Raw genomic sequence first — 59815 nt, forward strand, 5'->3', positions numbered from 1 at the left:
AGAACCTGTCATTTTTTAGCCAGACATATGTTCACTTGGAATAAATACATTTTCTAGCCTCTATTGCAGCTATATGTGGCCATGTGACTAACTTCTGGCCAATTGATAGTAAATATAAATGGTATGTGGGGGAAGAGAGTTTGCATTTTTCTGCTTTTTCTCTGCTTGTTCGTTTAAACAAGGATGTGAGGGCTGCACCGTAAGTGGTCATCTCCCATGCAGTGGGATGCTAAGGATGGTGCAGCAGTAAGACAGGAGGAGCCTGGGGGCCTGTTGGTTGTGGAGCCACCATCCTAGGACTTGAGTGCTGAGCTACAGAGCTTTTACATGAATGAGAACAAAACTACCTCATTTAAGCCACTGAAATTTCAGGTTTTTATCTCATTACCTAGCCAAGTCTATTCTAATGGATGCATCTAGTTATTTCAACACCATCTCTTATCAACTTTTCAATCAGTCAATCATGATCTTTATCAATCTTTGTATCCCAGAGCCTAGCATGGTGTATGGCACATAATAGATGTTCAATAAATGTCAGAGACTGAATATACAAATGGAAAATGGCCATATATAAAAACAGAATCCTGACCCACAATCTGCCGCAATTAGTCCAAGAAACTAACCCATTATCTATCTTTACCAGCCCAGGAAGCCAGCTGACTAAAAGTCATGCCTGTAATCCCTGCCCCTTCAGGGCAGATCACCTGAAGTCAGGAGTTCGAGGCCAGCCTGGCCAACATGGTGAAACCCCGACTCTACTAAAAATACAAAAAATTAGCCAGGAGTGGTGGCATGCACCTGTATCCCAGCTACTCAGGAGGCTGAAACAGGAGAATTGCTTGAACCCAGGAGGCGGAGGTTGCAGTGAGCCAAGATTGTGCCACTGCAATCCAGCCTGGGTGACAAAGCAAGACTCTGTCTCAAAAAAAAAAAAAAAAAGTCAGACTTGTGAAAAATCAGATCACTATCTCTAGCAACCAGCCCAGGAATCCAAACAATAACTCTTTCAAAAACCTGCTCGAAACAGCCAGGACTTGATTAACAACAGACAGCCATGCATCCCTAACCCATCATGTATGATGCATCACTTCTAATATTTTTTTCTGTACTCCATTTTGCGGATGAAATGATGCTCCACTTCTAGTTAGGCCACCCATGGCTTCCCCATGCCACAGCCTCCACTCAGGGCATACCCGAAGCCTTCCCTTTGTCCACTATAAAGCTTTCCTGCTCCTCTGCATGCTTTTGAGTCGCTGCCAAAATGCAAGTGATGGTGGCTGACTCACTTGTGATAGAGAGCTCTGAATAAATAGTATTTGCCTGTTTTCATTGGTTAGCTTTCATTTATTTCCACAAGTATTTGCTAATTAGATCAATCAAAAAGTAAAGATGTAGGTAGAGAAATAAGACAAGGTACCTTTCATTAGAGAATTTACACTCTAGTTGGGTACTCAGACATTAAATAAGTACACAGTTATTTATTTATTTGTTTGTTTGTTTTGAGACAGAGGCTCACTCTGTTACCCAGGCTGGAGTGCAATGGCGTGACCTCAGCTCACTGTAACCTCTGCCTCCTGGGCTCAAGTGATCACGTGCCTCAACTTCCCAAGTAGCTGGGACTACATGTGTGCACCACCATGCCTGGCTAATTTTTATATTTTTTGTAGAGATGGAGTTTCGCCACGTTGCCCAGGCTGGTCTCAAACTCCTGGGCTCAAGTGATCTGCCTGTCTCAGGCTACCAAAGTTCTGGGATTACAGGTGTGAGCCACCGTGCTCAGCCTATGCAGTTATCTTATTATAATTGGGATGTGTGTTATGAAGATCTGAGATGGTAGCTGAGATACAGAGATGAGTAAAAGGTAGTCAGGCAAAGGGGGTTGTGTAGAAAGAGAGATCTGAGCAGGAAAAACAGCATCTGCTAAGTAATGGAAGCAGGAAGAACTTGGTACCTACCAGGAACTGAAAAAGCCCAGTACCATGCAAAGGCTGTGCATCAGGTCCTGCTGACTAGTTCCCTAGAACCACTCTGGTTCTCATTCGTCCTGAAGCCCGACTGATTCTCCTTTTCTTTGGTTCTGTGAGGTCTGCCTTCATAATATTCCTCTTTTGCTTAAGTTACAAGAAGTCAGTTTGTGTTGCTTCCAAGCAAATATCTCCTATTGACAGAATTGCTCTGTTGCATCTCTTGACTTATTTTTGTTAAACTCTTTTATTATCATAAAACTTTTCATGTGTTTATGTCTTATCTCTCGATTAGATAGTATATATCTTAATGGAGCCACTAAATTTTGGGGGTGATTTGTTATACAGCACTTGTTCACACTTGAGTTCCAGGATCTATGTGATGAGATCTAGATTTTTGAGCCTGAGTTTGGTACCACAATGGGATGAGGCTTCAGGGTCTCGTAGGGTGGGTATGAGTATGGGAGGAATGTGAACTGTTCTGACCAGAGGGCAGACTGTGATAGATGGTGTTTTCCAAAGATGGTCACAAGTGTATACCCCATTCTCCATGCTCTTCTTATAGTATATCTGATACTGCTTCCACCTGGAGGTGGGAGTGTATGTTCTCACCCCTCCATTCTGGCCAGGGGCTGTGACTGTCTGACCAATGGAGTCCAGCTATATGACTTTCAAGGCTAGGTCATAAAAAGGAGGTAGATTCTGCTTGGAGCTCTCTCTCTTTCTGTTGATACTTGCCATGTTGTGAGGAAGCCCAAGCCTCATGGAGCAGTCATGTGTACATGGTACAGCCAGTTGCCCTAGCCGAAGTCTCAGTCAACAGCATCAACTGCTAGACATGGTGATACTAGCTCCCAGCCTTCAAGTTCTCCACCAGACATTGCTGAGCAGATAGAAGCCTTGCTCACTGCACCGTCTGTATTTTTCACTCAGAGAAACCATGAGAGACAATGATCATTGTGGTTTAAACTATAAAGTTTTGGAAGTGATATGTTACGAAGTAATAAATAATACATTATGTGATAATTTGGAATGTTTGTGTTTAAAATATTTCAACTGAGACACTTGAAAGCTATTAGCTTCAATCCTGGAGAAACAAAGACACATTGCAATTTCTGAAATTTATTGTGAAATGGGGCTTTTATGAATCTCATCAATCTTATCCTTAGGTTTAAGATTTTTTTCCCCTAAGGCCAGGCACAGTGGCTCACACATGTAATCCCAGCACTTTGGGAGGCTGAAGCCAGAGGATTGCTTGAGGCCAGAGTTCAAGACAGCCTGGGCAGTACAGGGAGACTGACTCAACAAAAATTAAGACACACCTGTAGTCCTGGTTTCTCAAAAGGCTGAGGCAGGAGGATCACTTGAGCCTAGGAGTTCAAGATTACAGTGAGCTATAATTGTGTCACTGCACTCCAACCTGGGCCACAGAACAAGATGTTGTCTCAAAATATATATATATATATTTTTTTTTTTCTAGAAATTTATATATCTGCTACTTCATGGGAAAAAATTTTTGAAATTAAAATTAGCTTTCAGCCATAAAAAGGAATAAAGTACTGATACATAAAACAATATGGATGAACCTTGGAAACATTATGCTAAGTGAAAGAAGCCAGACACAAAAGGCCACATATTGTATAATTCCACTTACATGAAATGTCGAGAACAGGCAAATCCAGAGAGACAGAAAGTAGATTTGTGGTTTTTAGGGGCTGGAGGAAAGGGAGAATGCAGAGTGACTACTAACTAATAGGTATAAGATTTCCTTTTGGGATGATGAAAATGTCTTAGAATTAGATATGGTGATGATTGCACAACTTGGTGAATATACTAAAACCCACTGAATTGTACACTTAAGAGTCAATTTTATGGTATGTGAAAGGTATCTCGGTAAAAATTAAAATTACTAAGTTTTCTTTGATCAACTAGGAGTGAGAGAGATCCACAAATCTGTCTATACGGTCTACTGAAGATATATACATGAAGATCTTTTTTTGTGACAGTCTTGCTCTGTCTCCCAGGTGGGAGTGCTGTGGTGCAATCTCAGTTAACTGCAACCTCCACCACCCAGGCTCAAGCAATTCTTGTGTCTCAACCTCCTTAGTAGCTGAAATTTAAGGCATGTGCCACCATGCCTAGCTAATTTTTTGTATTTTTAGTAGAGACAAGGTTTCACCATGTTGGCCAGGCTGGTCTTGAACTCCTGGCCTCAAGTTGATCTGCCCTTGGCCTCCCGAAGTGCTAAAGATCAATTTTGATAAGGTCATCGACAACTTTGTAAAAGTTAAGACTCAAAACAGAATTTGTAATGTTATTTTTCATCCCTGTGATCAAACAATATAAGATACGTCTTTCCTTTTTTAAAAACAAAAAGTTGGCTGGGCTCATTGGCTCACACCTGTAATCCCAGCACTTTGGGAGGCCGAGGCGAGTGGATCACTTGAAGTCAGGAGTTTGAAACTAGCCTGGACAACATGCTGAAACCCTATCTCTACTAAAAATACAAAAATTAGCCGGGCGTGGGATTACAGATGCTTTAATCCCAGCTACTTGGGAGGCTGAGGCAGGAGAATCACTTGAACCTGGGAGGCAGAGGTTGCAGTGAGCCGAGATCATGCCACTGCACTCCAGCCTGGGCAACAAAGCCAAACTCCATCTCAAAAAAAATCCCCAAAAGTATGTTAATATATTTGAAATTATTAACCCATTGCTTTTCCCTTTCTTTACTGTGTGTGCATATGTGTATATACACACAGTAATTTTGTGTGTGTGTGTATATATATATACTGTGTATACATATATACTCTATATACACACTGTGTATATACTGTGTATACATATATACTGTATGACTGTATATATATACACACACGGTGTATACTTTATATATATGTATATCTGTGTATACATATATACAGATGTACAGATATATATGTATACATATACATATATATGTAGTGTATCTGTGTATATGCTATATAGTATAGTATGTAGCATATTTGTGTCTATGACCTCAGGCCATCCACATGCCTCGGCCTCCCAAAGTGCTGGGATTACAGGGGTGAGCCACTGTGCCTGGCCTTTTAAAATTATTTTTAGTAGAGACAAGGCTGGCCTCTTCTCTTCTATTACATTCTCTATGGCTCCACAGGCGGTCTCAGTAGGATAATATTCCAGTTGCTCAGAGTGGTGACCTGTTCTGTAGCACACCCTTGGATTGGCTTTTCTTCTTTCCAGTTTCACTTTTTCCATTCTTCTCTTTCTGTTCCTTGTGATTGATTTTCACTATAAACTACCTACATCCTGTTCTTGTCTCAGGCTCTACTTACTGGAGGAGCCAAGCCTAAGACAGATTCCTGTGTAAAATGTGATGGAATGAATTAGTAAACTTGACAAGGACCTGGCAAGCCTGGGTTCCAAATCAACTCTGTTACCTGATTTGTAAAAGTCACTTTATCTACTGAAGAGGTGGGCATTTTCATCATTATTTTCAGGTGGTACTATGGGAAAGGATCTTCAAACCGTTTGATAACTGGAAAAAAAAAGCAAGAAAAATGTTTGTCACGCGCATAAAAAGAGCATGTGTGTGTGTGTGTGTACATGTTAATAAAGGCATAGAAAATGGTGGACCATCACGGTTTACTACATATTTTTGTATAGCTTGGATTGTTTACAAGAAGAATGCATATTAGTTAGCTTTATTTAGACCTCTGGGGAAAAAGAGAAGACTGCATCTTGTGTAATTAAAAAAAGAAATAAATAACGTCCACCTCCAAGGCAGTTGAATGATGCTTGTTAAAGTGCAGAGCAGAAGCCACCAACCAAGGTAAGAAAGCCGAGCTGTGCTCCCGTATGTGCGCTAGGAGGCAGCGGAGCTAAGACCGAGGCCAGGCGGCGCAAGAAACCGCGAACCGAGGAAGGGCGGCTGGGTCTTTGTGGTCGCCAGGGGGCAGAAGTGCAGGGCAACCTAACTGCAACTACCCGCTGTTGCCCAGGCTCCAACTCCAGGCCGAACATTTCAGAAGTCATAAGTTCCATCTCTCTGCCGCAGCCGAGACAGATTGGAGGGTTTTCAGAGTCAAGGGGATGCTCCCCGCCCCCCGCCTCAGAGAAGCTTGGCACTCTGAGCAATCTCAACCACTCTCCCCTCTACGCCTTCCTTCCCTACCCCCAACACCCATGGAGGGGAAATTGAGTCACTGGGAGGAGAGGCCAGAGTCATCAGGGGAACCAGGGCCGACGCCAGCCCTCAGGGCCTTCCAGATGCTAGGAGGAGGAGGGTTCTCCAGGAAAACAAAGGGGGGTGAGAGGGGAAGGCGGTTGACTGGGCAGGAGCTGAGCCAGACACATGGAGAAACGCTGCCCAGGATCAAAGGAAATATGACATTTGAAAAGAATGTGCGCGTCTGCATGTGCTGTGCGGGCAGTGAGGGGGCCCGGGGAGGGGCAGAGTCTGGGGGAACAGGGGCTGGGTCTCGGGCTCTCTATCCCTGCCTTTCTCGCCTCAGCTTCCCACCTCCCTTGTCCTCTTAGGTACAGGCTGGTTGATGGGTCGAGGTGTTCCTTGTCCTCCCTCCCCGTGTGTTTCTCCTTCCTTTATTTCCGAGATGAAGCTGGAAGGGAAGTGTAACCTGAGGAGACCAACCAAAGGAAAAAAAAAAAAAAAAAGAAGAAAATCAAACCAGGCCGCCTCCCGCTCGGCCTCGGAACATTCTTCTCTCCCCGCCGGCCTGGCCTCTTCTCCCCGCCCCTCCTGTGTTGCGGCCCTGGGCTCGGAGCCGGGGCAGCTCCGCACGTCACTGGGGTCCCCGGGGGTTGGGGGGGTCCCCTGGGCGGGCCCGAGGGAGGACCGAGGGGAGGAAGGGAAGCCGCCTCGGCTGCAGCAGAGCTCCGGCCCGTCGGGCGAGCCCTCCCTTCTTTCCCCAGTCCCGTAGAGCCTGTTTCTCATTAGAGTAACGGGCGCGGTCCCCGCCCGGCTTCTGAGTGTTTGTAAACGTCTGACCCGGGGCCGTAGCTTAACCGTTTTGTTGCTGGGATGGGGCGGGGTTGGGGGTGCGGCCCTGAACCGGAGGGATTTAGAGACTGGAGACGCTGCGGCCTCTCAGGTTTGAAACTGTGTGGGAGAAAATGATAACCACCCTCCCATCCCTCCTACCCACCAGCCTTGCCAGTATCTCCCACCGAGTCACGAATCTCCTAACTCCCTCTCACACAACCCAGGCCTCTCCAAGCCTGACTTTCCCGGAAACTCCAGTCCGGGTCTTCCTTCCTCCTCCAGCCCAGGTGACAGGTGTCCAGCCCCGGGCGGGGGCAGCGGGGGAGGGGGAGCCCACAGGGTCCCGAGGTTTCAGGCCCCTAGTAAACCTGGCAAGGATTTTTAGAAGAGCCGGAGTGGGATGCTATCGGGTCACAGATTCATTCCAAACTACAGTTCTAGGGAGGAGGGAACCAACTTCCCGTGGAGGCCAATTCATGGCCCCTCTGGGTGGCTGGGACAAGGGCAGTGGCAAAGCCTGGCCTGGATCTACGCCCATCAAGGGCTGTGGGCCTAGGGACAGTTCTCAAAGACTCTTTGGCTGGGACTGCTCCCAGAGGCATCCAGGCTGGCTAAGGGTTCTTCATCTTTGGGGGTCGTTGAGGAATGGCTAATGGAGGCACTGATTCGGCAGGGCAAAAGACTTCCAGAAGGCCCGGGCAAAGTAGCCCCAGGCAAGGGACCTGGAAGAATAGCCTTTTCCTCTTCCGAGCAGCTCGGTGCCACTCTGCCCCAGGACCCTCCTGGCGCCAGGCTTGGAGGGAAAGGGGAGGATAAGTGGTTCCGCCTTGCTAGGTGCTATCTACACAGTCTTCAGAACTTAAAAAAGGGTCTTCCGTGGGCTCTCTACCCTGGGGGCCCAGGATGTGGCCCCTTTAAAGCTCTCGGACCCAGAACCTTGAACTGAGACTATGGGAGGTGGGGGCTGGGCTCCCTGAGGGAAATGATTGTCACAACGGCGGACCAATAGGCAACATTAGTATCACTCTTGAAGGACCGTTTTCCAATTCAGTTTTTTTTTTTTTTTTTTTTTTGAGGGGGAGGGACTGAAGAGAAGACAGAGGGAGGGAGGGTGGGGGAGGACGAGGGGCGCGTGGTTTTCCCATCTCATCCCTGGAGGAGGGGCTGGAGCATCCCCGGCAGCCAATCAGGGACAGGCTGGGGGGGGCCGCTTTGAAGAAGTTTGGGGGAAAAAAGTTTGGAAAAGTTTCTATAATAACGAGGGGGCTTCTGGAGGGAGGCGGCAGCGACGGAGGAGGGGGCTTCTCAGAGAAAGGGAGGGAGGGAGCCACCCGGGTGAAGATACAGCAGCCTCCTGAGCTCCCCCCTCCCACCCAGGCCGGGACCTGGGGGCTCCTGCCGGATCCATGGGGGCGGCCAGCTGCGAGGATGAGGAGCTGGAATTTAAGCTGGTGTTCGGGGAGGAAAAGGAGGCCCCCCCGCTGGGCGCGGGGGGATTGGGGGAAGGTTAGTCCGGGGCTGGGAAGGGGTCTTGGGGTCAGTGAGAGGAGGGCCGGGGATCCTGAGTCTGGGGAATTTAAGGCAGCGAGCCTAGGGTGGGGGGTGAGGGAGTCAGAGGTCGAAGGGAGTCGGGGGAGCTTGTTGGCCTGCGGAAGTGAGGCTGGGGGCCCGGGCACCACTTTCTCCTTTTTAGGTCGTGACTGGGGTGGGGGTGGGGGTGCTATTGGCTGTGCGCCGCCTCCCGGCTGGGCCGCCTGTCACTGAACTGGGGGGCGGGCGGGAACGGCGGCCCCAAGAGCACCAGGCGCCGCCAGGGAAAGGGGAGGTTCGGCGCTGGAGCTGGCGGCTGGCAGCCCGAGCCCTGGCCCGGCCGACTGGACGCCCGGGGCTGGGGGCGCTGTCAGGCCTCGCCGGGGCGCCCCTCCCCCTCCCCCGTCTGGCCGCAATGAGAGGCAGATGGCGGGGACCGAGCCGGGGGCGGCGGCTGCCGCTCGCACGAATCCGCGCTGCCCGCTGCCCCCCTTCCCCCGGCTGGGCCCGGCACGCATCACCCCCTCGGCTGCACCTCCGCCCCCGATGGCGGGGAGAGAAGGAGGAGCCACCTCCCCTCGTCACCACAGCCCTGACGCCCCCCTCCCCTCTGGCCACGGTTGCGATGGCAACTGGGGCTCCTGCCAGCGCCGTTTGGGGGTTTGGGAACCGCTGCTAATTGGGTTCATGTGTGAGTCGCCCCCAGTCCAGCCCAGTGCCTCAAGAAACACGCCTCCAGGCCCAGCCCCAGCTCCAGCCCCTCTGGACCCACCTCTCTCACCTTAAGACCCACCAGATCGGGTACCCTCGGTCCCAGGATCCAGGGGCCAGTGGGCAAAGTCCTGGCATGCCTGCTTCAATCTCCTCCATCTTCCCAGGTCCAACTCTGCTTTTGTCTTGTGGCTCAGAAGGTCTCCTTGCTGAGGGGCAGGGAGCATAGGAGGACTTGGGGCCTGGGGGCCTGGCCACTTAAGGAACCTAGCCATCTCACCTGCTTCTCTCTTTCCCCCTCTCCCTCTGCTCCTCTTCCCATTTTGACAGAACTGGACTCAGAGGATGCCCCGCCATGCTGCCGTCTGGCCTTGGGAGAGCCCCCTCCCTATGGCGCTGCACCTATCGGTATTCCCCGACCTCCACCCCCTCGACCTGGCATGCATTCGCCACCGCCGCGCCCAGCCCCCTCACCTGGTACCTGGGAGAGCCAGCCCGCCCGGTCGGTGAGGCTGGGAGGACCAGGAGGGGGTGCTGGGGGTGCTGGGGGTGGCCGTGTTCTCGAGTGTCCCAGCATCCGCATCACCTCCATCTCTCCCACGCCGGAGCCGCCGGCGGCGCTGGAGGACAACCCTGATACCTGGGGGGACGGCTCTCCTAGAGATTACCCCCCACCAGAAGGCTTTGGGGGCTACCGAGAGGCAGGGGGCCAGGGTGGGGGGGCCTTCTTCAGCCCAAGCCCTGGCAGCAGCAGCCTGTCCTCGTGGAGCTTCTTCTCCGATGCCTCTGACGAGGCAGCCCTGTATGCAGCCTGCGACGAGGTGGAGTCTGAGCTAAATGAGGCGGCCTCCCGCTTTGGCCTGGGCTCCCCGCTGCCCTCGCCCAGGGCCTCCCCTCGGCCATGGACCCCCGAAGATCCCTGGAGCCTGTATGGTCCAAGCCCCGGAGGCCGAGGGCCAGAGGATAACTGGCTACTCCTCAGTGCTCCTGGGCCCACCCCAGCCTCCCCCCGACCTGCCTCTCCATGTGGCAAGCGGCGCTATTCCAGCTCGGGAACCCCATCTTCAGCCTCTCCAGCTCTGTCCCGCCGTGGCAGCCTGGGGGAAGAGGGGTCTGAGCCACCTCCACCACCCCCATTGCCTCTGGCCCGGGATCCTGGCTCCCCTGGTCCCTTTGACTATGTGGGGGCCCCACCAGCTGAGAGCATCCCTCAGAAGACACGGCGGACTTCCAGCGAGCAGGCGGTGGCTCTGCCTCGGTCTGAGGAGCCTGCCCCATGCAATGGGAAGCTGCCCTTGGGAGCAGAGGAGTCTGTGGCTCCTCCAGGAGGTCCCCGGAAGGAGGTGGCTGGCATGGACTACCTGGCAGTGCCCTCCCCACTCGCTTGGTCCAAGGCCCGGATTGGGGGACACAGCCCTATCTTCAGGTGAGGGTTGCGCCTGGCACCACCGCTCTCTCCAGCCATTCCACTAGGGGAGCAGGAGGGTCAAGGGAGGGATTTTAAGACATTAGTTTCATGCCCCCTGAATTTCAAAAGAGAATCTGCAACCAGCTTAGCAGCTGCCAACTACCTGGTTTTAAAGAGAATTAGAAAAAAAGTGCACCTCTTGATGATTTACAAAAGGGCAACAGTTCCTTGTGGGCCAATTAGAAAAAGCCCCTCTACCCTCCCACCCCCAGCTATTGTAGGAGGATCAACTAGGTTAAGGAGGTGTTCCTGTAGCCTATAGAGTGCTCCCAAGACCCAGCTCTGCACTGGCATGTGGCTGAGTGTGGAACTTGGCCTGGATTTCAGCCTTCCACTCTGGCCCTTTCAATAGGTGCCAGACCTAAGCAGATTTCCACTCTGTTGCAGGAAATTCCCTTTCTCCATTCCTCAATTTCTAGAGCCTGACCTAGCGGCTTAAAAGTATAGCTGCTAACTTGAATAAAATAGCAGATATTTGCAAGTCAAATAATTCATATTAAAACTTGCAGTTCTATTCCTTCCACTCTCAGAGAATCTTGCCCATTTCAATAATCCTAAATCTTGAGCTGGTTCTGTCCAGAAACGTTTCTAGGGGAAAGAAACGTTAACACTGGGACCCCTGGGTTTCCCATAGGGCAAAGTTTCTCAACCTCAGCTCTATTAATTCAGCACTACTATTTTGAGCAGGATAATTCTTTGTTGTGTGGGGGTGTACTGGACATTATAGGATGGTTTAGCAGCACCCCTGGCCTCTACCCATTAGATACTAGTAGCACCCACTCCCCTAGTTGGGAAAACCAAAAATGTCTTCAGACATTGCCAAATATCTGGGCAATTACTTGGGGGGCAATTACCAGTTGAGATCCACTGTCCTAGGGTATCGGGGAGCACAATACAGGATAAGTTGTCCCATCTGAAACCCTTAGCTCCCTGGAACTCCACCTATCAAGCCCCAACTAGTGGAAAGAGAGCTGGCTTGGGAGCAGAATGTACTCAGTCCTAGGTCTGTCAGTAGCTGCTGGTTTCGGTTTCTTTTCTTTTTTTTTTTTTTTTTTCTTTGAGACAGTGTCTTGCTCTGTCACCAAGACTGGAGTGCAGTGGTGTGATCTCAGCCTCGACCTCCTGGGCTCAAGTGATCCTCCTGCCTCAGCAGGAGTAGCTGGGACTACAGGAGCACCAACACGCCCGGCTACTTTTTGCATTTTTTGTAGAGACGGGGTTTCACTATGTTGCCCAGGCTGGTCTCAAACTCCTGGGCTCAAACCATCTTCACAGTGCCCCCACCCCTGCCTTGACTTCCCAAAGTGCTGGGATTATAGGTGTGAGCCAATGTGCCTCAATTTTTTAATTTGTAAAACAAAGGGTTCCTATCTGAGTCCTTTTCTGGTCTGAAGCAGCAATTCTTTGTTCTTTCCATCCAGGTCTAGGGATTGAGATGGGCTTGAGAATTCTCGGTATCCAAGTGAAGCCTTCCCACCCCAACCCCTGGGCTCAGAGCTGGGAAGAAGGGAGTTTTAGGCCTGTTGTCACCTTTCACACTTCAAGGGGCTCTGTCCCCTACTTCCCCTTGCTTCTGGACTTTTGGATTTCTTCATTTCTTTGTCCTTTTTATAGTTTTAAAAAAATTCTTTTTTTCCCTTTTTTTCACAAATGTTGATGTAATTCTTTATTTCTTCTGTGCTTTCTTTTCTCTCAGACCCACACCCCCTCCTCCCTCACAGATCCAGTGTGGGCCTGACTGGGGTCTGAGGCTGCACATGATCAATGCTCTTCTCTTCCACCCAGGACCTCTGCCCTACCCCCACTGGACTGGCCTCTGCCCAGCCAATATGAGCAGCTGGAGCTGAGGATCGAGGTACAGCCTAGAGCCCACCACCGGGCCCACTATGAGACAGAAGGCAGCCGTGGAGCTGTCAAAGCTGCCCCTGGCGGTCACCCCGTAGTCAAGGTAAAGGACAGAGAGCAGGCCTGATATCCTTTCTCCTCTCCCAGATGGGTTCCAGCTATGCAGACACATGGCACTGCCCTTTCCCACACTCCCTCTCAGTTCTGACCCTGCAGGCAGCCTGGGGGAGGGGCTGGAGTTGGGGGAGGAGGGGTACAAGGACCCGGATATACTTTCTACTCCTCTGTCCTTCCACCCCCACTCAGCTCATCCCATGGGACACCAGCCTCATGTCTACTCTGGAAAATGGTGGCCTGCCAGATATGGGGGAGGGTTTAGGCTGAGGCCAAAAGTCACTGGGAGTTAAGTTTTCTCTATATTGAGTTGGGCCAGTCTCTTTGGAGGCTCTTCTGCCTTTGCCCAGCCCACTTTGGGCTTTATTCCAAGAAAAACACTGTGAACTCCAGGCCATGTTTTCTCCACAACGGGTGCCCAGTTCCCCAAGGGATTCCCTTGCAGGATATCCTTTATCTTTCACCATTCTCATCCCATGGTGGACTGAAAATCTAGGGATGAATAAAGGGTGAGGTGGTAGGGATTTCAATGAAGTGGCCCCTCTCTCCCTCTGCCAGCTCCTAGGCTACAGTGAGAAGCCACTGACCCTACAGATGTTCATCGGCACTGCAGATGAAAGGAACCTGCGGCCTCATGCCTTCTATCAGGTGCACCGTATCACAGGCAAGATGGTGGCCACAGCCAGCTATGAAGCCGTAGTCAGTGGCACCAAGGTGTTGGAGATGACTCTGCTGCCTGAGAACAACATGGCGGCCAAGTAAGTCCCATGCAACTTCCCCTCAGTCTGCAGGCTTTATACTAGCTTTCTCCATTGGGCCTATGCTAGCCCACTTCTTCCTTTTCCAAGAAGAGGTAGACCTTATTCCTAGGAGCTGGCTTCAGGCCTACCCACCATCTGGAAGAGGACTTTTGGGGATGCGGGGGTACCCCAGAGAGGCCGTCTGTGGGTTAGAAAATAACCTCGTAGGCACTCATTGAAAGTCATTCAGGGCTTTGGATGGAGGGCGGGAACTTCCCTCTTTAGGGATGTATCACCATTCTGGCTTCAGCTAGGAGGGCTTGCCATCCATCCTTTGCCTCCAGCATTGACTGTGCGGGAATCTTGAAGCTTCGGAATTCAGACATTGAGCTTCGGAAGGGTGAGACGGACATCGGGCGCAAAAACACACGTGTGCGACTGGTGTTCCGGGTACACGTGCCCCAGGGCGGCGGGAAGGTCGTCTCGGTACAGGCAGCGTCGGTGCCCATCGAGTGCTGTGAGCAAAGAGGCCCTGGGCCATCTCTCTGTCTCTTGCAACTCTTGTCTGCGTGTGTGTGTCTGTCTGCCCATTCCCTCTGTAGCGTCCTGTGCCCTGTCTGTCCTGAGTAGCTCTATAGAGGACTCAGGCTTTATTTCTATGCTAGTTTGCCCCTGCCACAGACTCTGTCTCTGGGGTGGCCCAGAGTGACCCTGGACCCTATCTGTTCCTGGGGTGCCCTGTACCCTTGTTTGGGAAACTCCCTGGTCTACTCTGTTTAACCCTCTCTCTGCTCTGGGAGTGGCCCCTTACATGGTGTGTGTGACTCCATGGATATTACTGGTTTATTTGTGTGTCTACTGCTGAGGAGGGCTCCCTCAGAACCCTGTGGCAGTTTTTCCAAAGTGGGTGGGGGTAGAGGAGGCCACCTCTCCATGCCCAGCCCAGACAGTCCTCTTCCTTGCACTGCTCTGCAGCCCAGCGCTCAGCTCAAGAGCTGCCCCAGGTGGAGGCCTACAGCCCTAGTGCCTGCTCTGTGAGAGGAGGCGAGGAACTAGTACTGACTGGCTCCAACTTCCTGCCAGACTCCAAGGTGGTGTTCATTGAGAGGGGTCCTGGTGAGTACCTGCTGCAGAGGGGAGGGCAGGCAGGGAGAGCTTGGGAGTGGCAGGTGAAATATCTCTGGCATTGTCACTAAACTAGCCAGTGGAGCCTCAGTTTTTTTTATTTGTAAAATGGGACAGAGACTACCCTTTCTATTATACTGTCTGCTTTCCATGTGGGATGCGTATGACAACAATCTAAAATATTGAGCATGCTGAACAAATGGAAGCGATGCACATTCTGTCTATTAAAGAGGAGGCTCCTTCGAGATAATTTATCCCATGTAGATAGGCTCCCCGCTGGGCCTCTCTTGAGTTATGGGCAGTGATTAACAGAGCCTGTTAGGTGCCCTGAGATGGAGCTGCAGGAGTGGAGGAAGGGAAGACTGAGGGTTCGAGTTGCCAGCACCAACCTGAGGCCTTTGCCCTCTCCAAACACTGCTCACCAAAAGCCTCAGTCCCTATATCCTAATTTTTTTTTTTTTTTTTTTTTTTTTTGTAGCAGGGTCTCACTTTGTCACCCAGGGGAGTGCAGTGATGCAATCACGGCTCACTGCAGCCTCAACCTCCTGGACTCAAGCAATCCTCCAAAAATATTTTGTGTAGAGATAGTGTCTCCCCATGTTGCCCAGGCTGGTCTCAAACTCCTGGACTCAAGTGATCTTTCCACCTTGGCCTCCCAAGGTGGGAGTGGTGGGTGGTGGGATTTATAGGCATGAGCCACTACATCTGGCCCCTATATCCAAATTTAGCATCCTAGGACCATGTCAGAGCTTCTCTAGAGATTCTGGGTCATGATACTTGAGGGTCTCATTGCCTTCTGTCAAGCTAGGACCCTTTCCTACCTTTAGTCTTCCTTCTTGGCATTATCATGGGAGAGGATGTTTGGAGTTGGGTGGGAGGGCTCAAGAGTTGCTTCCGTTACTGACTCCCTCTGGTTTCTGGGCTGGTCCTGCCATTTCCCTTGGTCTCAGTTTGCTTCCCTGTACCTTGAGGACAGTTTAAAACCCTACCTCTTCCACTCACATTAAGTTAACACGCAGTGGGCTCCTCTGTGTGTCAGATCTTCTAGGGCCTTCTGAATTTGGCCTTGGCTCTAACAGGAGGGGAAATGGCAGAGAACTAGGGCAGGGGGCAGGGGCGCTGGAGTTGGGCTGCAGCTCTCTGTTCCCTCTGGACAGATGGGAAGCTGCAATGGGAGGAGGAGGCCACGGTGAACCGACTGCAGAGCAATGAGGTACCAGTGTCACTAGGATACCTCCCGGGGGGGCGGGGTGGGAGAAGGCAGGGGATTCTCAGCTGGGTCCTCTTGCTCATGGGAGTGGACTTTTCTGGAGAAGGTAGACTGGCCATTCTGTAAGCAGGTGCATCTCTAGGGAATGAACTTTGCATCTTAGGAAATGGAGAAAACTAGGAGGTGGAGTCTGGGTCCCTGGAAAGGCTGGGCTAAGCCCAGATGCCTGAGGGCTCCCTGCCTCATTTTTACTCTTCCCTAGGTGACGCTGACCCTGACTGTCCCTGAGTACAGCAACAAGAGGGTGTCCCGGCCAGTTCAGGTCTACTTTTATGTCTCCAATGGGCGGAGGAAACGCAGTCCTACCCAGAGTTTCAAGTTTCTGCCTGGTGCGCTCTGGGACAGCCTATGGTGGGGGTATAGGGATATGGGGAGCTGGAGCAGGGGCAGAGGGAAGCAGTGTCCATCATGAGGGGCCAAGGGGTGAATGGAACCTGGGAGGAGCAGGCACCTGGAAGGTGTGCAGTGTGGAGACTACCAGACCTCTCACCAGCATGTCCTCCCACTTCTTGTCTTCCCAGTGATCTGCAAAGAGGAGCCTCTACCAGACTCATCTCTGCGGGGCTTCCCTTCAGCATCGGCACCCCCCTTTGGCACTGACATGGACTTCTCACCACCCAGGCCCCCCTACCCCTCCTTTCCCCATGAAGACCCTGCTTACGAAACTCCTTACCTATCAGAAGGCTTCGGCTATGGCATGCCCCCTCTGTACCCCCAGACGGGGCCCCCACCATCCTACAGACCGGGCCTGCGGATGTTCCCTGAGACTAGGGGTACCACAGGTTGTGCCCAACCACCTCCAGTCTCCTTCCTTCCCCGCCCCTTCCCTAGTGACCCCTATGGAGGGCGGGGCTCCTCTTTTCCCCTGGGGCTGCCATTCTCTCCTCCAGCCCCCTTTCGGCCTCCTCTTCCTGCATCCCCACCGCTTGAAGTCCCCTTCCCTTCCCAGAGTGATGTGCATCCCCTACCTGCTGAGGGATACAATAAGGTAGGGCCAGGCTATGGCCCTGGGGAGGGGGCTCCGGAGCAGGAGAAATCCAGGGGTGGCTACAGCAGCGGCTTCCGAGACAGTGTCCCTATCCAGGGTATCACGCTGGAGGAAGGTGGGTGTGGGACTGGGGGCTGTGAGTATGAGTGTGTGCAAGAGATTGCTGTGCATGTTTGCTGAGGGCTGGAGCTGGGCTTTTCAGAGATTGGGCATCCCTGGTCTCTCAGGGCCAGTTAGAGGTTCCCAGGTGGCATGTTCTTGATTCCTATGGCTGCCTGAATCCAATTAACTGAATTCTGAAGGGTGCATGGGGTAACTGTCTCAGCCTTTCTTCTGCCTCTGCCTCTGCCCTCTGCTCCAAATCATAAAATCTTAGAGCTAGAAGCACTTTCAAGATCATTCTATCCAGCTCACTCAATTTGCAAGTTCAGGCACTGAGTTCCAGAGAGGGATGGTAGCTTGCTGAGGTCCCAGTCAAACACACTTGCATTGCCTCAGCTTTCCCCTAAACACGGTGTCTGTGGTCAGGGTTGGTGAGGAGGAGCTTTCCTGTTTTGCCTCTCCTTCCTCCCGTTGGCTATACCCATCTCTGGCCCTGCTGATACCGATTCCCCTGACATTTCAGGCTAAGCCAGCAGGAAAGGGCTAGGACAGGCGCCTGGGAGCCCACATGGAGGGAGTTGGGCAAGATTTGATTCGGAGCAGGTGTCAAGACACGTTGGGGAAACTGAGGCCCAGTGGAAGAGAAGCCAGTAGAGGAGGAATCTAGAGGCCTCCTAGATTAAGGCCTGCCTGGAATGGATTGGGGGTGGGTCTTTGGAAAAGGAGGGGACCCACCTCTAGCCCAGTCTCTCAACTGCCCCTCCTTTACAGTGAGTGAGATCATTGGCCGAGACCTGAGTGGCTTCCCTGCACCTCCTGGAGACGAGCCTCCTGCTTGAACCACCTGAACTGTCATCACACGGCAACCCCAGCCCCAGCCTCAGCCCTGCCCCCTTTCCCTCCTTCCTGGAGTGGTGGCTACAGAAGCTTGGGGCCAATCCTGGCTCCTCTTTCCCCAGCTTCTGTTTATCTCACTGTCTTCCCTTCCCTCCCCCAGCTGAGGTGTGGCCCCCAGGCCTGGTGCTGCCTTGGAGGGCTGGGGGAAGTAGCTGTGGAGGAGGGAGGAGGGTGGAGACTGAGGCTAGGTGCCAGAATGGACTGGAGTGAAGGCATGTCTAGAGTGTGGGCAGGCTGTTGTGCTGGGAAGCTGGGGACACGTTGATGGTAATAAACTGCTCAATGACCAGTGTTTCAGGCTTCAGAGCTCTTTGGAGAGACGGGTTGGGGCAGCTTACTCCAGCCCCGGGCCAAGGAGGCCCAGAAGTTGGAAAGAGACGGAATGTGGCTGGGAACATTGCATCCCAAAGAGCTCAGTGGAGGAGGCTGGGGAAGGCATGAGGGGGCTAGGAGGCTCCTTGACTGGGGCCAGGATTGGGGGCCAGGGCTTGAGTAGGCCTCTCCACTCTCCTCCTTGGGGGTCAAGATTCCTTAGGAGCTTTGGGATGGGGCCCAGGAGGCTGCATTTTTCAAGCTCCTTAGTTTTGCCACCACACAGATGATTCTGATCCATAGCCAAGAAGAGGACACACTGATGTAGTTGATCTCTCTCATTTACAAAGGAGGATTCTAAGATTCAGAGAGGGAAAGGGACTTGCCTGAGGTCACGCAGATAATCAGCAGCATGTTGAACTGCACTCCTGGGCTCCTGTCCCCTGCCCCCATTCAGACACGCTGACTCAGGAGGTCCAGGCCTCTAAGGCTTCTCTCCCTGGAGTGAGGGTGGAGGTGAGGGAGAGCTAGCACAAGCTCTCCCTCTGGATCCTCTACTCCTGGGGATTATGAAGACATTCTGGAAAGATTTGTGCTTCAGAGGTAGACTGCAGAAAGCAAACAGTCTACCCAGCAGCTCTGAATGTCACCTGCCCTGGGAATCACAGCACTGTATGAGTTCCTGGCCTATCCTGCAAATATACCCATGCTGGCCTTCTAAATAGCTGGTACATCCATCACCTCTGACGGGCCTGGGCTGGAAACCTGGTTTGTCCCCTGTCTCGATGGCCTACGAGAGGCCAAGTCCCATTGGGCTGGGGAAAGTCACTTTGTCTGTCTTGTTCACCTGGAGCCTGACACACAGTAGGTACTGAGTACAAATAGCTTGAGTTGGCTAGGCTTGGCTGCAGGGGGACATGCCTAAAAGACATTCAGGGCATTTGCACTTGGGAAACTTGCCTCACTTTCAGGCTGGTGGGGCCTCTCTATGCCCAATGAGTCCAGGCAGTCCTAGCAAGTACTCAGGAGAGCAGGGGTGGGTGTGACAGAGGCTGGCTGTGGATTGGGGGACAACAGAACCAGAGTAACTCCTCACCTGTTGCTGCTTTGCAATGAATTTCCTTTACCTTCATGGAACACAAGCTGCTGTGAACCAAATTGACATCAAGTGATTAGCTTCCGGGCCTTGGTTGCTTTTCAAAGATCCCCTTTAGCCCCTTGCCAGAGTCATTGTCCCATAATCACCATGTCAGAAGGAACCCTAGGGCACTCATGTCCTATTTAGCAATCTTCAGCACCACCTCTAAGATCTCTGACAGAGGGTGGGTCAGCCTCTGTGTAAACAAAAAGCTGTTAGGACTTGTTGCCTCTCAAGGTGGACTGTTCTGTTTTCTGCCAGGACACTGCCATTCATGCATTGTCAAGATATTTATTAAACAGCTGCAAAGTGCCAGCCAGTGGGTCCTGGAGGAATTTGTAGCCTCATGGGGCAAAAGTAAATAAACAGCTCATAACAATTCAAACTAAATATTTTTTGCAGAGAGTACATTAGACCTTGAGGAGTCGGTGAACAATGTGTGTGTGTATGTGTGTGTGTGTGTGTGTGTGTGAGAGAGAGAGAGAGAGAGAGAGAGAGATGGGGTCTTGCTCTAGTGTCCAGGCTGGAGTGCAGTGGCAGGATCTCAGCTCATTGCAGCCTCAAATTGCTGGGCTCAAGTTATCCTCTGGCATTTGCCTCCCGAAGTGCTGGGATTATAGGCATGAACCACTGTGCCTGCCTTCAGTGAACAACTTTTTTCTTTCTCTGCTTGCTCCTTCATCCACCACCCCCCTCCCGGGTAGTGGACTGCCTACCAAGGCACACAACCCCATGTCACTCCGTCCCACAGTGAACAATTTAAATATGAGATGTAGAGGGAACAGAGGAGAGGCATTCCGCCCAGCTGTGGGGGTTACAGGGAACTTCAGGGGGTGACTTCTAAACTGGGACCTGAAGAATGACTAGTAATTAACCAAGCTAAGAATAGGGGAAGGGCAGGCCAGACAGACAGACCAGAAGAGGCAAAGTCCTGGAGGGGAGCGGCAAGTAAGAAAGACAGACAGATCTCCAGGGCCTGGTATACCTGGAGAACTCCGAAAGGTTCCCCTTCAAGGGTGGGAAGGCAGGTGAAGTTCTGGAAGTCAGGGGCTATAAGAAGGGATTGCAGAGGGAAGCCAGGCTGAATTCTGAAGGATCTTATAGCCTGCCAGGGTATTTAGAGTTTTCTAAGGATGATGGGCATTCTCCCACTAGACTGTAGGCCTTCAGCTGTGAGTGATGTAATAGATTTGCCATAAAGTTCTTCCTCACCTTGAGCTCCCATCTGCTTCCTTGTGACCGCTCTGTAAGGGGCTCGTTATGCCCTCTGGGCCCACATTCTTTAGGCCTAACCCCTCTTCTCTTTGGAATCCTGATGTGGGTAGGCCTCCTGGTGCCTTTGCGTGTACTCACTCTGAGACTGGGGTCATTGTCTCCTCCCAGGCTCTCTACAGACATGTAGCTTCCTGGGGCTGTAGTTAGGAGAGAGAAGAACGAGGCTGGGTCTCCGGGTGGTGTCAGAAAAGACCTTCTTGGCCCAGGTCTGAGGATTACTTGTGTTTGAACCACTAAGGAGGTTTTTGTTTTTGTTTTGTTTTTAATACAGATTCCTAAGCAACCCTTAACCTATTTGGGAGGGAGGACTGGACCCAGGTATCTGTGTATTAAAGAATACCTTCGGTGATTCTTCAGCACAGGAAAGTTCAAGTACTAGAGTCACCTGCCAATTGTCATTCCTTCCCATTCCAGATTCCAAAATAGCCCACTGCCCCGATGTCTAAATCTTGTCTAGGCTGCCCTGGGTAGAGAGTCACCTGGTGAAGAGGAGGAGACAGACACACACAGTCCTCACATTGCAGTTCATCCTTCCCCTCACCTGGCTCTGTCCTGCTAGTCAGAGAATGTGAGGACAGTCTCAGGCACAGCCTGCAGTCCTGGTACAGGAGCATCTCTGCCCTCCGAACTTACTGAGTCTCCTTCTTTGGCTGGAACTCTGGGCCTCCACGATGCTTGGGGAGTGGCGTGTTTCGTAGCTTTCCGTTGGGGTTTGGGATCTGCTTGGATTGAGTTCTGTGATGCCTTGGAACCCACTGCTGGACTTTCTAAATTGTCATGGAGAGGAACTCCTGGAAATTCCAGATGCAGAAAGTGCACAGGGGTTTGGCTGCTTTTATGGGAGCCTGTTTTAATAGCCTCAGTGTCTTGATTGTTCACGTAGCCAAATCCCCACAAAGTGCTGCAGGGCCCCTGCTCTGTGCCAAGCCCTGTGCTAGGCTCCAGGGACATGCATCTCACTGCAGCCTTGACCTGAAGGAGCAGACAATCTCGTCACTAATGAGAGAGACCTTCCTGCCTAGAGAGTGAGGTGAACAGAGCAATGAGTAATGGTGGGGAAGTCCCTGCGGCTTTGGGATGTCAGAGAAAGGGCACTGAGTCTGTCCTCTCTCGCTGCTTGTGTATCTCTTGTAGTAACAGTAGACAATTACATTTTGAGATAACCCATGAGTCCATCCCTTATGGTGGGAACATTACATTCTCTGAAAGGAACATATGTTCCCAATGTCCATTCTACTGGAATAAAGAGTGTCTGAGTCAGGAAATGGGGATTTGTTACTGAGGCCTTGGGCAGAGTTAGAGGAAGCATCTCTCTGTACTTCTCTCTCCTGGACCTGAACCCTGAGGGCACTAGTTAGGCCAGGCTGTTCCCAAGTAGCCCCCACCTTGGTGAGGCAGAATCCTGGCAGGGCCGGGAGCCAAGGGCCAAGGGGCAAGGAGGCAGCTTCATTGCTGGGTGGCACTCCACTTTTATGCTCCTCTGAGCAATTCCTTTCAGTTCTTCCTGGATCTCTTACTTTCCTAGGGCTGCTGAACCAAAGCATCACAAACTGGGTGGCATAAAACGACCAAAATTTATCGTCTCACAGTTCAGGAGGCCAGCAGACTGAAATCGAGCTGTTGGCAGGGTTGGTTTCTTCTGCAGGCCCTGAGGGAGGATCTGTTCCATGCCTGTCTTTTAGTCCCTGATGGTTGCTGGCAGGCTTTGATGTTCCTCGGCTTGTCGAAGCATCACTCCAATCTTGGCCTCTGTTGTAACATGGCTGTTCCCTATGGCTCTCTGTGTCTCTGTGTCCAAGTAAACCTCCTTTCTCTTATAAAAGACACTGATCATTGGATTTAGGGCCCACCCTAATCTACTCTGAGCTCATCTTAATTTGAATACATCTGGAAAGACCATGTTTCCAAATAATGTCATATTTACAGGTACTGGAGCTTAGGACTTGAACATATCTCTTCTGGGGATATGTTTGGGAATTCTGGGGACCCAATTCAATTCCCTACACTGGGTTTCCTGCAAAGTTTTGTCAGTCATTATGATCTCAGTTTTGCTATGGAAGGTTAAGTAAAAGTGCCCGTGTTTGGGTCAATCCAAGTGGTGAAGGGGACAATATTGTCTTCTGATTCCAGCTTGGTGGATGCAGCCATAATTCATGGGATTCCCAGGACAAAGGTGACTTTTGAAGGAGGAAAAAGTAGGAATTTCCGGCCCAAATCCTCAAGAGATTCTTCCTGTCCTGCTGCCCTTAGACAGTCTTGGTGTTATTTTATTTGGGATGCTGGCCAATTGTAGGTTTACTTACAACTACATTTCCAAACTGGAAAGAGTTAATAAGATGAAAAAGAAGTAAGTCATTATATGAGGATGGGATTCTCCATGAGTATTGTATATTAAAAGCTCTGAGGAGTCCTCTGAGAAATCCCTTTAGCTGTTTAATCCAGTGTTTCCCAAACTTATTTAATCATGATGCTCTTTTCTGTAGGACAGTACTGTGTCCGTTAATTACTCCCATGTAACACATTACCCCAAAAACACAGTGGCTTAAAACAACAATGAAAAGCTATTTCTCAAAGTTTCTGGGGATCAAAAACTTGGAAGTAGCTTGGCTGAGCAGTTTTGGCTTGGTGTCTTTCATGAGGCTCCAGTCATTGGAAGTGTCGCTAGAACTGGAGGATCCATATTCTAGGTGGCTCAGTCACAGGGCTGGCAAGTGGGTGTTGGCTGCTGGTGGGAGGCCTCAGTTCTTCACCTTCTGGGCTCTCCACAGGGCTGCTTGTGTGTCCTCATGACATGGCAATTGGGGCTTACCCCACCGTGAGCTACCCAAGAAGCCAAGGTGGAAACTTCATAACCTTCCCTTGGAAGGAACTGTCACCTCCACCATACCCTATTAATCACACAGACCAGCCCTAATTCAGTGTGGGGACACCAGAAGGTGAAGGTCTTATGGGGCCATCTTGGAGGCCGAGTGCTACATTAATTAATTCACTCAACAAATATTAACTAGTACCTACGAGTGCCAGACACTGTTCTAGACACTGAGGATACAACAATGAGCAGAATAGACACACACTTGTCTCCATGGAGCTCACATTCTACTGATACCTCATTCAATGCTTGAGACAATTTGGGAAGTGCTGCTTCACAGGTATTTGGAAGAGTAAGTGAGAATTGCGAATACAGAATGATAAATGTGGCCAGGTGCAGTGGCTCACGCCTGTAATCCCATCACTTTTGGAGGCCAAGATGGGCAGATTGCTTGAGCCCAGGAGTTTGAGACCAGCCTGGGCAACAGGGCAAAACCCTGTCCCTACAAAAAATACAAAACTTTGCCAGGCGTGGTAGTGCACGTCTGTAGTCCCAGCTACTTGGGAGGCTGAGGTGGGGGGATCACTTGAGCCTAGGAGGCAGAGGTTGTAGTGAGCCCAGATGGTGAAACTGCACTCTAGCCTGGGTGACAGAGTGAGGCCCTGTTTCTAAACAAAACAAACAAAAAAAAGATAAATGCTAAAACAGGAGAGAAACTCACAATATCAAGGGAATGAGGTGTCCTGACGTAGACTTGGAGAGTGGTCACAGATGGTTTCCTGAAAGAGGTAGACGCGTGAAGTTAGCCAATTAAAGGAGGAGTGGGAAGAGGAAAAGTGTTGCAAGCAGATGGAACAGCATGTACAATGCCCCAAAGCTTGATACAGTTGGAGAACGAAAGCAGCAGGAGCATATTATGTGTGTATATGTGTTATGTGTGTGCTCATGCATGTGTGTGCCTGCCCATGCACGCGGGGTGGGGAGAAGAGGTGAAAGATAAGGCTAGATGAGGTAATTGGCTGTGGGAGGGGAGGCAGAGAGATGTCAGTGATGGCATCCATGTTTCTGGTGTGAATCACAGCAATAGAGTATAGACGGGGAGAGAAAGGAGTAGAGAAAAGGAGTAAGAGAGGTCTGGGTTGGTTATAAAAGGAAGAACTCAGTTTTGTTCACATTGAATACAAGCCACCTTTGGGGTTGTCAAGAACCCGTTACAGGTCAGCAATTCCACAACTGCTTTCTATGCATACCAGTGTTGAACAAATAAGTAAATAAATTGTCGCTAGTGGGAGGCAGGTTTCTCACTGTCACAGAAAGAAGAGGGGTGTTAGGATGGTGGTGGTGCTGGATTTGGGCTGGAGATATCAGTATGAATTCATGTGCATTTTAATACATATATGTACACTTAATAGTATAGAATATCTTTAATAGATCTATATAGATATCTTTATCTCAGATCTCTATATAGATTTATAATCCATAGATGTCTATATGATGTGTATGTATGTACACACAGATAGAGAAATAAATATAGATACTGTATATATATACACACATATACATATGTTAATATATATACATATATTTGTTAGCTTTGTCTGCAAAGAGGGCCTAAAAGAAGTGATACCCCATTAGCAACAAGAATACTTAGCATCCAGACCTTGGTTTCTAGATAACATTCTCCAATAAATGAACCAAGGTTCCTTGGAAAAATGGTTAATTCTTGAGCTGGGACAGGGAACACATAAAATGATCTTGGAACAACTTGTAGTACCAGAAAATAAAGAAGTGCTAAAAAAAAAAAAAAAAAAAAAAAAAAAAAGGGCCGTAAGGGGCATATCAAAAGGACACAGGAGCCAACTTGAAAGAGATCCCAATGGCCAAATCTGGAACAGTTTGAGCAATGGTAAGAGATAATAATATTGGATTATAACTCCAAGAGTAAAATAAATCTTTATGAATCCATACTGATGTAAATAAAGTATTGAATAAATAACTAAATGAGAGAGAAGGGATAAATCTTACTTGCAAAAGAATTCTAATTATAAATGTATCAGGAATAAGGAAAATACAAAATCACGATTAGATCATCACAATAATAATTGCTACAGGCAAGATCCATTGATGAATGTTAAAAGCAGTAGATAAAACTTTAAGGAAAAACAGGACATTTGCAAAACCTTCAAGTATCTGCCCCCAAATACGTGAATACCTGAGTGGTGTTCACACACTATCACAGATTCTTTGATTTCCCTTTCTCCAGGAGGTGCAACTTATTTCCTGTTGCCTTGAGTGTGCTCTGGACTTGGGGACCTGCTTCTTACAGACTATGGAAAGAGAAAAAGAGTAACTTTGCAGTGGAGAAACCTCACAAACACCACCTGAACCGAATGGTCAAGATGAAGATCACCAGCGATAAATCATGTTGACATCATGTGCCCCCGTATACCGCAACGAGAAGGGCATCACCTTTGTGCTACGCCTGCCAAAATCGACAACCTTAGTCTTTTCATGAGAAAACACCAGACAATCCCAGATTGGGGGACATTCTACAAAATACCTAACCATGAGTCTTAAAAAGTGTTGAAATTTAAAGAAATGTTTTTTTCTTAAATAGGGTCTTACTCTGTTGCCCAGGCTGGAGTGCAGTGGCATGATCATTGCTCACTGCAGCCTTGGCCTCCCAGGCTCTAGCAATCCTTCCACCTCAGCCTCCAAGTAGCTGGGACTACAGGTGTGCACCACCACGCCCGGATTATTTTTGTATTTTTTGTAGAGACAGTGTTTTGCCATGTTGCCTAGGATGGTCTCAAACCCCTAAGCTCAAGTGATTCACCCACCTCACCTTCAAAGTGCTGGGATTACAGGTGTGAGCCACTATGGCCCACCCACTTTACATGTTTTAATTCTACATTTGCTGCATTCCTAAACCAAGGCTCAGAGCAATTGATTAAAAATAGCAGCAGCAGCAGCAGAAGAAGAAGAAGAAGAAAACACGTTAAGGAGCCCGGGCGCTGGGGCTCACACCTGTAATCTCAGCACTTTGGGAGGCCGAGGTGGGTGGATCACTTGAGGTCAGGAGTTTGAGGCCAGCCTGACCAACATGGTGAAACCCCATCTCCACTAAAAATACAAAAATTATCTGAGCATGGTGGCAGGTGCCTGTAATCCCAGCTACTCGGGAGGCTGAGGCAGGAGAATTGCTTGAACCCGGGAGGCGGAGGTTGCAGTGAGCTGAGATTGTGCCACTGCACTCCAGCCTGGATGACAAAGAGAGACTTCACCTCAAAAAAAACAAAAACAAAAACAAAAACAAAACAACAAAGAAAGAAAACATGTTAAGGAGTATTATCTGTTCCAGGAGGCTTGACAAGCCCTTTACATACATAGCTCATCTTATTTAATCATCTCCCAACAATCCTGAAAAGTTTGTCCCGTTATTATTACCATCTCACAAGTCAGGAAACTGAGGCACGGAGGGCGTAAGTAATGTCTGGAGTTCCACAGCTTGCCAGAGACAGAGCTAGGATTTGAAGGTCTATTTCCTAACTCCAGGTCCGGCGATCTTTTCCACAACACTGCAGCCAATTCCTTATCACATGGGTGAAATCAGATGAAAAGTAAACATCCAGGGCAGTCTTCAAATGAGGCAGCCAGACACGCCAGAGATCGAACTTCAGACTTTTAACCAAAGGTTCTGGGATTCATGCTCCCAGTTGGACACTGTTTACTTCTTAAGTAGTAAAATGAATGGGGTTGGATTGATCCAAACAGTGTCTAAGATCCCTTCCAATTCTAACACTTAGGAGTTTATGTTTCAAAAGAACAGCCTGCAGAGGAGCCTGCAGAAGGGGACCCTCCCACTCAGGGTGGCCTGATAGAATATAGGACACTCTAACAAAAGTTAGAGTCAGGGAGGGGAATATGGGCTGAGTGTTCGTAGAATGAGGCTGGTTTTTAGCCCCCACGCACTCCCTTTCCCTACTGCATTCTTTTTTTTTTTTTGAAAGATGCTGCTCAGCCTTCGAGTGAAGTCTTGTTCATTCATGATGGCAAAGGGCAGAGGAAGGCAGATGCCCAAGGGCTCCATCAGCCTTGGTACTTTGTCAACCCCCAGTCCCTAGCATGAAAGGTTTTTCCAAGACAGAGTAGGTAAATTTCAATTTTTTTTTTTTTTTGACACAGAGTCTCACTCTGTTGCCCAAGCTGGAGTGCAATGGCACAATCTCAGCTCACTGCAACCTCTGCCTCCTGGGTTCAAGTGATTCTCCTGCCTCAGCCTCCCTAGTAGCTGGGACTACAGGTGCATGCCACCATGCCTGGCTAATTTTTTTGGGTATTTTTAGTAGAAATGGGTTTCACCATGTTGGCTAGGCTGGTCTTGAACTCCTGACCTCAGGTGATCAGCCCACCTTGGCCTCCTAAAGTTCTGGGATTACAGGCATGAGCCACTGTGCCCAGCCTCAATTTTATCTTGTGTTGCATTTGTATTATTTTCTCCATTCTCAAAATTCAGACACTTCCTAACCTAGCACCCATTGGCTACTGCTCATAGTCCTGCCTGGTTTGGGGTTTCCCAGTTTGGGGCGGATCTGGCTTCACTTCATTTTCTGCCTCCATCAAGACTCCCTATTGTTTCTTTGAGGTTGTATTAGGTCAAGGCAAACAATTCTCTTGTTCTCCCAAGATGTAGCAAAATGTCACAATTCTTTTTGGCTCCATTGTTCATTAGCCACTCTATTTTGTTATTCTATTTGCACTACTTCATCACTGAACAAACTTTTTTAAAATAAGGATTTGTGATGGTTAATTTTATGTGTCAATTTGACTGGGCTAAGTGATGCCCAGATAGCTGGTAAAATATTATTTCTGGGTACGTCTGTGAGAGTGTTTCTGGAAGCGATTAGCATTTGAATTGGTAGACTAAATGAAGATCTTCCCTCATCAATGTGGGTCCACATCACCCAATACGTTGAGGGCTTGAATAGAACAAAAAAGTAGAGGAAGGGCAAATTCTCTCTATTTGAGCCCAGTCATCCATCTTCTTTTACCCTTGAACATCAGAGCTGCAGATTCTTGAGGGAAGGGCACATGTAGATTAGTGTTTTCTGCACAATGAGTTCACCCACTTCTCCTTGTCTGACCCATGAATGTGCCCGTATCTTTTGAGGTTCATTTGATTCAGATGCTACAGACACTGCCCTTCTCCAGGCTACTGAAATAACTTTCAAACTTGGACTGAATTACACTACTGACTTCCCTTGTTCTCCAGCTTGCAGTCAGCAGATTGTGGGGCTTCCTGACCTCCCTAATCACATGAGCCAATTCCCATAATCAATCTCTCTCTCTCTCTGTTTCTCCTATTGGTTCTGTTTCTTTGGAGAACCCTAACACAGGATTATAGAAACTGCAGGAGAAAATGTTAGTGCCTGTTGGGATTAGAAAGGCACATACGATAAAGCCCTATCCTCAAGGCTGTTGCAGCTGTGATAGGAGCTTGTCTTATAGCTCCATTTATATGTTCACAAAGGATTTACTATGTGTTAATTATCAGGCAATGGTAGTCACTCAGGATACCAAGATCAACAAGATATGATTCCTGTCCTCAAGCAGTTCACACCTAAGAGATCACTAACTGGTGACTGGACTTGTTTGGTTGGTTGGAAAGGTGCATTAATCATTTCTGTCTCTTATCTAAGGCTCATTTCTGTCTGCTATCTATGGCTGTGTAACAAATCACCCCAACTTAGTGGCTTAAAACCACAATGATTTACTTTTCTTCACAATTCTGTGGCTTAACCTGGTGATTCTCCTCCTGGTCTCACCTGGGCACACTCATGTGGTTGCATTCAGTTGGCAGTTTAGCTAGTTGGTCCTAGACAGCCTCACTCCCAAGTGTGAAACCTCAGCTGGGGCGGCTGAAATGGCTGAGATGAGTTTGCTTCTGTCTGCCCATGTGACTTCTTTCTGCCGGTATCTCAATTTTCTTCCTTCCGGCTATCCTGGGCCTCTTTACAGAAGAGCAGAGCATTCCAAGAGGGTCAAAGCCAAAGTTTCAAGACTTTTTGAGGTCTCGACTCAGTGTTACAAATGCTACGCCCACTGCATCTTATTGGCCAACACAAGTCACAAGGCCCGGCTAGAATGGGGAGGAGGAGGAACAGAATTCATCTCTGATGGAGGAGCAGCAATGTCACATTGTAAAGGGTGGGCAGATAGAGATGGGAGGAATTTGTGGTCATATGTTGCACTCTACTACAGCTGCTACAGCAAAACAAAATTAGATTTCACATAAACATCAAGTTTACAATGTTTTTTCCTTAACAATGGGGAGATTTGGCAACAAGCCACTGGAGCTGAGTAACTGCTGTGCCATTTAGACTGGACATTCTATCTCTATTCCATCGTAGTCTCTACCACTTCTTTTTTAAAGAGTTGGGTTCTTGTTCTGTTGTCCAGGCTGGAGTGCACTGGCATGATCATGACTCACCGAAGTCTCGACTGCCTGGGCTCAGATGATCCTCCAGCCTCAGCCTTCAGAGTAGCTGGGATTACAGGCACACACCACTCCAGCTAATTTTTTTTTTTTGGTAGAGGTGAGTTTTGCTTTGTTTTCCAGGCTGATCTTGAATTTGTGACCTCAAGTAATATCCTCCTGCCTTGGCCTCCCCACTACTGCTTTATTTATTTATTTTTTTAAGATGGAGTCTTGCTCTGTTGCCCAGGCTGGAGTGTGGTGGTGCAATCTCAGCTCACTGCAACCTCCACCTCCCAGGTTCAAGTGATTCTCCTGCCTCAGCCTCCTGAGTAGCTGGGACTACAGGCATGAACCACCACATTCAGCTAATTTTGGTATTTTTAGTACAGACAGAGTTTCACCTTGTTGGCCAGGATGGTCTCAGTCTCTTGACCTCGTGATCTGCCTGGCTTGGCCTCCCAAAGTGCTGGGATTACAGGCGTGAGCCACCATGCCCGGCCCCCTCTACCACTTTTTAAAGGTGAGGAAATTGGGATTTCCAGGGCTAGGATGTAGTAGTCTTTGGGCTACCGATATCAGAGCCTATGTTTTTAACCACTATATTCAACTGCCATCACCAAATGGGCTCTATGGATAATTACATGGGAAACCACTGGTGGGGAGTTACTGAAAAAGTTTGAGTAAGCTCATGTCACAGAGCAAGTGATGCTCTTCAATTAACTAGGGCTCTGGATTCAGAGCTGAATAGGGGTGAGGGAGGCGAATGGTCTGGTGGCTGCTAGATCAGTTTGAAAGTCATTTCAGTAGCCTGGGCCAGGGAGGTGTCTGTAGCATCTGAACCAAATGGAACTCAGAAGGTAAGGACACATTCTTGGGTCAGACAAGGAGAAATGAGTGAACTGGTTGTGCAGAGAATACTAATCCAAGTGTGCCACTTCCCTCCGAGAAACTCTGTAGGCTCCCTCCTGCCTATACCTGCCAGTCTCAGTGGTAACACATTGTTATGTTAAAAAAAAAAAGAGGCCTTAATGTAAGCTGTGGACTTTGGTTGTTAATGTTGTGTCAACGTTGGTTCATCTATTCTAACAAAAGTATCACGTTGGTGCAGGATGTTGATAGTGGGGGAGGCTGTGCACACGTGGGCACTAGAGGCATATGGGAAGTCTCCTTTCCACTCAGCTTTCCTGTAAACTTAAAACCACTTTAGAAATAAATTTTATATACACGAAAAATGGAGGAGGAGGATGATTTCTGAGGTAAGTTTAGGAAACTCAGGTAAATAAAGTTGATTTTTTAAAAAACTGCAGGACTTACAGCATTGCTTTTACTTCATTACAATATAGTCACAAAACATAATTATGCAATTGCTTTTTTCAACTTTAGACATAGGCTCCGTGACAGCAGGGCACATACTCATTGATGTATCGCCAGCACCTAGAATGGTTTGGCACATGGCGGACACTTCTTAGTACAAGGAAGAAGGGAGAAACAATCAACTCACAGGACTTAATGATTGACTGGCTGAGAGAAGTGGGGGGCGGTTAGCTTCAGAGTGGCTTTGGTTAGTCATACCCTTGCTAGAGACACCCCAGAACTCCCACTCCCTGTCCTTCTCTGCTTGACTACTAATGGCCTGAGACCCCTCAGTCTCCACGGGACCAGCTTTTGCCCTCACGCTGCCATCAGTGGCTCCTAGGCATGTGCCCTTCATCCGCTGTGCTCACTGACCCGCCTTCAGACCTCCAGCCTCCTGCAGATACTCCCCCAAAATGTCCCTTACACAGCTTGGAAGCCCAGCCCAACACTCTTCGAGCTCTGAAACATTGTTGCTCCTGTTTTTGTCTTCATGAATCACCCAAAGTACAGCAGTGCTTCATGGTAGTAAATATGGGTAAGTGTGGGAACCACCAGGGTCCTCTGGTGTCCTTGGGCAGCCAAGGAGTAGATCCTCCTGAACCTGCCCCAAGGCTTATTTTAAGAAGGGCTGGAAATATGCCAGCACTGAGGCAAGGCAGAAATCACCGTATCTGGTGTGATGTCGGGGGCAGACTCTCTTTGCCAGCTCAAGCCAAGATAAACAGTAATTCTAAAGTCCCGGGGATAATGTTTGTTTCAGAAGCAAGTCCCAGAGAGAGGTGGGACCAGCCTCTTCATGTAAAGTTAGAACATTCCTGATAACAGAAGAAGAATTTCCCCTGTAAGTATTGATATAGTTGTGTAACAACAGGTGTACCTTCTTTCTGTTAATATTAAAAAATTATAATGATAGTATCTGCTTATTTTTAAAATTCTGGAAAAATAAAGGACTCTGAAGCAGGAAGTGGAAGCCTCCTCTTGTACTCCCTACTCACTCTCATCTTAAAGGCATGCCATATATCTTGTTTTGCAGCCTGTGCCCTTGTGCTCCTCACCACCCCCCTCCTTTAGGAATTGCTCTATCCTCTACTTCACGATTTTTATTGGCCACATAATTTACCATGGTATGGGTGAACCACAATACTGGAGAACAATCTAAGTGTGCACAGCCTTTAACGCAATTATTCTGCTTCTAGGAATCTGTCCTACAGAAACACCTGGCACTAACGTGAAACACTGTATGTACATAAATGTTCATGATAGGATTGTTTGCCAGTAGTGAAACACTAGAGACAATCCATTTTAATATAATTGAAGAGAGATGAGAAGCCAACCACTAAGGTATATATGAGAAACTCTTACTTTGAGGACTCTGTAGGGGAGACAAAAGGCCACTATAAAGTGCTGAACATGAGTTTTCTACCAACAAAATTTCCCTTTTGAGGGGGCAAACAGGGTAGTATCAGGTTACCTGTCCTCTAACTCGGACTCCAGTGATCTAAAACAATCGGAAGGACACTCCTGACAGTAGTAGTAGCTGTTGTTGTTCTCCTTCTCCTCCTCCTCTTCTCTCTCTCTCTCTCTTTGTTTTATAGAGACGGGGTCTCGCTATGTTGCCCAGGTCCCACCTTGGCCTCCCAAAGTGCTGGATTATGCGCATGAGTCACTGTGTCAGGTCTTTTTTTTTTTTTTTTTTTTTTTTTTTAATTAAAGGCAAAGGTTAACATGGTATTCTGCATTTTACTTTTTAATTTTTGGTATAAAAAATAGAAAAATCGGCTGGGCACAGTGGCTCACACCTGTAATCCCAGCACTTTGGGAGGCTGAGGCGGGTGGATCACCTGAGGTCAGGAGTTTGAGACCAGCCTGGCCAACATGGTGAAACCCCGTCTCTACTAAAAATGCAAAACTTAGCCAGGCGTGGTGGCAGGTGCCTGTAATCCCAGCTACTCGAGGGGCTGAGGCAGGAGAATCACTTGAACCCAGGAGGTGGAGGTTGCAGTGAGCCGAGATTGTGCCATCGCACTCCAGCCTGGGGGACAAGAGCGAGACTTCGTCTCCAAAAAAAACCAAAAAACAAAAAACAAACCAAGTTACACATTTAAAAAAAAAACTGATAAGTACCCAAAATACCATAAATTCCAGAAAAATCACATGGTATTTAAAAAAAAATTAATAAACTTCCCGACATGCAGTTTTTGTGACCTCTACCTTTGTGTGGCCATCCCAGGTGAGGTGGCACAGTGGACAATAGGAATATATCTGAGAGGCTTTTCAGCACAGGATGGCAAACAATAAGTATGCATGGAAGTTACTGCATGTGAACACATCCCACTGAACCCACAGTGAATGTGTCTCTAACTTACCTTCCCCACAGCTAGGTCCCAGAAAAGCCTGTGGCTGCTCCAGTGTCACTTGACACAAGGTGATGTGTGACAGAGCGGAATTTGGAAGAGAAAGACACTGTCATCTTGAACAACTGTGATTAAAATATCTTTTGCAAATTCTATAAAAGCACAGGACCATGTGAACACACTGCTGGGTCCCCTCCCAGGGCCTTGGCAGGGGCCTCTGCAAGTGACCTGAAACTTTAGCTTCCTTAGCAGACGCTGTGCCTGGGGATGTGGGTGCTGTGGCGTGAATAGGGGCAGCCAGCAGCAAAGAGTTTCCTCCAGCTCTCCCTCCTCATACTTGGCTTCAAGTTTACCTTTACATGTCTTGGAGATAGTCCCATATTAGGACAAATAGAGGTGCCTAATTCTACCCCGCTCCCCCACTTCTTTTGAGTGATAGTATTCCGTTGTATGAACATCCACATTTAGATAATTTCCAACCTGCCATAGTGAATAATGCTGCAAAGAATATCCTTGCTCAAATGGATATTTAGCATTTGTGAGAATATATCTGTAAAATACATCTCAGAAGTATGATTGCTGTGTCACAGAGTATGTCTAGTTAAAATGTTGATAGATATTGTCAGTTGCTGTCCTTGGAGGTTGTGAGAACATGCCAGCAGGGTGTGAGAGTGGGCAAGATTGTGTGTTAGCAAACATTGCTGATTCTTGCAGCCTTTTTTTTTTTTTTTACCTCTGTAGGTTAAAAAAATAGTACTTTGCTGTAGTTTTAATCCGCATTTCTCTTATTAAAAGAGAAGTGGCACATGCTTTTATATTTTAAGAACCATATACAGTTTCCTTTTTGTGGACTCTCTTTATACTTTGTCCATTTTTCTATGGGTTAATCTTTTTCTTATTTGTAAGAGTTGTTTAAATACTTAGGAAATTAGCCCTTCATCTGTGGTATGATTGGCAAATAAATTCTCCTAGCTTTTCATGTGTCTGTTGACTCTGTTTATGGTGTTTATGTTTCCATGGGAAATCATTCTATATTTATGTAACTAAAAGTATTAAACAGTTTTAAAATGACTTCTGATATGGGTATTATTCTTAGAAAGGCCTGCCTCTCCCAAATGTAATAATATAAAAATTATTCCATGGTTTGTTGTAGTACTTTTATGATTTCATTTTTAGTATTTAAGTGTTTGATCTTTCAGAAATTTGTTTTTCTGTGTGGTGTTAGGTATGAATATTTTATTTTATCCCAGAAGGCTACCCTATTGTCCCAATATCATTTATTGAAAAATCCATGTTATCTCCACTGATTAAAAAACTATCTTGATTAGAGGAGAATACCTCCTGGCAAAAAACAAACAAAAACGATCTTGGCCATATACTAAATTTCAGTATATAGTTGGTCTTATTTTCTAGATTTTTAGTCTGTTCCATTGAACAGTTTATTTATGCACCAATTGTTCAGAGTACCTTTAACATATGTTTTGATTTTGGGGCCTTTAGCCTCCAGAACTGGGCAAGAATAAATTTCTCTTATTTTATGCCACTCAGTTTGTGGTAAATTATGACAGCAGCCTAGGAAACTGCTACAGTGACAGAGCTGGGATTTTAACCCAAGTCTTTGACTCTGAGTCCTGTGTTCTGAATGGGAGCACAGGATTATTCATTTCTGTTCCTAAGAGAGAGTGTTTATGAGGCGAAGAGTAGGGGAAATTAGTATAACTTAGTTTCCTTAAGCCTCCCCAGCCCGTAGGCGTTAAGAGATGGAGTGTACTGAATATTCTATGTGTACTCTTCACTCTTCTCCATCCTGCTCTGTGTTCAGGAGGTTGACCTCAAGGGACGACTTAGCCTTCCATGGCCTTGCCATTTGGCTTCTGGTTGGGTTTGTCCACTGCTGGGCATTTGCGAGCTGCAGGAAGGTGGCTCCCTCCATGCTGGCTGGCAGCCTGCTGGTGGCTGCGATCGTTACCCAGGCCGATAGCTTCTGTCTTGCGGCCTATGGCTCCAGCTCTTGCCCGGTGCTTGGTTGCAGTAACCACTTCTGCCTTTTCCCCTTCAGGCCTACTGGTGGTAACAGCTTCCTGCTGATACCTAGCCCTCAAGAACTGCACCCGTCTCTTACTGGTTTTCCTTAACCCCACTCAAATCCCCATGAAAGATCCATTCTTTAAATTTCCCTCAGTCCTCTCATTTGCAAGTACCGTGTTTCCTACTGAGATCCTGACCACTCTGGGGACCATATTGAGTGACACACAGAGAGTACCTCTGGTTTCCTTGACTCTAGCCCTCAGTGCTTATTTGGAGCCACCTTAAGTCCTGACCATTCCAAATGCCTCTGGGAGGGCACTTCTGCTTTGTGGCTCTGAAGGAATGCAAGTTGCTAAGGGACAATGGCAAAGTCAGGGAGAAGCCTGTCTCCACTCTGGGCTACTCCTACACAAAGGTCCCAAGCAGGGCTGCCTGGGTTCCAGGGCTCCCTGCCCCATCTCCAGAACTTGGATAGGTGTGGATCTGGGCCACGTATTTAAGTGACAGAACTGCCTCTCTCTCTGGAGCTTTGGAGGGATAAGGATCTATTACTCTGTCAGGCTCACAGGGCAGGCCCTTCCTTTAAGCAAGATGAGCTTTCTTCTTGGAGGTTTCTCACTCCTCATGCAAACAGACTCGTGACAGGGTGTGCTCCCCTGTTGCCAGACATGCCTAGACATATCGAATTCTACTTACACTTAAGCTGGGATCCTTTTATACAAGGTTAGGAAAGTAAACGAGGGCCAGGTTGCAGAAGGCCTCCAACACATCAAACCAGTTTTAACCTAATATTGTAGGCAAGGAATCACTGAATGTATTCGAGATAAAGAGAGCCTTGGATCAAGAACTGCTAAGAGCTTAGCTTGGTTGCCATCTCAGTGCCCATATTCTTGCTCTCCCTCTAGTTGAAACATCCCCTCAGCAGAGAGGCCTCATGGAGGCATTCTCCATCACGGTACATTGTCTTATTTCCAGGAGAGTAGTTCTCCTTCTCTGAAATCACACTCTTTCCTTTTTCTTTCTTCCATATTCCATGGGGGCAGGGAGATCTCCATCTTACTCAATGCCATACTCTTAGGGCATGGCTCATAGTAGATACTCAGTGAATACGTGTTAAATTTGTTGAATGAGCGAATGAATTTGGTCCTATGAGTGAATTTAGATGAGGAAGCCCAGAGAGTTCAAGGGACTTAGTGACCTGCCTGAATCCACATTAACTCATTAACTCATCCAGAACTGAGCATAGCTGGGATTAAAATCAGGCTACCTAACCAAATCTCTACCTCCAGGAGAGGCAGGAACTGGGGGATGGGTTAGTAGGAAGGGTGAGGAGAGGATTTCTACGAAGGTGTGGTGACACATTGGCCAGAACTGAGGTTGGGGAGAAGAGATAAGCTCTTGAAAGGGGGAACTAACATATATTGGGTATCTACTCTGTGTCAGGCACTGTGCCTGGCGCTTTACCTGTGTGGTCTGATTTCTACCCTCTGCTGTATGTATTATCATCCCAGTTTTCATGAGTTAAGGAAATAGGGATGCAAGAGTTTAAATAAATTGTCTGCTTTTGTCCATTTATACATAACTTGACTCCTAAGCTTGACCTCTTCTGACCCTCAACATGGCCTCTTTAAACATAGAATTAAACACCGGAGTTCTCCATGAAGATGGCCACCATGCTTGGGGTTCACGATCAGATAGAGGAGGGCAACAAGAGTTAAGTATTCATTCAGGGAAAGTGCAGGGAACAGGGGTATGTAACTCTCATCTTGCTTTGTAACAGAAACTGAAGCACAATCAGGCAGGAGCCTCTTTTGATAAAAGGAGAGCAGTCAGAGGTGGAAAGAGGGCCAGAGATGGAGATTCACCCCAAAGGCCTTCTGCTTCAAGGTACTGTAGAGGGGCAGGACAGGGGGACCAGGCAGGATAGAGTAGAAGGCTTTGGAGCCAGAAGTAACACAGATGACTTTTTCCTTTTCTAGATTCCAATCTAGGGAGAAGAATCAGGTGTGTGGGATGAAGCGTGGTCCGGTGAGACCAGGAGTAGCATGAGCCCCTCCCTGCCCCCAGTTGGGCCCCTTCCTTGCAGTGGGGTGCTCCTGGTCCCTTACCTGCACACAAACATATGATGACCCTGCAGCCCAGATGTTCCAGGGCAGGCCTAATTTAAAGTCTGATGCCTTTTGACCCCATAGGTATACTTGTGTCTATCAGACTGTGGCTCTTCGTTTTAATCTGGAAAATAAGGTCACTGAGGCCGAGACATAGGCCCTGCCCTCCAGAGGGCCAGGTTCTGTTCAGGCCCAGGGCTGTATAAGGTGTTCTTTGTGCTGGGGATGTGACCAGAGCCTGGGTGTTGAAGGTGGCCCCCTAGCCCAGGGCTAGTCCCAGAGCACTCATGCCAATTGGCTGGCTGGTCAGGTGTTGTAGGAGACCTCGGAGGTTACATTACTGCCTGGACCCTCTATCTCCTTCCCCTCACAGCATAACTCAAACGTGCTAAAAAGGGCTTTCATAAACAACTCAAGTCTGAAAACTCTGGCAGCTTTCCCGCCCCTCCAGCCCTGGGGGGCTTCAGGAGGGTCTGGGCTGCCCGCCAGCTCCAGGCTGTCCCTAGACTTCAGTGGGGGGTGGGGAGTCAGTGCTGTTACCCTTTCCTTCCTGCTTGGTCTCCAGCCCAGAGTTTCCTTAGGCCCCGGCCTCCCTGGGCTCCCCACCCTACTCTACCTTAACCCTTTCCTCCCAGGGAAGGAGTGGCCGAGGTCCCCGTTCTCTTGGGACGCCTGGGAGAGGCGATTAGGGGTTCGGGGGGGAAGGTGAGGGTAAAAGGGAGAGATCCCTGTTCCAAATCTCAAAAAAGGGTCCCGGAAACCAATCTTCCCCTCCTTCCTCTTCCCCCGTCCTTCCACTAGCAAGAGGGGAACGTGGAAGGAAACTAACTTTGACCCCTGGATTCTGGCTGTGGGCCCAAAACTTGGGTGGAAGGCAGAGGCCTCCGGGACCCTCCCCGCCCCCTCCTCCCCGCCCCGGCTCCCCCTCCCTCTTCTCCGCGCCCCTTTAAGCTATCCAGCAGACGCAGACAGAGTTGATCCAGGAGGGGCTGGCGGAGTGCTGGAGGGGGAAGGCTGGGGGCGGAGGAAAGGGCGGCAGGAGCCCGACCGGTCCCACCCCTCCTACAACCCCGGGCAGGAAGAGCTCGACGCGGGAGCGGCGGTCGAAGGGGACCAAGCTCCAGAGGGCGGGCGCCCGAGCCGTGCCGGGTGGGTCCGGCAGCCTGGAGGAAGGAGGCCGTGCGGGGGGCGCGCCGCGGGAGGAGGGGGCGTGGCTTAGGCGCCTGGGGCTGGGGGCTGGGGCGCCTGCGGCGCCGAGACCAGGGTGACACTATCTTCTCCTTCGTTCCAGGAGCAGGCGGGGCAGCCATGCTCCTGTCGGGGGGCGATCCTCCGGCGCAGGAATGGTTCATGGTGCAGACAAAATCGAAGCCTCGGGTGCAGCGGCAGCGGCTGCAAGTGCAGCGCATCTTTAGGGTCAAGCTGAACGCCTTCCAGAGCCGCCCGGACACCCCCTACTTCTGGCTACAGCTCGAGGGGCCCCGAGAGAACATGGGCAAAGCCAAGGTAAACAGCTTCTCCCCACCCCCACCCATCTCTTCCAGCCAGATCACTCTCTCCCCTTCCCCTGGGGAAATGGTGGTCCTCAGAGGCACCACCCACCCTGCCCCCGCCTGGATTTGGCGGTGTGGCGGGCAGGTACTGGGCCTTCCTCCTGCCTCGCCAGATCAGCCTGCGCTCCTTCCATGCCCTCTCTTTCCCTCTGGTTCCTTCCTTTCCTGCCCCACCCCTTCCCTACGTGTCACCTCTGTCCCTCAAGTGCACTGAGAGCACCTCCTCGGTGTGTGTCCCCCCCATGAGACTTCCCTGGCTAGGGCCCCAGCATCCGCAGCCCCACTTTTCCATCTGGGCAGCAACTCAAGGCGCTGTATTTCTGTGGCCTCTGCAACACACCTCTTTGTTCTCCACCAGGACTGAAAGGCCCAGGTCCTTCTGTCTTCTCTTAAGTCTCCTTAAATCCTGGGCGGCCCCTTGGAGCCTCTGAGTATTAGGACTGGAGGGGCCTTTAGAGATCCTTCTAGAGTGATACTGGCATTTTACAGATGAGGTACTGGTGGCCAGAGAGGGTAAGGGGCCTGGCTGAGTGCTCAGAGTCAGGTAGGTGAGGTGGTGGGGGTTGGACCAGAAGCCAGGGCTCTGGGCTCCTTACCCCACACTCTTGATGCCACTCAGCCTCTTGCAGGGGTTCTGAGTGGCGTGCAGCCCTCCTCCCAGATTCCCACCCATCTCCAAGGGCTGGGAATCTGGGAGGAGGGCTGTGGGCTTTCAGATGAAAGGGCTTGCTATGTGGGGCTGGACCTTGGACAGGCCAGATCACAGCACACCTCTCTTGCAATCTCCCTGGCTTCTCTCACAAGCTTTTCCTCCCCTTGGGCCTGTTAGATTCCCCTGTCCCCCAAGGTTTACCTCTTCCCTTAGATTCCTTTATCTTACTTCTTTGTGGAAATTCGACAGTCTCCCTCTGCCCCAGACCACCACCACCTTCCCCTTCAACACACACACCTACTTAATTGGTCAAGGCCTTGGGTAGACAGGCCCAGAACTCGGCCAGCCAGGCTGGTAGGCATGCAGGCTGGGAAGTTCCTCCCTCAACCCCCCTGTGCAGCTGCTGGGTCAGCAGTTTTTCCAATTTTGACAGAGGTGCTAGGAGAGGGAAGTTCCGGGTGGGTGTCTTTCCAGAGAACAGATGTGCAGGAGGCCTTGAGAGGAAGATGTTTCAGAAGCCTGGGTAGGGTACGCTAACAAGAGGAGTGTTTTGGGTTCTTTGGGTTCTTAATCTTTTTGTTACTTTGAAAGGCAGCAGCTCACCCTCTTAGGGGACTCGCACTTTCTTTTTCTCTTTCTTTCCTTCTTTCTTTCCTTCTTTCTTTTCTTTCTTTCTTTCTTTCTTTCTTTCTTTCTTTCTTTCTTTCTTTCTTTCTTTCTTTCTTTCTTTCTTTCTTTCTTTCTTTTTCTTTCTTTCTTTTTCTTTCTTTCTTTCTTTCTTTCTTTCTCTTTTTTTTTGAGATGGAGTTTCACTCTGTTGCTCAGGCTGGAGTGCAATGATGTGGTCTTAGCTCACTGCAACCTCTACCTCCACCTCTCGTGTTCAAGTGATTCTCCTGCCTCAGCCTCCCGAGTAGCTGGGATTACAGGCACCTGCCACCATCCCCAGCTAAGTTTTGTATTTTAGTAGAGATGAGGTTTCACCATGTTGACCAGGCTGGTCTTGAACTCCTGACCTTAGGTGATCCACCCGTCTTGGCCTCCCAAAGTGCTGGGATTACAGGCATGAACCACTGTTCCGGGTCAGGACTCACACTTTCGGAGGTGCTCCACATCCCCCTCCTTGCTCAAATCCTGGATTGGCTTCTCCAGGCCTACCTGCTCCCTCTCCCTCCGCTGCTTCAGGGTTCTTCAGGCCACAGATCTCACACCTCAGGCTCCCACTGTAGGCCCTGGTAATGGAATCAGTGGCTCCCTTGATTCCTAGCCCTGTTCCTCCATTTCCCTTTGTCTTCCCTTTGGGAAAGGCATTGTTGAAAAGTGGGAACCCAGCATGTGGGGATTCTGGGTAGCTCCCTGACATATATTTTTTTTTTTTTTTGAGACGGAGTCTCGCTCTATCGCCCAGGCTGGAGTGCAGTGGCCGGATCTCAGCTCACTGCAAGCTCCGCCTCCCGGGTTTACGCCATTCTCCTGCCTCAGCCTCCCGAGTAGCTGGGACTACAGGCGCCCGCCACCTCGCCCGGCTAGTTTTTTGTATTTTTAATAGAGACAGGGTTTCACCATGTTAGCCAGGATGGTCTCGGTCTGCTGACCTCGTGATCCGCCCGTCTCGGCCTCCCAAAGTGTTGGGATTACAGGCTTGAGCCACCGCGCCCGGCCTCCCTGACATATTGTACACAATGAGCAGAAAGGAAACTTTGTTGGCAATTTGGAGGAGGACGAAGGAAAGTTGGAGGGGGATAAAGTTTTGTCTCGGAGGTTAGGGGATCTGGGTTTGATATGCTGTCACCAAGTTACAACCAAGATAGGAAGGGTATGGTGATTAGAGTATGAGACTGGGGTTTGCTACCTGTTAACTGGGTGACCAGATCAAATAATTTATCCTCTCTTGAGCCATTTCCCTCATCTGTGGAACAGACTATAATAATACCTGGTTAATATAATAATACATGATTAATATAATAATAATCACGAAGAGGTTGTGACAGTCTGCGGAAATCATGCATGTTACAATACTTTCATAAAATGTGGAGAGCTATAGAGTATAGATGTTAGCTACTATTGTTTTTAACTAGCTGCGTAACTTTGAGCAAGTCCTTTTCCCTCTCTGAGTCTCGATCTCCCTGTTTGTAAAGTGGAAGTCTTGGATTAAATGCTAAGGTCCAGTGATCTGACACATGAACATTTCCCAAGTGTAAGGATCTCTTGTGGTTCTCATAGGGAGGTAGTGTGGCTGGCTCCAATCACAGCTGTAGGGATGCAGAATTATGCACTTTGTTAATGGCCTATTGAACATAAGCCAACAGGCAGAGAGGACTCTGGGAGACCACAGGTTGCAGGATGCTGGGAGGGCTGACGGTGAGGGTGGCCTGCTGGGGTCTAAGGGAGGAGGGATCGAGAAGGATACAGGCTCATCTGGAGAAGGGCCTGAGTGTGTTTCTATGTGGTTGGTTTCTCAGGAAAATCTCTGTAAAACTTGAGTGCTTTAAATTGTTTTGTTTGGTGGGATTAAAAAACATTGAAGACATTACTGTGAAACACATTCCCAGGCAGCAAAACAAACACTGGGGAGGACTCTCTGAGGTGAAATCAGTGAGTGGGGAGGCGGGTTTTAGTAATGATCAGAAGAGGCCCAGGACAAGCCCTGCTCCGCCCTTCTGCCCTTTGGCAATGAGGTGAGGATGGGGTGGGCGGCAGAGAAGAGAGGTGACCACCGCGGGAGGTGATGGGGAGCCTAAAGGCAGTGGTAGTGGGCAAGAGTACCTTCTGGAGCCTGGGTTCTGGAGCTCTGGGACAGGGTGTGGCCTGCTGACATCTGGCTTGGCTGTCAGATGGAAGTTGAACTATCTTTGCTGCACACTAACTGTGAGAAGTACCGTGAGAGTTGGTTGTGGTCAGTGCCTGCAGTTGGCTCCTATGGACCCACTGTTAAAATTTCGGGAATTGTGCAAGCGAGTGGAGGAGTATTTGCAGCCATGGTGGGAGTATTTATGCCACAAAAATTGGCAAACGTGACAAATCAAGGTTACCCCCCACCCCCAGCTGATTGTTAAACATTTACCAGGACACCTACTTGTGTTTGGGCACTGAATGCTTCTTTTTCTTTAAACTTAAATTTTCTTTTATCAAAGTCATACACATTTGGAAAGTCCAATTATTACCAAAAGGCTTAGAAGAGCACACAGTGGTTCCCTGCCCTGGCCCTCCCAATTCCTCCTTCAACAACCGTCCCCATTGACAGTATTTGCTCTGGCATTTACGCATCTCCACATTTCTAAAAGAATATGTAGACACTGTTGTCTTTTAATTAATCGATTTTTGGTGTTACCTTTTTTTGGTCCCATTATTGTATGTGAGGATTTAGCTCCCTTTCCCTGCCAGTCCCTCTTCTCAAGATAGTTCTATTTCAGTTATCTGCTAAATCTACATTTAGCATTGCCTCATTATGCCTGTGCACATAGCGTTCACATTGAAGCACTGAAGTGTACTATGATTTTGTTTTCCTTCTTACTTTTTGGTTTCACTGAGGTCATTGAAGTTAAGTACTCCTTGTTTTTCAATTTGCCTTTCTTTGTACCTATTGTTAATTCTCGCCACTTCCAGTAGCCTCTCAGTACAGTTTTCTACAAGGTCAGTCTATCAGTTCAAGGTGTTCTTTTGGTTCTACATTTTTTCTTGGCGCCATCTCTCCTGTCTGGTCAGTTGCTTTCCAGGCTGACACAGCTGTCGTTCTTGGCATCCTTTGCCTTTTTTCTTTGCTAAATACTCATGTCCTGGACCTTGAAACTTTTTCTTTCTTGGGTTGATGGAACACATCCATCTATAGCCTCAAGTTAAAAAGATGGCGCAGCAGCAAAGTGTATGCAGATGCCTGCTTTCAACATGCCTGCTTTCAACATGCCTGTTTCTTGAGTCATACCCTCCAATCTGAACTAGTTGTCCTGTGTAATGACCATTGTCACCCTAAAACAGTGCCTGGCATGTAGTAAAGAATGATTTATCAAATGGATGAATAAATTCTGAGATTTCTCTTCACTGTCATCCTGGAGATGGTCTTTGCTTCTTTCCTATTTGGTTTGCTGGAAAACTGCTCTCCAGTGGCTTCCTGGGAAAGGTTTTACAGGAGGAAAAATGCTGAGGTTGCATGTCTACGTTGCATAGCCAAAGGATACTTGATTGATAGCTTGGCTGATATCGAATTATAAAAGGAAAATTATTTTCCTTCAGAAATGTGAGGGTTGTGCTCCATTTGGAGGAGCCTGAAGCTATTCTGGTCCCTGGTCATTTGCGTCAGATGTTTTTTTCTCTCTGGAAGTTGTCAGTTTTCCCCGGTGTTCTGCAGTCTCCCAGTGAGGCCCCTTTGTGTGGGTCTGTTTTCCTCCATTGTCAGGCACTCTTGTACTTAGGGGGCCTTCTATCTGGACGCTCATGTTCCTCAGATCTGGGAAATGTGGGGGAAATATTTAGTGGATGATTTCCTCTCCTATGCTATCTCTGTCCTCTCTTTCTGGAAGTCCTCTACTTTTCTTATGTTTTCTCCTCTTTTTCAACTTCTTGTTCTGCTTTCTGAAGATTTCCTTATTTTTATCTTTGAAGCCTTTTCTTGGGTCTTTCGTTTCTGCCATCAAATTTTTAATGTGTAGAAGTCACTTATATTCTGTCTGTTAAAAAGCAGTATCCTATGCTTTTTAAATAAAATTTGAAACTTGTGTATTCTATTCTTGTTTAGTGTGTACCATATTCTCTGTTATCTCTCTGAGGAGAGAAATGACAGTAAGCTTTTTGAAGTTTTCTTCTCCCCACCTAGTTTCTCTTCTTTCAGGTTGCTTTTTTTTTTTTTTTTTTTTTTTCCCCTGTATGGTTTGGTCTCTGTGTTTCACATTAGAAGTTTTTCTCATAAGCCTGATAATCCTTGCATGATAAAGAGTGAAGGACAAAAAGCTGATTGGGAGTGGAGGCTGTGGGCAAGACTTGTTGATTTTGAACTTGATTGTACAGAGATTTGCAGGTGCTGTCGGTTAGGGACCCTGTTTTGTGATCTTTAAGTCTTTGCTCTTGGGCTGGCCAGGTTTTCCAGAATGTATGCCTCTCTTCTCTGGCCTGGAGGGTCAGGGTCTGGCTGCCAAGCGAATCTCTGAGTGGGCAGAATGAGTTTCTCTGCATTTAGCTTGCATTGTATACATCATTCTTTGGCCGTCCTCAGTCCCTCCATGTTTTTTGTGTGGTACTCACACCTTTGATTATGCTGATCAACCTTTACTCCTAAGACCTTGTTTTGTACTCCCTGGAGAACAGCCCTCCAGTGAGTGGGAAGGTACTTGCCAAGCCTATGTGTGTGTGTGTCTGTGTGAGAATGTCAGTGTGTGTGAATGTGTGTGAATGTGTGTGTGTGTGTGCGTGTGTGTGGGGAGTGGTTGGGCTCCCAGGTCTAACTGCTCCTCAAAGAACCTGGTTTTTCATGTTCCCCTTCACTTCCAATTCCAGAGTTTCTTGTTGTTGTTTTCTGAGTCTTTTGAGTATCATGCAGTGTAAATTGGGGTGGTTCTGGAAGGTAGACAGTGAATGATAACTGACTTATGAGAAAAGAGAACCCTAAGTTAGGCGTTAAGTAATGAAGCACCTTGACAAGTATAGAATAGTATTAAAATAGGTCATATAAATGCTTTTATTTAACTTACAAGTTGACTAACGACCTGCCGGTATTGGACAATATATTCTTACAAATACAGTGCACTTTTTCTGTGCCCCTTTCTCTTCAGTCGTATCATCTTTCTACCTAGTTGTTAGTTGTTCTTGCCTCTTCTCTACTTTTTCTCCTCTTGGAGGAAGAAGGTCTGGGTTGGCTTTAGGCAGAAAAGCTGTTCAGGTATTTTCAGGCTGTAAATGCCTGTTGTTTCCTTATCTTCTCTCCCTCTACAGTATAGACGGCATCATGGTGAAGACCCCTGACTATGGAGCTAGAGTGCCTGAGTATCCCAGCCTACCAACTGTGTGATCTGGGACATATGGCCTTCCTTGCTCATCTAAAATGGGGATAATGGTGTTTCCTTAAAGGGCAGAGAGAGGAATAAATAAGACAATGTGTGCAAAGTGCCTGACACATAATAAGCTCTCACTAAATATTAGTTCAGATTTGTTATTTTAAAAATTATCACAGTTCCTATGTATTTCTTAATTTTAAAATATCGGGCCGGGCACAGTAGCTCACACTTGTAATCCCAGCACTTTAGGAGGCCGAGGAGGGTGGATCACATGAGGCCAGGAGTTCGAGACCAGCCTGACCAACATGGCGAAACCCCATCTCTACTAAAAATACAAAAATTAGCAGGGTGTGGTGGTGCACGTCTGTAGTCCCAGCTACTCGGGAGGCTGAGGCAGGAGAATTGCTTGAACCTAGGAGGCAGAGGCTGCAGTGAGCCGAGATCGTGCCACTGTACTCCAGCCTGGGTGACAGAGTGAGACTCTGTCTCAAAAAATAAAATAAAAAAATAATAAAATAAAATAAAATAAAATATTGAACAATTGTTGGAACCATAACTATTCTAAGCTCTCTGCAGAAAGAGAAAGAAGCCTCCCATAATCTTCTTCCCCAGCACATCTCTCCATGTTTCATGTTGTTTTCAGGTCATTGAAATGGGGGTGCATGGGGTGGGGAATATTTGTTAAGGTCTGAGACAGCCCACACCTGCTCAGATTTAACCTTGCTAGGCAGTGGGACCAGATGAGGTTGGCATAGGAGGGGTTAGCTTGGGATGTCCATCAGGTTTTGAGCTGGTTTTGGACTGACCGAAAAGGGATTAGACATGTATTTCAGGCTCTGAGGAAGACGTTGCAGGTCTGTGGCCTTGGCCAGGTGGAAGAGGGACACGTAGGCCTGAGCAGGGAAGGATGGCCCAGGGACTAAGCAGAAGCACCTGGGTGGTCTTCAGGATGGCTGTTGGAGATCCAAAATGGAGTATGGGACTGCCAGGGGAAAGCAGGAAGAGGGATGAGAGGGATGACTGTCAAAGAAAGGAGATGTGGAGGGGCTTGGGGGCATATGAAGTCTACATGGGGTGGCTGATCGGAGAGAGAGCTCATGGGACCACACTGATGGAACTCAGCCAGAGTGGAGGAACCCCAACCTCACCCACCCCAGCCACTGCTAAAGATGGCGAGTGTGTGCCCTGTGAGCTCTGTGAACTCTAGGACTTGGTCTGCCCAGAAAGCCAGAGGTCTTCCTTCTGGTTAGCTATTGCGTGTATGTGCGGGTGCAGGGGTTCCCCTGGACACTGGCCCAGTGGCTTATCTCCTCCTCTGTCCCCTCTGGGCAACACAGTTACTATGATTGGGGGTACAGGTTGTGCTAGAGGCATTCTGGAGAGGGATGAAGCTCGAGTCTCACATGATTACCCTGTAGTCACTGTGGTCAGCCAGAGCAGGTGGAAAAAACTCTGGTATCAGAGCCTCTAGCTATGTGCCCTTGGACAAGCTGCACAGCTCTTCTCAGCCTGCAAAATGGGAACAGGTTGTGCCAGGTGTCATCCTCAGTACTTTCTGCATATTAATTCACTGAAGCTTCACAGTGGCCCAATGAGGCAGGAACTATTACTGTTCCCATTTTACAGATGAGGAACCGCAGGCATGGGGGCAGGCGTGTTGTGTGATTAATAACTTGCCCCACATTGCATCAGTTCTTAGCTTATGGAGGGTGCTCAGAAGTGTGCAGCCACTTTCCCCCCAGCTGTCACACTATTCAGGAATGCCAGACTGGGACTAGACCTCAGGAGCATCCAGTTCAATCTTCCTTTTTCTCGGTGAAGAGACTGAGATGCTGAGAAGGTGATAAATGCCCCACAATTAACCTAATCAGTTGAGGTTGAGTTGGAGCTGCAACCTGGGTTCTTTCCCTCCTCCCTCCCAGGCTTCCCTGTTCTGTTGGTGTTCCCTGGAAAGAAATGGGTGTGTGAGGGTGCAGGACCAGGGAAAGAGTGGCTGGCCATGGTGGAGTCATTTGGCTCATGATGGATGGGGGGTGGTAGTGGTGGGGCCACATGGTTAGTGAGGGACTGGCCTTTTGGGTGGCAAGGGCAGATCCCAGGACAGGCCCCTAACGGGCTGACTTCATTGTGTTCTCCCCGCTGTGCCCAGGAATACCTGAAGGGCCTGTGCAACCCGGAGCTGTGGAAGGAGGTTCGCTACCCACCGATCCTGCACTGTGCCTTCCTTGGGGCCCAAGGCCTCTTCTTGGACTGCCTCTGCTGGAGCACGCTGGCCTACCTGGTGCCGGGCCCCCCTGGCTCCCTGATGGTGGGCGGGCTGACTGAGTCTTTCATCATGACACAGAACTGGCTGGAGGAGCTGGTGGGGCGACTGCGCTGGGGCCCTGCCCCTCTGCTGACCCCCCGGGGGATCTGGGAGGCTGAGGTGACCCGGGCCTTTGGGGCCCTGGTTTGGATCCGTGGTGACCAGCATGCAGGGGACCTACTGCAGCTGCCCCCAGCAGTCCAGGAACTGCTGCTGAGCCTGGTGCGGGATGCTGCGGGCAAGGAAGACATCATCGAGTGGCTCAGCCGCTTCGGCATCTCTGACTCCCACTCTGATCCGGAGGTTCTAATCTGCCCTTCCCAGCAGCAGAAGGAAGCCCCAGCCATGGTGTCTGTGGGAGAGAGTCCTGGACCCTTTGTGGACATGGGGACCCTCCAGAACAGGGTCCCAGAAAATTCAAAGAGATTATCTAGCCTGGGAGCCACTGGGTCCCTGATCCCAGCCCAGAGTACACCGCAGGAGGCAGCAAACCAGCTGGTACGGTAAGTTCTGGAGAATGAGCCTGGCTTCTCTGATCCTACCCCTGCTCCCCTACCCCAAAGAAATAGTAGTAGTTTGGGACCAAACTGGCCTTCCACCTTTTCAATGAACTTGGGCTTCCTCCAGGGTCGGTTCCAACAGCCAAGGTGGTATGGACAGTGCTCAAGAGGAAGGGCCAGTGCAAGCCACCAGCAGCCAGGACTCCACGAACCACACACAAGCCTTGTTGAAGCAAAAACAGGTCCAGAGGATAGAAGATAAACTCCTCTTCCAACCTCCAGTATCAGCCCTGGGTGTGTGCCCATCCTGGAAGGCCTGGACCCCGGGGCCAGCCTTTGGGCCATTGTGGCCGGGGGCTATTGCTGCAACCTTCTGGAGGATCAATGAGCTGCATTCTCTCCATCTGGCCTGGCTCCTGTCCCAGGCATGCTTCAATTTTCCCTTCTGGCAGAGGCCTCTGGGCCCCATTCAGTTGAAGCTGCCAGGGCAGAATCCTTTGCCCTTAAATCTGGAGTGGAAGCAGAAGGAGCTGGCTCCTCTGCCCAGTGCAGAGAGCCCAGCTGGTAGACCAGATGGGGGGCTGGGAGGAGAAGCAGCCCTGCAGAATTGCCCAAGGCCAGAGATTCCCCCAAAAGTTACGAGTTTATTGGTGGTGCCTGGGAGCTCAGATGTAAAAGACAAAGTCAGCTCGGATCTTCCACAGATAGGGCCACCCTTGACCTCTACACCCCAACTACAGGCTGGAGGTGAGTCGGGGGATCAAGGGAGTATGCAGTTGGATTGTAAGGGACTGGAAGAGGGACCCGCTCCAGTCCTGCCAGCAGGGCAAGGGAAGCCCATGGCTCAAGGGGGACTGACAGATCAGTCAGTACCTGGAGCTCAAACAGTGCCTGAAACTCTCAAAGTGCCCATGGCTGCAGCAGTGCCCAAAGCTGAAAATCCCCCCAGAACTCAAGTGCCACCTGCAGCTCCCAAAGTGCCTACATCCCAAATGATGCCGGCAGCGCACACAGAGCCTGCAGCTCCCAAAGTGCCTTCGGCTCCTACAAAGCCAGCAGCTCAAATGATGGCCACAGCTCAAAAAACAGTTGTGAATCAGCCAGTGTTGGCAGCTCAAGTGGAACCCACAACTCCAAAAACTCCCCAGGCTCAGAAGATGCCTGTAGCGAAAACATCATCTGCAGGTCCCAAAACACCCAAAGCTCAAGCCGGGGCTGCAGCTACAGTTTCCAAAGCATCTGCAGCTTCCAAAGCACCTGCAGCTCCCAAAGTACCTGTGACCCCCAAAGTTTCCAGAGCTCCCAAAACGCCTGCAGCTCAGAAGGTGCCCATGGATGCAGGGCCAACCTTGGATGTAGCCAAACTTCTGAGTGAGGTCCAACCTACATCAAGGGCTAGTGCCTCCTTACCGAAGGGCCAGGGGCAGGCTGGAAGGCAGGGTCCCCAGCCCAGCGGCACCTTGGCCCTCAGCAGTAAGCACCAGTTTCAGATGGAGGGGCTCCTGGGGGCTTGGGAGGGGGCCCCAAGGCAGCCGCCTCGCCACCTGCAAGCGAACAACACAGTGACCAGCTTCCAGAGGTACCACGAGGCCCTGAATACACCCTTCGAGCTGAACCTGTCAGGGGAACCTGGAAACCAGGGGTTGCGGCGAGTGGTCATTGATGGCAGCAGCGTGGCCATGGTGTGAGTAGTGACGGGCGCGGGGCGGGCTGGGGATGCTGTGGAGCTGGGGCAGGACATCCCAGGGGGACAGAATGTGGGCATCCCTTCCCATCCTTCTGATGGGTGACATGGGGAAGAAATGGGAGGGAAGTGGTCCCTGTTGAATGGCTCCTGCATGCCAGGCAGTGTGCATGGAATCCTCACCGCAGCCCTCAAGGGCAGGTTTCTGGTTTCCCTCTCTGATAGATGCTGAAACAGGCTCAGAGGTGAGAAATCCTGCCCAAGGTCCCTGAGCCAGCAAGGGGTCCAGCTGGCCTTTTGGCTCAGATGTGTCCACTGCCAAGGTCTATGCCCTTCCCAGGCCAGCTTTTAAACTTTTAGCCCAAACTTCAAGGCCCAGCATAGATCTCTGGTGTGAAGCTTTTCCTGACCGTGCTGGCCCTTAGCGATTGCCCTTCCTGCACAGCACTTACTGCTGTAGAGGTGTTAGCATAAACACGTGCATGCCACTGAATTTGCCACATGATAGAGTAGTTATCTGTGCAGAGCACACTCCCAGCACACAGTCGGTGGCCAGGGAATTTTTGTTTGCTTTAAGCTCTCAACTGAGCGCTCTGAGTGGAGGCGCTGCCTTCTTCCTCTTGCCCTCAGTGTCCCTACACACATGCTTGCACACAAGTACATGCACACACACACACATGCACACACACATGCGTGCACACACACACATGCGTGCACACACACAGAGTTTCTGGCAGTGCCCCGCACCCAGTAGATGCTCACAGAATGAGTATGGAGGGAAGGGGAGAGGGCATCATTAGTGTCCTTGGTGCTGGCATTGCCTGCTTGCTGCCCCAGGGCTGGCTCTGAGGGAGGAGTGGTGAGGCAGGGTGTTTCCTTGTCCCACAACCCCACAGGCACGGCCTCCAGCACTTCTTCTCCTGCCGAGGCATTGCCATGGCAGTGCAGTTTTTTTGGAACCGGGGACACCGAGAGGTCACTGTGTTTGTACCCACCTGGCAGCTGAAGAAGAACCGGAGGGTGAGAGGTGAGGTGTCCGCTGCCTGCCCAACCTCCGCAGTGTCACTACGCTTTCTTCTCTCTGCCCTGCTGCCCCCACCCTCCACCACTCCAGAGTGACCATTTCCACTTAGCCCTCCCTTGACCATTTCTGTCTTCTGCCTTTTGCCCCCAGAAAGCCACTTTCTGACGAAGCTACACTCGCTCAAGATGCTTTCAATCACGCCCTCCCAGCTGGAGAACGGCAAGAAGATCACCACCTACGATTATAGGTGTGCCGGTCCCCAGGCCTGCCCTCCTGGGCTCAGGGAGTTGGGTCTGGCTGGTGTGTCAGGTGGAGTCCGGCCTGTCTTCTCTGGGGAAGTGCAGGCAAATATGTTGGGGGTGCAGGTCGTGCAGAGGGTGGGGTGGAGCACGGGCCTCTGTTGGCAGAGGGATGGTCACAGTGAGGAAAGGGCTGGAGGTTGGCTCTCCCCAAGCCCAGAGTTGTTCCTGACTTTGGGACTCTGGAGTCCGTCTGCCTTAGCTAACAGCCATTCTTCCCCCATGACCTGTGAACATCAGAGGTTCCCCAGGGTTTTGGGTGCCCGTTTCGGTTGAGGCTCATGTCTCCAGACTGCTTTAATCTTTTCCTCCCTCGGGGCCCTGGCACTGGTGGAGGTCTATGCATGGCTGATGTGGATGGAGCCCTGGGTAGGGCTCTGAAAAAGGAGAGCCCTGAATGCGTAAACCCCGAATGCTTGCCTGCTTGTCAATCCTAAGCGCCCACTCTTCGGCATGGCTGCAGGACCACTGTACTCAGGGGAAGCCTGTGACCCCACCTCTCTTAGGGCAGGGAAGGCCCTGGCATAGTCACTGGTCCTGGGTTGGAGTTGATGCTGGGCAGACAGAGATCTTGGTTTCACATAGTCAACTCTCATGCCAGGCAGGGAGAAGTTCTGCTTCTCCACACTTTTCCCAAGACATGGCACCCAACCAGGCCTGGGAAGGGTTGGGCAGAGAGCCTGGCGCATCCCTCCTTGTAGAGCTAGTCCCCTCCCTAGTCTTTAAGGACCTCTAAGTTCAGGCGTAGGTTTGAGGGAAGATGCCTTTTCTGCGGACAGTCCCTCTGCTGGGCGCTTGTGGAATAGCATGCTCTGGGGAGCAGGAATGGAAAGTTTCAGGGAATACTGAGAAGTAGGTAGCCTTTGCTTTCTTTACTGGTCACAGCCCTCTTTAGAGGAGAGGTGATCCTTGGAAAAGTGGATTTGTTTATTCAGGTATGTGTGCTTATATGTGTTAGCGTATATATGTATGTATGTCTTGGCATGTATATGAATATTGTGCATTGGTGAAGCATTATAACGGAATATGTGTTTGCTATGTGGTGGGCACTTATCTAGACACTTAAAAGCATTATCTCCTTCAGTTTAATCCTCACAGCAACATGGGGTAGGTATTTTGTCTTTTTTTTTTTTTTTTTTTTGAGACGGAGTCTCGCTCTGTCGCCCAGGCTGGAGTGCAATGGTACGATCTCCTCTCACTGCAAGCTCCGCCTCCCGGGTTCACAACATTCTCCTGCCTCAGCCTCCTGAGTAGCTGGGACTACAGGTGCCCGCCACCACGCCCAGCTAATTTTTTGTATTTTTAGTAGAGACGGGGGTCTCTGTTTTACAGATGCAAAAACGGAAGAAGTAAAAATACATGTGTGAATGTGGATGAATGTGAGTTTCTGTGTCTGTGCACGTGTACGTGTGTGCCTATGTGTATAACAGGGGTGTGTGTTTGTGTATACAGCTGGGAGTGTGTGCATCCAAGGTCACCCTTGGATGACCTCGATCCCTATCAGTGATCTCACACGGCCGCATAGAGGAGGGGATGGGCTGGGGGGTCCTGGATTTCTGAGTAGGAAGGGCAGTGCCTTTGTCTGACACACCTCAATGTGAAGCTGCAAGTTCATTTTCCCAGATGACCCAGGAAGTAAAGGGGCTAGTTACTGGATCATTAGTGACTCCCCTCTCCCTGCAGGTTCATGGTAAAGCTGGCAGAGGAGACAGATGGCATCATTGTTACCAATGAGCAGATTCACATCCTGATGAATAATTCCAAGAAACTGATGGTCAAAGATCGGTAAGATGGCTCCCCAGAGACTTGAGCCATTCCTTCCCCTTGGATGTCAGGCAGCCCCTGGCATGGGAGAGGTTAGGGCAGGAAGAGAGGCCTTGGAGTAGTGCCCACCAGCACCTGCCAGGATGTGGGTCTCAGCCCCATGGAGAAGCCAGGCGACAACAGGGTGTGGGTGGGTCAAGGGCTCACAGTGACTGTGCCTCTTCTCCTCCTGGGCCCAGCTTGCTGCCTTTCACCTTTGCGGGGAATCTCTTCATGGTGCCTGATGACCCCCTGGGCCGTGATGGCCCCACCTTGGATGAATTTCTGAAGAAGCCAAACAGGTAATGGGTCAGGCCTCCCCAGCCTCCCAGGCCCTCCTGGGGCTGATCAGAAACTTCCCCTTAGTGTTGGCCAACATCTAGTGTGTAATAATGATTGGAGTGATCGGACTTTTTCATGTCTTTATACTTGTGCCACGTTTATGTGTTCATAAACCACTTACAGTAGGTTTTAATACAGACATGAAAGCACATATGTAGAATGTAGTTTTAACATTCTATGTGCATCCTTTAATACTATATGTATCTTTCCAAACTGACATTTGTACTCAATGATTTATTAGTTTTTTCAGATGTATCCTATGCTAATTCATGTAGCTCTGTTTAATGGTCATATAGTATTCCATTACATGAGTACCCAATAGATTTTTCTGTTTTCTTGTTGAGGGCCATTTGGTCACTTCCATTATATGCTGTTGGGTCCAAGGCTGCAGTGAACAGCCTTGCTGTTATTCTTTGTATCCAAGGGAAGCTGCATCTAGAATATTCACCAAGTAGGATTTTTTCTATGTTTATTATCTCATTCAATCCTCACAACTTGAGTTATACGTAAATGACCACTGTCCTCATTTTATAGATGAGGAATCTGTGACTCAAGTGACTTTTCCAAGGTCACGTTGCTGATGCCAGCAGAACTGGTTTGCAGTAACTTGGATCCTCGGCTGCCCACCTGCCAGTTCCCTAGGCCCGGCAGGGGACCTTGGTCAGAATCTTCTGGGCAGAGCACTGCTTCCTGGGGCCAGATCCCCCAGTCTCACCTTGCCAGTTTGGAAAAAGTGATGTGGATGAGGTTTGTCTGCTGTGTCCTCACAAGTCCCTTGTCAGGCTCTCCTTTGCTTTGGTGACCCCTCCGCTCCCCTGCCTTTTCCAGGATTGCTCATCCTGGGTTAGGCTGGAAGCCACCAGTCATCTCTTATCAAACCGTTGGCTTACAGCTAGTTTAAATGTTACTTGGTCAGTGAAGTTTTGATTGGATGAGCCTTTAAGGCACAGATGAACTTCTAATATTGGGGGTCTGGCCCATGCAGGGGGTAGAGGAAGTGTTTATAAGCAGGGGCCCAATTGTGCCTATGCCATGCAAGTTGTTGGCACTTGGCCCAGCCTCAGGACACTTTGGAATGGGGTTTCCACAGAGGTGCTTTCCCTTTGGAGGATTGCTCGGAATGGGGCTGCCTTCCCTCTTCCATCTGTTTTGGTGTAGGTTGGACACTGACATTGGCAACTTCCTGAAGGTGTGGAAGACCCTTCCTCCCAGCTCAGCCAGTGTCACTGAGCTGAGTGAGGATGCTGACTCTGGGCCCCTGGAGAGTCCGCCGAATATGGAAGAAGTCAGGGAAGAGAAGGAGGAGAGGCAGGATGAGGAGCAGAGACAGGGGCGGGGCATGCAGAAGGCGGCTGAGGAAGACGACCTTGACTCTTCACTGGCATCAGTGTTCAGGGTGGAGTGCCCGTCCCTTTCAGAGGAGATCCTGCGGTGCCTCAGCCTTCATGATCCCCCCGATGGGGCCCTGGACATTGACCTTCTGCCGGGGGCAGCTTCTCCCTACCTGGGCATCCCCTGGGATGGACAGGCTCCCTGCCAGCAGGTTCTTGCCCACCTGGCCCAGCTCACCATCCCCAGCAACTTCACCGCACTCTCCTTCTTCGTGGGCTTCATGGACTCCCACAGGGATGCCATCCCTGACTATGAAGCCCTTGTGGGCCCCCTGCACAGCCTCCTCAAGCAGAAGCCTGACTGGCAGTGGGACCAGGAGCATGAGGAGGCCTTCCTGGCCCTGAAGCGAGCCCTGGTGTCTGCCCTCTGCCTGACGGCCCCCAACTCCCAGCTGCCCTTCCGCCTGGAGGTGACCGTGAGCCATGTGGCCCTGACGGCCATCCTCCATCAGGAGCACTCAGGGAGGAAGCACCCCATAGCCTATACCTCAAAACCCCTCCTCCCTGACGAGGAGAGCCAGGGCCCCCAGTCAGGGGGAGACAGCCCCTATGCCGTGGCCTGGGCCCTCAAGCATTTTTCCCGCTGCATCGGAGACACCCCCGTGGTCTTGGACCTTTCCTATGCCTCCCGGACCATGGTGGACCCTGAAGTGCGGGAGGGCCGCAGGTTTTCCAAAGCTTGGTTGATCCGATGGTCCCTCTTGGTTCAGGACAAAGGCAAGAGGGCCCTGGAATTGGCTCTCCTCCAGGGCCTGCTGGGGGAGAACCGCCTGCTGACCCCTGCGGCCTCCATGCCTCGCTTCTTCCAGGTTCTGCCGCCTTTCTCTGATCTGTCCACCTTTGTCTGCATCCACATGTCGGGCTACTGCTTCTACCGGGAGGATGAGTGGTGTGCTGGCTTTGGTCTCTATGTTCTATCACCCACCAGTCCCCCTGTCTCCCTTTCCTTCTCCTGCTCCCCTTACACACCAACCTATGCCCACCTGGCAGCCGTGGCCTGTGGCCTGGAGCGCTTTGGCCAGTCCCCACTCCCAGTGGTTTTCCTCACTCACTGCAACTGGATCTTCAGCCTTCTGTGGGAGCTCCTGCCCCTTTGGAGGGCTCGGGGCTTCCTGTCCTCCGATGGGGCTCCACTCCCTCACCCAAGCCTGCTCTCCTACATTATATCCCTCACCTCTGGCCTCTCATCCCTTCCGTTTATCTACCGAACCTCCTACCGGGGCTCTCTGTTTGCTGTGACAGTGGACACCCTGGCCAAGCAGGGTGCCCAGGGGGGTGGGCAGTGGTGGAGTTTGCCAAAGGATGTGCCAGCCCCTACAGTGACTCCCCGTGCCATGGGCAAGAGGCCCAATTTGCTGGCATTACAGCTGAGCGACAGCACCCTGGCCGATATCATTGCCAGGCTGCAGGCTGGGCAGAAACTGTCTGGCTCCTCACCGTTTACTTCTGCCTTTAACTCACTCAGCCTCGACAAGGAGAGTGGCCTGCTTATGTTCAAGGGAGATAAGAAGCCCAGGGTCTGGGTAGTCCCGACGCAACTCCGGAGGGATCTGATTTTCTCTGTGCATGACATTCCCTTGGGGGCCCACCAGAGGCCTGAAGAGACCTACAAGAAGTTGCGTTTGCTGGGGTGGTGGCCCGGGATGCAGGAGCATGTGAGAGATTACTGCAGGAGCTGCTTGTTCTGCATCCCTCGAAATCTCATAGGCAGCGAGTTGAAGGTTATTGAGTCTCCATGGCCACTCAGGTCGACTGCCCCCTGGTCGAACCTGCAGATCGAGGTGGTGGGCCCGGTCACCATAAGTGAGGAGGGCCATAAGCATGTGCTTATTGTGGCGGACCCGAACACCAGGTGGGTGGAGGCATTCCCCCTGAAGCCCTACACACACACGGCTGTGGCCCAGGTGCTGCTTCAGCATGTGTTTGCAAGGTGGGGTGTTCCTGTGAGGCTGGAGGCAGCCCAGGGGCCCCAATTTGCCCGGCATGTCCTTGTGAGCTGTGGGCTGGCCCTGGGAGCCCAAGTAGCCTCCCTGAGTAGGGACCTCCAGTTCCCCTGCCTGACGAGCTCAGGGGCCTACTGGGAATTCAAGAGGGCCCTCAAGGAGTTCATCTTCCTGCATGGGAAGAAGTGGGCGGCCTCCCTGCCCTTGCTGCACCTGGCCTTTAGGGCCTCCTCCACCGACGCCACACCATTCAAGGTCCTGACTGGGGGTGAGTCAAGGCTCACAGAGCCCCTGTGGTGGGAGATGAGCTCTGCAAACATTGAAGGGCTCAAGATGGACGTCTTCCTGCTACAGCTGATAGGGGAGCTGCTGGAGCTCCATTGGAGGGTGGCTGACAAGGCAAGTGAAAAGGCCGAGAACAGGCGTTTCAAGAGGGAGAGCCAGGAGAAGGAGTGGAATGTGGGTGACCAGGTGCTTTTGCTGTCCCTCCCCAGGAATGGCAGCAGTGCCAAATGGGTGGGTCCCTTCTATATTGGGGACCGTCTAAGCCTGTCACTCTATAGGATATGGGGCTTCCCAACCCCAGAGAAGCTGGGGTGCATCTATCCCAGCAGTCTGATGAAGGCCTTTGCCAAGAGTGGCACCCCCCTGTCCTTCAAGGTCTTGGAGCAGTGAGTGGGAACAGTGGGGGTGCCCCTGCCCCAGGGCCCTGGGTTTCTGCTGCTAGGCCTCCCCCGTCCCAGCAGTTCTCTCAGTCCACTGGGAGCCCTCAGTTGTGCCTTTTGTAGAGAAGTTGCTTCGTAAAGCTTTGCTGAATTGCCTTGAACTAGGGACCAACATCCCCATGGAAACATCCCTAGTTTGGGGTACTTGGAGAATTTGCCAAAGGCTGTCAGATATGAGTCCCTGGCAGTTTTACACTGGGAAGTAGAGTGCTCCTCTAGGATATACCAGGCTCTGTGTCTTTTCCCCAAGTATCCTCTTTCCCCTTCACATGTCGGTGTGTGGTGGTGTGCACACACACTCACCCCAGAATCTTACTATCTTGGCCATGAAACTGTGACTGTGGGCCTCAGAATTGGAACCACAGCCCTTTCCCATACAGAAACCCCAAATGAGGGCTCCTCCCTCCAACCTGTTCTTTTGGGGACCCTTTGCCCTTAAACCTGTCACAGCTGACATAAACCTGGGCAGGCTGTGGGGAGGCCACTGCCTCCTAGCCTCACAGCTTTCTTAAGCCAAGTGTGGCCTGCTCAGCTGTTAGGGCAGGGCTGGCCATCCTCCCAGGCCTCGAGGACAGTGTCATGGAGTGTGAGAATGGCCAGCCACAAGCCACCGGCTTGTCAGCACGGGAAGGGCAAGAGGGAAATGAGTTGGCCTACCTCATTTGACTCCAGCCAATGGAGACAATTCCTGACCCCTGCTTTGATGGTGTTGACCCCACAGGAATCAAGGATATTGATGCCAAGTGTGGCAACTCTACCTGAAGAGCTGCTTCTGTTAGACCCAGGGGCCCCGGCCTCTGTTTTAAGTGAGGAGGGCGTCTGCAATGAGAGTGGCACACGGCGAAGTGCTGGCGTGGCTCTACCTCCCAACCTCTCCCAACCCCATCCCAAAGCCCACAGCCCTCTGCTCCTTCCACCTCCACTGTATCCTGCATCTCAGACCCTACAGATTGTGTGATTGCTTCATCTGTATCACCCCCCAGTCATGTGGACCTGCTTTCTGTGTAGAGCAAAACCCAGGCTCCCTCACAGCCATTCTTTGCAGAGAGCACCCTTGCAGTGAGAGTGAGTTCCTCGCAGGTGTGTGCGTGTACACTCACCCTCTGAATTGCTGCCACTGCCAAAGAAGTGGGCTCCACGTGAAGGCCAGTGCCACGTCACTCTGGCTGGCCTTCTGAGTAGTTTCATTTCTCTGGAAGCTGAGCCAGTCTCCTGGTCTAGCCCAGGTTGCCAGAAGGCTTGGCGTTGCAGAGTGCTAGAGCCAGTACGGAACTTGCCGACTTGATTGTTTTACAGCAGAGGAGAGAGGATCACAGAGGGAAAGTGATTCACCCAAAGTCACACAGCGAGTTCATGGCTGAGCTGAGACCAGGACTAAGCTTCCTGACCCCCAGTTCACCATGAAAAGGGTTCTGGCAATAGGTTCAAGCTGGAGAATCCTTCAAAATCCTACACCCACATTCCCTGCAACTCCTCATCTCCCTGATCTTCCAGACAAACTGCCTGGATGTTGCCCTTAAACCATTTCTAGCTGTTAACCCTGTCCAGAAAAATGATTGAGTGATAGCTGAGAAGTGGAAAGTGTGGGATTTTTGGCAGGTGCTCTCTTTCCTCTGCTCCCCGTGCCATTCTTTCTCTTCCTCCTCTCTGTGATGGTATGTCCAGCCTCACTCTCCCTCCCTGGTGCTGTATGCGTTTCCCCTGTTAGCTACATTTGTGATCACATACCCTTCTTTTAAGTGAATTTTTTTCATTTGATTTGTCAATAAACGAATCAAACTGGAGCTGATGTCCAGTGTTTTGTTTAGCTTCAGTCTCAATTGTGGAAATGAGGAGTGTGGGGCAGACATGGGGTATGGCTGCTATATGTTTCCCAGATAGACTTGCAGATTTGAAGACCTGGATAGTAGCTTTTCCAGATCATCTGCCCTAAGCTCCTACTGTGCAGATGAGGAGACCAGGGCCCAGAGTGTGATATGCTTAAGGCCCCATAGCTGGT

At 50.0% G+C, this 59815-nt stretch overlaps 2 protein-coding genes across 3 annotated transcripts; both read left to right on the top strand.

The window, feature by feature from the left end:
- The first annotated feature begins 7094 nt into the window (after window positions 1-7094).
- On the top strand, window positions 7095-18045 carry NFATC4 (nuclear factor of activated T cells 4). Its single transcript, XM_028851459.2, is given in 12 exon segments — window positions 7095-7161; window positions 7164-7250; window positions 8341-8469; window positions 9535-10630; window positions 12458-12620; window positions 13190-13389; window positions 13716-13888; window positions 14347-14487; window positions 15654-15709; window positions 15969-16095; window positions 16288-16869; window positions 17628-18045. Coding segments are annotated over 12 exon segments (2889 nt in total). The 3' UTR covers window positions 17696-18045.
- A 20205-nt stretch (window positions 18046-38250) lies between these two features.
- Window positions 38251-59600, top strand: NYNRIN (NYN domain and retroviral integrase containing). 2 transcript variants are annotated; one of them, XM_015143465.3, is made up of 9 exons: window positions 38251-38760; window positions 38903-39117; window positions 47950-48608; window positions 48733-50289; window positions 51186-51316; window positions 51464-51560; window positions 53296-53397; window positions 53616-53717; window positions 54916-59600. In XM_015143465.3, exons 2-9 carry the CDS (start codon window positions 38920-38922, stop codon window positions 57764-57766), a joined length of 5697 nt encoding a protein of 1898 aa, XP_014998951.2. In that variant the 5' UTR covers window positions 38251-38760; window positions 38903-38919; the 3' UTR covers window positions 57767-59600. The 2 variants fall into 2 exon arrangements, with proteins under 2 accessions (XP_014998951.2, XP_028707294.2); XM_028851461.2 differs by having other exon boundaries at window positions 38461-38760; window positions 38909-39117.
- Window positions 59601-59815: the final 215 nt, after the last annotated feature.

This window comes from Macaca mulatta, chromosome 7 (assembly GCF_049350105.2).
Source record: "Macaca mulatta isolate MMU2019108-1 chromosome 7, T2T-MMU8v2.0, whole genome shotgun sequence".
NCBI lineage: Eukaryota > Metazoa > Chordata > Mammalia > Primates > Cercopithecidae > Macaca > Macaca mulatta.

Coding starts and splice junctions, on each gene's coding strand:
- NYNRIN (XM_015143465.3), top strand. CDS start 38,920: ATGCTCCTGTCGGGGGGCGATCCTCCGGCGCAGGAATGGTTCATGGTG. Junction 48,609..48,732: donor GCAGCAAACCAGCTGGTACG/GTAAGTTCTGGA, acceptor GGCTTCCTCCAG/GGTCGGTTCCAACAGCCAAG. Junction 50,290..51,185: donor GGCAGCAGCGTGGCCATGGT/GTGAGTAGTGAC, acceptor ACAACCCCACAG/GCACGGCCTCCAGCACTTCT.